Genomic DNA, 72089 nt, shown 5'->3' on the forward strand with positions numbered 1-72089 from the left:
ATTTTCATTACAAACAATAAGTTGGTCCTTTATTTAAGGCAAGTGACCGATTGCCCAAACAGTACAAAACAGCACAATACAGCACAATACAAACCAAAATAAACACAAAATATGAATAAAGCTGGGGTCACCGCCTTGGAACGGTCAATGCAAAGCATTGGGGGTTTAAACCTGGTTATAGAGCGCTCAACCTCACACTTGGCCCAGCAATATTCAAAATACATTTAAGTGTAAATAAAATTTAACGTCATAGCATTGTAACTCAAATTAAACAATAATAAAAGGGAATTAAAACGAATTAAATTTAATTACTATTTAATTACTCGATTGCATTGAAGATACAAGAGTAACAGAATTACAACTTTTTGACGAACGATCAAATAAAACTATTAACAATTGTCAACTATATTCCTTCTTTATAGAAAAGATTTGAGAATATGGAATCATGGAGTTAATATCTCAGATAATCATCGCGCGAATACAGGAAGAAGTAGCAATAATAGGTGTAAAAATTCCATATTACATAGCTTGGTTGTTTATGTGACTGTTAAAAAATTAAAAATAAGTAAATCAAACAAGATACGCTTATTAGAGAGAAAATATAAATTAAATGGAACGTTATAAACCCAATGACCTATGCATGTAGATTACAACTGGGAAAGTCGGTCGTATGACGTCACAAAAATCCATAATGACATAATGACGTGAACAAATTCAAGGGGTAGTACTAAATAAAAATATTAATGGGGCTGTGCTACTAATAAAACAAGTTTAGGTGATTTAATATTAAGAAGCAAATGAATAAAAATGGTAATTCCATTAAAGCGACATTATTGGAATCAAACAGTATATAGGTGTTTTGACAACTGAAGACAGAAATGATTTGATGTATGATTCGAGTCCAAATGTAGTTCACATGCAGATTGCTAGATTTTACTCTTAGTATGGTGATTTAATTTCAAAATATAATGTTTCTTTAAAATGGCATTTAAATAATGGAATCTCCCATCCATCATTTTACGGAGATGTTTTGAAGCGTGTCCGCAAATTAAAATATCGACACAATGACACAATTTTATTCAACAGTGAAAAATGCCTATAATGTAGTATTCATGCAGATTGTTGATACGACACAATGACACAATTTTATTCAACAGTGAAAAATGCCTATAATATCACTAATGATTCCAAATTTTAAGGGAAGAAAGATATAGTGAATCGAAAACCATCAAACACGTGTTTTTAAGTACATAAGCATCGTATCCTTTTGATAAAAACAAGTTAATTAAATTGAAAAGTTTAATATGAACATTTGGTTTAACATATTTTAATTTGCGGACACGCTTCAAAACATCTCCGTAAAATGATGGATGGGAGATTCCATTATTTAAATGCCATTTTAAAGAAACATTATATTTTGAAATTAAATCACCATACTAAGAGTAAAATCTAGCAAATTTATTTCTTAGTTTATGATACAAAAAGCCTTGTTTTAGCAATTTTTTAGTTAATATTAGATTACGATCATTAAAATCTTTAATACACGAACATGCTCTGGCATAACGTACCAACTGCGAAATGTAAATACCATAGGAAGGTCCTTTAGGGATGTTGCCATCTAGAAACGGAAAATTCACAATTTCAAAGTTAAAATCGTCCCGTTTGTCGTATAAACTAGTTTTGATCAAATTATTATTAATAGTTAAATGTAAGTCTAAATATGCAGCGTCTGTATTGGATATACACGATTTATTTAGGACTAGTTCTTTTGGGTAGATTTTGTGAGTATATTGTTCAAATAATGGATTATCTAAATTAAGTATGTCATCAATGTACCTACTAGTAAGGTTAAAACAATTAATCAAATCTACTTGCTTAGTTTTAGATAATTCTAACATAATTTCGTTTTCATAACAATATAAAAAAAGGTCAGCTATAAGTGGCGCACAATTAGTACCCATAGGAACGCCAATAATTTGTTTAAATATTTTACCATTAAATTCAACAAACAAGTTATCCAAAAGAAAAGTAAGTGCTGCACAAAGGTCAAGACCAGTCCAAATGATGTAATTATCTAATATCTGATTAGTAAAAAAAGCTGTTTTAGTGTTTAAAGCTAGATACAAACACTTCTCTCTAGCAAAAGTTTTTTCAATCAAAGAAACAAGTTTGGATTTTATTAAAGAGTGAGGAAGCGTTGTATATAGTGTAGAAAAATCATAAGTACTTACCTGTGACACCTTATATTTTTTATTTTCAATTATATCAATAACTTCTAAGGTGTTTTTTATTGACCAAAATAGGTTAATATTACTATTTTCATAAACTTTATTACAAAAATTATCTATAAGATAACTTATAGCACTCAATGCAGATGTACGATACACTGATAATTGTTTGGTGGTACAAGACACTGAATTAGCGATAAAACGACTTTTATATGGCGTCTTATGTAATTTAGGTATCCAGTAAAGTGATGGCAATTTCTTGTCAGTAATATTGACTATTACATTTAACTTTATGCATTGGGCAATATGGTCGGTAATAATTTCATTAGGTTGCTTATTGTACTCACAATATGATATAGTTTGTGAAAGTTCTTGTGAAATAGTTTGAACATAAAACACTCGTCATATTATGATAACATTATTAGCAGCCTTATCAGCAGGAACTAAGACGAATTTAGATTTTAAGTCTTCAAGCAATTTACAGAGATTTTGTTTATTAAATTTAGGTGAATGTGGTAGGGCCAAAGGATGTGTATCATAAAAACATATTTTATTCATGGCCATACTAAATATTTTTGTTTTCCAATCATTGAGTGCAGTAAGGACAAGGGACGATAAGGGTCGTTATTTGCCGTTATCCAAATTATTTGCAACCTACTATCAAAATAAAGTGCAGAGAGTCATCTTTTCAAAATATCCTCAATGCATGTATTTGTTCAAAAGATGTTATCTCCAGCCCGAGACAACGACGCCCACTGTTTTTCAATTTTGACGTCATTTAACGTCGCCTTTTACGGCAACGACACAACTCCGAATATTATAGACGCAGATTGCCGCGCTTTTTATTCAATCAGCATTTAGCCTATCTTGATGTAAACATTATTTGTAACGGTTTAATTGTGGACAACATCACACTGGGTTATTATCCCCCGCCATAGGCGGAGGGATATTGTTTTGGCGTTGTCCGTCCGTCCGGAGCCATGTCTTAGAAGTGCTTAGGCGGATTTCATTGAAACTTGGTATGAGTATATATATGGATAACAGGATGATGCACGCCAAATGGCATTGTACACCATTTGTTAATAACGGAGTTATGGCCATTTGTATCTTGAAAAACTGCTTTTTTGAGAGTCAAATATAACACTTTTGTGTCCAGAAGCATATTGGCGGAGGATATCAATTCAACGAATTTGCTTGTTATTTATTATAACATAACGTTGTGCATCAGCATGCAACAATACGCTTGTCGTTTAATTATTCTTACACATGTTTTGCAATTAGCGAAATTGAATTGAGTTGTTAGAGTTATAATTATTTGACATTGCTTATTATTCGTACTATGATGTAAATGTATTTATGTTGGTTAGAGAATCGTCTTCGTATAAGTTTTTTTGAATACAGTCTAACCAATCTGTGCTTGGTTGTAGACTGCTCCTCTACCAACATCATCAGCATGAAATGCCACCGTCTTAGAATGTTTCGGCACTTTTAATTTCATGAACATTCTGATAGCGGTGGGCCCACAGTGATGATCAGTCACTGCGTGTTGGTTGATTGCCTCCAGCTCTTCTCCTCTCGCCTTAGCCACAGCCAGCTTGATGCCCGTTCAGCTGCTTGGCTCAGCCTCTGGATAGCCACTTGTCTCTCCCTGCCAGTAAATCCTTCTGCTGTCATCAGCCTGTGCACGGACTGCGAACAGACCCTCTAATGCCAACTATCACGGGAAATAGCCAAGTACGCAAGCCTTGTGGCTTGCACAAATCCATGAGTTCTGTGTACTTTGCCTTCTTCCGCTCGTAGGCCTCTTCGCATCTTGCCTCCCATGGTACTGTCAGCTCTATGGTGACGAGCTTCTTTCCTGTATCTGACCATAGAACAATATCTGGTTGTAGGGTCGTCTGAAACACGTTTGGGAAAACAAGCCTTCTACCAAGGTCAACTTCCATATTCCAATCTCTCGTGCAATTAAGAATTGATGCTTTTGTTGGTTTCTGTGTCTTCATGGTCTCACCCGATTTGACGAAAGCGATGTGCCCATGGCGGGGGTAATGACCACGTTCCTTCTCTAGCTAGTCAGCCAACTCTCTGAGGACCAAGTCATGCTTCCATCTATATCTTCCCTGTGTCAGAGCTGTAGTGTAAGATGACAGAACATGCTCTAGGGTGCCTACTCTGTCACACAGGCTGCATTTTGGATCTTCTGCAAGTCCCCATCGGCACATGTTCGCTGGGGATGTTAGTAGATCATAGACAGACCTGAGAAGAAAGGAAAACCGAAAAGGCTAATACATCCAGATGTCTCCCCAGGTCAACTTCCTGTCTGCGGTTTCCCATGTGGTCCATGCTCCCTGCGCTCCCATTTTTACAGCCCTTTCTTGTCTGGCTTTTTCTTCCGCTCTCCTGACTTCAGACAAGATCATCGCACGCCTCTCTTTCTGGTTTGATCGGCTCCATAGTACCACCTTTCTCGCACCAATTCCTGCACGTCCAACAGCAGTCACTCCGACAATTGAGCGCGTTCTCTCCTTGGCTCACAGACTCTGTTGGTGACCATTTCCTGCTCGTGTCACTTCAAAGTCAAAATATTTACTCATGTAGACTTGACACTAATGCTAGTATAGATGACGACTGTGGATATTGTACAGGTGAGGAAATTGAAAGATACATTTGCGCGTCAGACGCTAGTATTGAGAAGCTCAAAGGGGTGATATCTCGGTTGTTCTGTGTCACCCATAAGCTCTATTGAGCACTAAAAAGGCAGAGAGATCCTTAATATTGCATAGTTATGAAACATCCAAATATGGCACGAAAAGGGGAACATTTGCAACGAGAGATGCTGATGGTAATTTCACTCTTTTGGGTTTGTAAATAATGGCAACACAGTCAAATGAGGGCATTTTGGTACTTTTAAAAACATACTTAAAGATATAGAGTGTGTTTCTTCTGATGGTGTAAGACACGGACTACTAGTCAATACAAAAAAAACTATGTCAGTAAGCGCATCAACTGAGAAGAAATTAAATGAATTACTTCAAGATTACAAAACTAATATTCTCTTAGAAGTATTTGAAAGTTAGGACACATTTTGTGATAAAGAAAAACATGCATATTTTAAAATGAACTATTTATTTTATGGACTACATACTCTTGTTCAAGTAGCTGAAACTGCTCAAAAACATTATTAGAAACAGAAAAATTACATTGCAACAATAACATTCCCATACAAAATAAATATTTTGATAAACCGTCTCAGTCAAGTACAAAACGACTTATTTATACATCTCGCAAATAGTTTGCAAAACGGGTTGACGTAAAGAACGGTTTTTATAGTAACTTAATAACTTTCCTTAGTGACACTTGAAAACATTTCATTTCCATAACAGCCTTTACTACGCAACCGGTATCATATTCTTTTCACACATGCTTGACACATTTACTTGTTTTTGAATCATATGTGTGATTTTTTGGAGAAAACAGCAAACATTAATTTACTGTTGGCATCAGTTCTACATGATTTGAAAGAAGATATGTTTGTAGCAGGTTGTAAGGCTCTTGGCCTTTGTATCAAAACGTATTACACCATTTTGGACTATTCTCGAGAACAAATAAATTCATAAGGACTTGAATATACTGGCTGATTATCCATAATATGTTTCAACACACATTTGAGATTTATTTGTGGAAAAGGTACGTTATATAATGATGTGGCAGTTAAAGAAGATACAATTTATCAATTACTCTGGGAAATATATGAAATAGACAAGCGTGTTATTGTTATCCTCAGTGTTATCTTGTTTGCATTTGTTCAATTAAAAACAACTTATTATAAAGACCATCTTCCGTACGGTGCATTGACCAATCTGAATTTAATCAAAACAAGAAGTATTGAAAAAAATAAATTCTTTAAACGTGTTGTTTCATTTGTGGACCATCTGCTTTCCAGCAAACCAAATATAAATTCGATCACATTGGAATCACACATTCTATTTTCACTGAACACAACAGCAGAATGGTTTTATGAACAGCACAATGAAAATGAACTTCTAAAACATAGTCGCAAGGAAGTGAAAAAAAATCAAACAAAGCGAAAGAAAAAAGAATACATTATAAACAGATTGAAAAGCAACGAGAGTATTTCAAAAAAAAAGATCAGGAAAGGAGAATTGAAATACTAGAAAAAGAAACGCAGGACATGACTTGTTATGGATTGTGAAAAATGAACTACGGATAAAAGATGCGCTGGTAACATTAACTAAAAAAACAGAACAAGAAGAAGCTTTGAGAGTACAACTAAGGTCGATGAGTGCTGTGTGGATGTAGTAACGTGTATCCACGTACACATCTTTTATGTTGTTATATTTTCAGCCTTCAGAGGCTGGTAGCGGTATTGTTATTTTTATTATTTTTGGAAACCTTGTTTTAGACCTTTCTTGTACTTTAATTGTTGTACGTTCACTGTATTTTAATGCTAACTTGTATGTTCATCAATTGTGAGTTCTTCAAGTAATGCGGAATATTTACAGACATTTAAATGACAAGCTGCCGTTTACACTTATATGTAACGGCAATGCATATTATTGTTACTGCAAGATTGGTGGTTTCGACAATGTATATTATATGGACAAATTGATTACAAGAAACTCTTAAGTTATAAAAGGAATGCAATACTCCTGGATCAATTTTCACTCTTTTAGATTAGAAAGAACGTATTCAAACAACAATGTAATGAAGATGCTTATAAAGGGAGCACAACTATTCATGGAAAACGAATATATTATATGTTGAGGGGCAAAAGAAAACTGAATAATACTTATGAACAAGGCAAATGAAATTCCTGTGTTTGATACGCCTCATGACTTGAGTAATAGCTGTATAGATATATAGCATCATTTAGTTAAATATGCAGATCAAGCAGTTGAAGAAAGAAAGCCACGGTTGTAGTTGTAAAAAGTTTAATTACAAAACTGTGTTGCAGTTGTTCTTTGAATTTAAATAAAATATTTTTTTCTACGAAAATGTATAAAATTATATTCCTGTCCAGAAATACTTTAATGAACGTCTAGAAGTCTGATTCACATGTAATAAAGCGAGTACTATACGATCGTATTACTTTGTTTTAAACACATAAAACGTTGACGAATAAAACGCTAAAATACATCATCACAAGTTGTATCAGAGAAAATACAAAAGTCGAGCTTCATTCACTTGACAATAATGTGCTTCTGAAACTGCTTCATGTGCACTGTTGGGAAATCCTCACTATTCCACCCAGTTCGTTCATACTACACATGAAAACTATTTTAGTTTAAACGTATTGGTTTCGGCGTAAACTTGTTCTTTATAAATTTCAATGAAGTAAACAATTTGTGACTCTTATTACCATATAAAGATCATTGTTATTAAATTTGAATACCATTCATCGTCAATTCCTATTAGGAGCCACTGTACATCATATGGATTTATTTAATAACAAGGCCTTAGAACAAGTAAAACGTGACATCTATGTTGATAACCTTATCACAGGAGCTATCAACGATGCTGGTGCCATTGGGTTTTACCAAACTGTGAAACCTATGTTTCAGTCTGCGTCAATGAATCTACGTGAGTCGATTACAAACAGTGAAGTGGTAAATACCTACATACCGGCAGAATATAGAGCTGATCATGAAACTATGACCGTTCTATGATTGCGCTGGAATCCTATGGAGGATACCTTATCACTTAAACAAACAGATCAGAGAAAGTGTGATGTTACTACCAAACGTTCAATACTCAAGGAGTTGGCTTCCAGTTTCGATCCATAAGGGCTATTTTCAACGATAATCCTTAGAGGAAAGATACTGATTCAGCATCTTTGGTCAACGAAGTTGAGTTGGGATGATGAAGTAGATCAGAACGAAGAACAAGAATGGAAAACCTTCAAAGGTGACATTATTGAATTACTGCATGAACATAAGGTTCAGAGATGTGATACTTGTGAAAGTGATCAAGAGGTGACATCTAGTTTAGTGTGTTTCTGTAATGCCCTTGAAAAGGCATATGCTTCAGTGATCTATCTTCATCAGACAAATTCAAAGGGAACAAGGATAGAACTATTGTTTTCGAATCAAGACTTGCCCCTTTGAAAACTATATCTATACCTCGACTAGAAATAATGGCAGTTGTGATCGGTGTACGATGTATTGAGAATTTTCATGAACAGTTGACGATTGCAATACAAAATTCATATTTGTATACTGATTCACAGAGTGTGCTGAAATGGATCTCATCCGAAAATGATCTTCTGTCTTTGTGAAGAACAGAGTGAATGAGATCAAGAAACACAAGGACATTGAGTTCTTGTACGTGATAACAAATGAAAATCCAGCCGATTTAGCTACTCGTGGAACAACATTTAAAAGGCTGTCGGATAATTCACTATGGTGGCATGGTTCTTCATGGTTGCAACAATCAAGGCCAAGATGGTCCATCTAGAGTGTGTCAGTGTTCTGAACTCAAGAAAGAACGTAGTTGTGAAATAGCAGCTGCATCTGCAGAACAAGAAGCGATTGTAAAATAAGGTGCACCGTTTGGACTAGATAGCAATTATTACTTATCTGTTTCCAAACTACTTCGCGTAACGGCTTACGTGAATCGATTCATACACAATTTGAAAAATCGACAACACAAACTTTCGGGAGTGTTGACAACTTCTGAAATTCTTCATGCGGAAAAAATGTGGATAGTGTATATTCAGAAGAAACACTACAGTGACGTGTTAGGATCGATCAGTGAAAATAAATCACAAAACTTGCTGCAGCAGTTGAACGTGTATATTGGAGAATGTGGCATCTTACGTTGTAGAGGAAGGTTGCAGCATGCAGAGTTAAGTGAGGGCTCCAGATGTCCCATATTTTTACCACGAAATGATCGCTTTACAAGACTGGTGATCAATAACCACCACATCCAAATTCTGCATTGCGGAGTATCACAAACACTAAGTAATGTTAGGTACACGTTTTGGATTCCACAAACAACAGTCAAAGCAGTGCTACGTCAGTGTAATGTGTGCCGTCGCTGTGAAGGTGGACCCTATAAAGTTCCTGAGATGCCACCTCTACCAAAATCACGAGTGACAAGTTCAGCTCCATTCAGCAAGACAGGCTTAGATTATTTAGGTCCCTCGTACGTTAAAGAACACACGGATACAAACAAGCTTTGGATGTGCCTTTTCACTTGTATGGTCACACGTGCTATCCATCTGGAACTGGTTCAAAACATGACAGCAGAAGAATTCGTCTTGGGATTTAGAAGGTTTATTGCACAGAGAGGAGTGCCAGATGAAATTATATCCGACAACGTTTTTCATTTTAAAACAGCTAATTCTACAATCAATATGATGTGGACACGAGTGCTTAAAACGGATGAGGTGCTGGACTACTTTTCGGATAATGGGGTCCAGTGGCACTACATTGTCGGCAGAGCGCCGTGGTGTGGATGTTTCTACGAAAGGTAAGTTGGATTGGTGAAGAGCTTTGAGAAAAACATTAGGCAGAAATTATTGACAATGGTACAAATGCTTACAGTGTTGAAAGACGTTGAAGCTGTAGTGAACTCCAGACCATTAGTGTATGTGTGATGACATTCATTCAATCATTACCCTTACACCAATGCATTTTCTCAGCTTGAATCCAAGAATTGGAGCACCTTAACCAGAAGATATGGGGAGTGATCGAACTGATGTCTCTTGTGAAAGGTCAGCAGATAAATAACTAGATATGTGGAAGAAAGGTAATTTGCTCTTGTATAAATTCTGGAAAATTTGGAAAGATGAATATCTCTTTAAGTGATATTAATAATAAATGTCTATCGCAACCGTTTTTTTTGTGTTTTCACTTCATATACACGTATATTTGTTAATTCAGCATCAACATACTAAAACAATATCCCGGAAAGAGAAAAATAACGCATTTAAATATCAACCGTACTTTCGTTTGACAACAGATCATGCATATATGATGTGAAACTAATTTTAGTTTCGTACAACACAAAAACACAATTTTGTTTTTCGGATCATTTCGGCTTACAGGACTGGGTGAGTCACGTAAGAATATCGAATATAAAATATATTTTTATAAACAACTGGTAGCAAGTTGCAAATAATTGGTCAGTAACCAAACTTTAACTAACTATGTTGACCTGTTAATTCTTTTCAGCTCAATTCAACAGTGAAACATGTCCATAATATCACTTTAAGCTTAAGAGAGAGACTTCAAACAAAACGAAAAACTGGAAGAATTCAGTCGAAAAGTGTGCCCAGTGTAGGGGACGTAACTCTTGTGATGACCTGCCAAGAAGTTGCTGAAAAAGTGCTTGAGTGACTAGACTAAATGTGAGTAGTGATGACAAAGTTCGATCAGCAGAGGTGCAGTTATCTTCAGGTCGAGTTCTGAAACGACCATTAAATCTGTTATCTACGATTGAGACGTCAGACAACTGTGAAAAAACATGTGCCAAAAGTGATGTACATGATGAACGTGTTACATCTGAAAATGTGGCACGTCCGAAGCGCAAAGCGGCATTTAAAGCTTCGCAAAATATTCCAGAAATTATACATACAGGGAAATCAATAGAATGTGTTGTAACGAAGTTTTATTGTACTCCAACCAGACAGTATACTTTAAGGGATCTTTTCACGCTTTGGTAAATTGACAAAATTGAAAAAAGTTGTTTCAGATTCGTAAGTTTTCGTTTTAGTTATGATATTTGTGAGGAAACAGTAATACTGAACATTAACCATGCTCTAATTTAGCCATTATATGCATCTTTTGACGATTTTAAAACCTAAAAATTATAAAGCGTTGCAACGCGAAACGATTGAATAATTTGGAGAGTTCTATTTTGTCGTTAAATTTTGTGAAACTACGAAGATTGCTTATATAAGGTATAAAATACGTCAAGAATGTGTACTCGGCGGAATAGCTCAGTAGGCTAAAGCGTTTTTACTTCAGGACTCTGGCAGGACTCCAGGGGTCACTGGTTCGAAACCTGCTCCGGGCAATGTTCTTTTCCTTTTTTAATTATTTTTCTTGATTTTTTACTGGAGCTTTTATGATCCAATGTTTACATTTATCAATATAAAGCATTTAATGAATAAGTTAAAAAAATGCCAAAATCTGTGAAAAGGCCCCTTTAAATGTAAATAAGTGTGTACAACTTTAGCAGTATAAGACTTTGTGTGATAATGTGTAATGTAAACAGAGTAAACTGTAGTTGCTTTTGAATACATTTTAGTATTAACGTTTGTAAGAAAATCGATAAGTAGGACATTAAGTTGTAAATATCTAATAGGTATGTGTTGCGTTACACAAAATATAAATGTTAATCCTGTAGTGATGCAAATAAAGTATTGTATCTATACATAAAAAAGAATGAAAAATGCCATGCATCGCCTTTTATACATATGGAACGTCAGTGATTTCTTAGCACGAGGATGCCGGGTACTGCCTTTTATATATATGCACCGTCAGTGATTTCGTTGCACGAGGATGCCGTGCACTACCTTATATACATATACACCGTCGGTAATATCGATGCCCGAGAATGTCGTGTACTCCTATACATGGTCTGTATATAAAAACATGGATTGTTATAGTCAAATCCACTTAGTGTTTAAAAATGACAAAGTATCCGTGTGATATATGTGAAAGGACCTACAAACATCAACGGAGTTTGAAAAGACATAAACAGGAATATCATGTTCTTAAAAATCGATGCTGGAAGTGTGTTGAAGAGGGATGTTCGTCACGATTCATCAGTCGTGGATATATATCCAGGCATCTTATTATGTGCAACAACTTCACCAAACAAGCTGCATGCGAGAAAGCAGTTTCAGCCACGAGGGAAACAAATGCCACAACAGCTACTTATTACGAAGATATAAGTAGTGATGACTCTACATTTGACTTAATACAAGAAATAGAGGACTTTTCATCGCCCCATCCACACTTCACTACAAAAGAATTAAACTTTGACATCGATGATTATCTCGACGAAGTCCATTTAGATGTCAGGGGAGAAGTTGACATTGCTATGGATCAACCGAGTGTTTAAATCAACGGCGAAGAAGTAATCGGTGACCAGCGATTTGTCAACGTTACCAGTGACAGCGTCATGGATGTCAACGAACAGTCATAAGAGGCTGACGTCGACGATGACGACGCTGATATCGCTTCTAGGAACGTCGTTCACTCATCTGACGTCGACGATGACGACGCTGGTATCGCTTCTAGAAACGTCGTTCACTCATCTGAGGTCGACGATGACGACGCTGATATCGCTTCTAGGAACGTTAATCACTTATCTGACGTCGACGAACGTTGATATCAATTCTAGGAATGTCAATCACTTATCTGACGTCGACGATGACGACGCTGATATCGCTTCTAGAAACGTCGTTCACTCATCTGACGTCGACGATGACGACGCTGATATCGCTTCTAGGAACGTCAATCACTTATCTGTCGTCGACGATGACGACGCAGATATCGCTTCTAGGAAAGTCGTGCTCACATCTGACTTCGACGATGACGACGCAGATATCGCTTCTAGCAACGTCGTGCATTCATCTGACGTCGACGACGATGGCAGCGCTACTGTACACGTCTTACCTTCATTTGGCGATTATAGCAGTGATGATGATATACTGTGAAACCATTATTATTCGTCAGACATTAATTTTCGTCTTTTTCGTCCTTCGACCGATGGACGAATTCAAGATCCTAACGAACAATCATGTCCCATATTTAAAACAAATAAGACTGAATTACCGTAGGCATGAGGCATTTAAATCCAACGTAATCCACGCATATACACAGGGCTCGAAATTAACACTCGCACACTCGCAAAATGCGAGAAAAAAAGATTGCAAGGTAAGTTATAAGCCAATAGTATTTTTTGCAAGTAAAGAAATAGTGAAAAAAAACAACAGTTATATTGCTAAATGCGTTCGACGGCATGAACGCTTAACCGTAGGTCAATTTTTTGAACGTCCGAATACCCATATGCGGAAGCGCGCACCTTGTTTGTAGACTGGTATACTTATAGTGCAGATACCCGGATGGTATTGATACAAAGAACATGAAACAGTCGACTATTCACACTCAAGTTAAATCCGGTTTTGACACAAAGGGGTGTACATTATACAGTGTACTGACAACTGACATTTCCTGTAAAACGCGAATGCAATAAGGCTGTATCGAATGCGTCGATTTCGTTTAGGTATAATAGTGTTGATTAGCGCTAATTGTTAACAACTTTATTACCCATTGTTAACCAGGTTTTCCGAATGTAGACATTTTTTGCAAGTTTTGTTAGTTCAATATTCAATTACTCATTTAATGTACACATTTTCTCAAGTTTCCAATTGTTAATTTTCTGCTTTTACACTGGCTAGTTCTTCTTTAAGATGTGCATTTTTAGCCAATAAATCGTCATACGACTTATTATTACTTGTTTGGGAATGGGATTGTGTTTCTGGGAAATCATTATAATCTCCTCTTTGGCCAGGCATGAAAATATAAGCTTCAAACATTGGATCATGTTCATATGTCTCTGGCTCTTATGATAATGGAAACATGTCACTTTCAGATAAAAGTTCAACAAGAGTGTTAATATTGGTTTCTGATTGGCACGGGGAATTAAACAGATCTATTTGAGTGTTAATCGCTGCTGAATCAGTGTTACAACAAGCACTATAAGCTTGGGTAACAGGAGTCTGAGTAGGATATATCTGTAAGAAGCAGAAAATCAGAGCACTAGGGAAATATGTTTAGTTGGGTTAGTCACGGGAACAAAGTTAAAATAAAATTGTTATCAGACTTGTCCATTTTCCATACTGATTCAAATAATTCCATGAACTATTTTTATTCACCAATTGTGTTTGGTAACACTTTTTAATGTGTAAAATTTTATACAATTGGACAAATCTTCTAACAGCATGCAGGTGATATCATTCAGTCACACACAGGTTATCAGGGTGAAGGAACATGACCTTATGGGGTTCACACATAAATGTTAATGAATGTATACCGGTAAGAGGTGCTTCAAAAAACAAACATTTTAAAACCATTTTTCTTAAGAATTGCAACTAGTGCATAGAAGACATAAAGAATAACTTAATTCAATAAAGCCTGTGTTCTTGGCGAACATTTTCAAGTTTACAGCCATTCATAAACAAGGTTATGCTGCTCGCGACGTGAAATTGTGGCGTTTTTTTCAGAAGTATTCAATGATTAATTCTTAAATCTTAAGATATGGTTACAAACTGCACGTACAACTGTCTTTCCTGCACAGAAGATTTCTGCACGTAAAACTGTCTTTCATGCACAAAAGATTTGCAAACATATTTTAATAAATTTAAGATATTTGCAATAATAGAGTTCTTAACGGTGTGTTTTCATTCTGTTTAAACCCTGTTGATCCGGCACCCTGATTATATGGAATGTACAAGCAGGTACAAGCAAGTGACACGGTTAGTAGATTATAGATTACATACACAGTAAATTGGTTAATATAGAAATCTATACTAAGGTCATGCAACTATTATCTATTCTGGTACTACAAGCATTTGAGTTACAAGCAATGCAGTTTATAATCCATATTCAGCTTACAATCAGAAGCACATGTTTGACTACACTTACCGCTCTGCTAATTTGTCGGAATCTGGCCTGGGAGAACGCCTTCTTCGCTTCCCAAACACAGGACCACTTATAGCAGACCTTTTTTTATATTGTTATGAAAGCGAATTTATGTTAGAATTATCTAAAACTAAGCAAGTAGATTTGATTAATTGTTTTAACCTTACTAGTAGGTACATTGATGACATACTTAATTTAGATAATCCATTATTTGAACAATATATTCACAAAATCTACCCAAAAGAACTAGTCTTAAATAGATCATGTATATCCAATACAGACGCTGCGTATTTAGACTTACATTTAACTATTAACAATTATTTGATCAAAACTAGTTTATACGACAAACGGGACGATTTTAACTTTGAAATTGTGATTTTTCCGTTTCTAGATGGCAACATCCCTAAAGGACCTTCCTATGGTATTTACATTTCGCAGTTGGTACGTTATGCCAGAGCATGTTCGTGTATTAAAGATTTTAATGATCGTAATCTAATATTAACTAAAAAATTGCTAAAACAAGGTTTTTTGTATCATAAACTAAGAAATAAATTTGCTAGATTTTACTCTAAGTATGGTGATTTAATTTCAAAATATAATGTTTCTTTAAAATGGCATTTAAATAATGGAATCTCCCATCCATCATTTTACGGAGATGTTTTGAAGCGTGTCCGCAAGTTAAAATATGTTAAACCAAATGTTCATATTAAACTTTTCAATTTAATTAACTTGTTTTTATCAAAAGGATACGGTGCTAATGTACTTAAAAACACGTGTTTGACGGTTTTCGATTCACTATATCTTTCTTCCCTTAAAATTTGGAATCATTAGTGATATTATAGGCATTTTTCACTTTTGAATAAAATTGTGTCATTGTGTCGTATCAACAAATCTGCATGAATACTACACTATAGGCATTTTTCACTGTTGAATAAAATTGTGTCATTGTGTCGTATGAACAAATCTGCATGTAAACTACATTTAGACTCAAATCGTACATCAAATCATTTCTGTCTTCAGTTGTCAAAACACCTATATACTGTTTGATTCCAATAATGTCGCTTTAATGGAATTACCATTTTTATTCAATTGCTTCTTAATATTAAATCACCTAAACTTGTTTTATTAGTAGCACAGCCCCATTAATATTTTTATTTAGTACTACTCCTGGAATTTGTTCACGTCATTATGTCATTATGGATTTTTGTGACGTCATACGACCGACTTTCCCAGTTGTAATCTACATGCATAGGTCATTGGGTTTATAACGTTCCATTTTATTTATATTTTCTCTCTGATACTGATAGGCGTTTCTTGTTTGATTTAATTATTTATTTTTTTAGCAGTCACATAAACAACCAAGCTATGTAATATGGAATTTTTACACCCATTATTGCTGCTTCTTCCTGTATTCGCGCGATGATTATCTGAGATATTAACTCCACGATTCTATATTCTCAAATCTTTTCTATAAAGAAGGAATGTAGTTGACAATTGTTAATAGTTTTATTTGATCGTTCGTCAAAAAGTTGTAATTCTGTTACTCTTGTATCTTCAATGCAATTGAGTAATTAAATAGTAATTAAATTGAATGCGTTTTAATTCCCTTTTATTATTGTTTAATTTGAGTTACAATGCTATGACGTTAAATTTTATTTACACTTAAATGTATTATGAATATTGCTGGGCCAAGTGTGAGGTTGAGCGCTCTATAACCAGGTTTAAACCCCCAATGCTTTGCATTGACCGTTCCAAGGCGGTGACCCCAGCTTTATTCATATTTTGTGTTTATGTTGGTTTGTATTGTGCTGTTTTGTACTGTTTGGGAAATCGGTCACTTGCCTTAAATAAAGGACCAACTAATTGTTTTTAATAAAAATTCAATACTGCTCCAGCAGCTGGAGTTTCACTTCTTTATATTGTTAATTGGCATATGCCAAACAAGGCCCACCTCCTGCAAGTGACTACAAAGTGTCACCCCTCTTTCCCCAGCACGATTTTTTGCAACCGCGAATTACATGATTTACAAACATTACAAACAAATCTGACGCTTTTTTTCAAAACAAGAAATGGACGAATTTAAGTGCTGACATTTCGAAATAGTCATTTTTTTAAAAAGGACGAAATTTCGTGCTGACGAAAATAAATGGTTCACAGTAATCGTCATCAGTGATGATGAAAATAGTCTGGAGCATGATTCGCGATGGTCTAGACAATTAACTTTGTATCGTAGCCTTACCGAGATGTGTCGTTACTTTTACGAAGGAGAAATTCTCGTACACGTAGAGACAAAAACGTCTTTAGACCACTGGTTTTTTACTGACTAAGTGTGGATTTATATTTTTGGCACGTACGGTTTATATTAAATACTGTGTGATGTGTTGATACCTTGCCGTAGGTATGAAATGTAAAACATTATTAATTGCATTGTATTTCTTTCTCTCTTATACTAATTGTTAGGGTCGTCTAATTAAGACGAGTCCAATACATAGTTATACGACATACTAGACAAGGAAAATATAACACAAGTTAAAGTGTTAATTTATTGTTAAAAGTGTTGTCTTGTTAAATGTGTTGCTGTGTTGTGGCTGGATGTTGGACTCACTTAGTTCTAGCACGGCAGTTTAATTGAAATTATAGTGGACCTCAATTATCTAACATTTGTTTGTTCAAGTATAAAATAATAAAATGATGTTGTTTTGTGATGGCTATATGTATCATTTAGAAAGAAAGTCTAATGACCATTCTTTTTGTCACTTGTTTTAAAATAGTATCATCGAGGCGTTTCTAAAAGATAGTTGCTACACGGTGATTCAAATAATAATTTAAAGCTTTAGTAATATCTATACCATTACCTACAGTATTTCTTTCTGTTAATGTTAACTTTCTGTTAACGCTCGCCTACGATACATAGTTAATCGTCTAGACCATCGCGAATCATGCTTCAGACTATTTCTAGCATCACTGATGACTATTACTTAAAAACAACATCACAGACATATACATTTAAAAAAAATCTGACTAACGCGCATTTGATAAAAAACGCGTTGTTTTCGCATGCATACGAACCTTGTTTCTTTGAATCACCAAATTACTGATACAAATATTTATTAAAAAATACGAACTATTATGTGATGATATTTCCGATAACAGAAACTTTTTTAATCTGCAAATATATTAGGTAAAATTGCTTCGCCTCCTGTTATTGTTCAGGGACCTGTTCAATAACATAGGTTCCTGTATTGTTCTTCAGTACCATTTGTCGTCGCGCGCGAACATTCAGGTGCGGTTATCCGGGAGTTATTGTTTTCTGGGATTGTCTATACGGCGTGCTTTAAATCTATAAATAGGACATATCTAAGTATAGAGCACATAAGCCCCGCCTTTTTATCGGTTTTCATCGCTTCGCATGCGCAATGAAATAAGCGCAAACAAACGCTTAAAAACGGTTTAAAACGCAATCGCTATTAATCGCAACCTTGCGGAACACACTCGCTAACTCTACTATAGATATTATTGTTTTTAGGATAAAGAATAATTTATGAAATTGATATTTCATTTTAATACAGGAGTAAGAGAGCGTTTTCTCGCAACATTTTGGAAAAACACCCGTTTCAACATCATTTGCTTCACAAGAACTCTGATTCGCCGAACGGAATTGATGAGATCGAGACAGACGATGGTCCTCATGACATTAATGAAATATTGGATGGGCGTGTTCACGATTACCTTTCTCATCAAGAAACAGTAGTTGAAGAAGATGACGAGAGTGATGATGTTGACAGACCTGTTTACCCTACCGATTGCTTCTCAGTAGTTTGGAGGGCCTCTTTCAGTAGTTTTGGGCTGTTGTCGGTGGTTTTATTTTGTTCAATCATTTTGAGCATTAAAACAGCATGACTGGGTCACATATCAGTTAAACGGTACAAAAAGCATTAGATGAATTTACTTTTCATTTATTTAAACGGTTAATCACATTATACTGTTATTAATAAGTGGATGTGCACACTGTCCTTCTAAACAACACTTTAACAAAAGGTTTCACATTGTGCTCACTGCAATTGTAACACAGCAAAGTACCCATCTTCAAAAAATTAACTAACTATTAGATACATGATGCAATATTTTATTAAAAAACACTCAAATTTCAAATGAACTAAAAACTGAACACACATTGAGGAACCTGTTGTCTGATTAACCCATAATTAATGTCTCATGGCATAAACATCAGGGAATTGGTAAATTAGCACAAATACATGTTCATGGTGCCGCTGTCCTTAAAATAGCATTATTAAAATGCACTTCTATTCTTTCAATGACCTGTAGTAGGCCCCTTTCAGTCTTTTGAGTGTGTATCTGTTATGCTGAGCATTTGATTTTGCAGCATGTCCTTTAATAACAAGAAGAGACTCTAAAGTTTCGTCCTTAAGAGAACTTCTTTGGTCAGTTCTGTTCTTTCTCACAGTTGAAAATACACATTCACAGTGTGCGCCACGGTGTGGTATGGTGAGAATTCCTAGCATCACTTTACTGAGTTCTAGGAACAATTTGTTGCGATTTTCATCCTTCAGCTTTCCAATTTCCCTCCAAGATTCATCAATCCTCTTGGTCTCATGAACACATGTGTCAACATTATAACTCTGGTAAACAGTGAACTGTTCAAGTAAAACATCAATGCTGACACCTGAACTCAAGCAAGAAAATCTTTATATGAAGTATTTCAAAGCAGCCTGGCTAGCTGTCTCTTTCAAAGATACATCCACAACTTCTACATTCTTTAACAAGAGCTCATTCATTGGAAGCTTTGCCTTTATATAGTCACAGTGAAGTTACACTTAATATTGGTGTAGAATTCTTCAATTCGGCTGTCCCTCAAGTGATTCTGACTTTTGTCTGCAATAAATTGCCTGGCCTCCTCACCTATAACAATGCTTTTATTATTCATCAAATTGTATTTAGAGTGGTAGTCAACTTCATCTGCTGATTTCCCAGTTATAGCACAAGGTTTGACAAATCGAACCAGAATATTTCTCAGAAGCCTGTGAAGAGATCGCCTAAGATTGTGGATTCTTGGATCTTCTGCTTGAAGACATGTAAGCGTCTCATCAAAAACTTTGATGGTGTACTTCAGAAACATCACATAAAGCTTGTTGGTCGGTGAGCAAACAAAATCCAATATAACTTCAACCTTCTTCTCTGCATAGGATGGCTCCATGTAGCCACCTGCAGACAGCTTGACACTGATCCTTTTTGCCCACCTGAGACTTTTTCTCAACACTTGATTTGGACCTCTTAGCATCATGCAACTCTTTCTGTGTCTTGAAGTAAACTTTCAGAGGGTCCCAGTTTTGAAGAAGCCTATCAATGCACCTGAAAATAAGAACAACAATTAGAAGAATGTTAAACAATGAGACTATGTCCCTCACAGAGACACCTTTAACAACTTTGCACACAGAGAAGCCCCAGATCAGGCAGCTCCGGTATCATTTCTATGTATCTTATTTATAACTTATTGTCAGCAATTTATCTTAAAATCCTCTATATGCAAATAAAGTATACACTGATCAGACAGCTCCTGTCCTGTCTCCACACATCAGACCTCAATGAGAATAGGCTAGCCGATCTGTTATGGATCGGCACCAAGATCTTCGGACAAGAAGTATCTCCTGACGGGCTGCTCAGATATGTCAACCAACAGCGCGCAATCCCTGCTGATGCATACGTACCCAGTAAGGATGTTGAATGGCTGTCGAAGGTGTGCGAGAAGAATGGCTGAGTGGCTCCGATGGAATACTCTCTGCATCCAGTCAACAGTAAATCCCTTCTATTCCATTGGATGGTCCTGACTGTTCTTCTCTTCAGCTTGTCTGAAGCAGACCGTAGGAACTTTCAGCAGGGAAAGGAAGAGAGAGAGGAGGAATCAGATGTCCTGATTGAATTGGAGGAATTGGTGGAGGTGGACAGCGTGGGTTTCAACCTCGAGATAACCCGGACATATGAGCACTCGGGTCGAACCCGAGAAGTTGAAAATGACCCCATATCCGAGGTTGAACAAATACAAATACCAAGCTACCCTGGTCAAGACCAGTTAGTTGACGGGAGCCAGGAAACGGGCACCGGAGGAACCGTCTTGGTAGCATGGAATAGCCATTTTCATATAGACCGGACCAGTCAGAAACTGTTTGGCCACCAGGCCGCTTCCCTTGAAAACATCCTAACAGCAGATGTCGGGGTTATCCCCAAAGTAAAGGTTCAAGTGGTCGGTGGAGTAATGGTTTATTGCGATCCGGAAAGCTACCCCACCAGTATAAGACGTCAAAAGAAAGGGTTTGGAGCTGCAGTGGGTATACACCCCAAAAAGGTGCAGTTTTTTCCGCAGTCCAAATTCGAGGAGCTCAGGAACCTCCTGAGGTTAAAAACAGTAGTTGCCCTGGGTGAGATCGGTTTAGACCGATGTGCCCCGAATCCACTTGGAAACTACAAGAGGAGATCTTAATAAAGGTCTTACAACTCAGTATGCCTATCCGTCCAGAAATTCTACACATGCGAAACGCTGCGGATCAGCATTTCGGAGAAGTTGGGGCTAGATGTCTGCAAATCATGAAAGCTAATGTCGCCCCAACTCAACGTATCCATCTCCATTGTTTCACCGGAACTGTGGAGCAAGTGGTGAGCTGGTTGGAGACCTTTCCGAAGTGCTACTTCGGAGTAACGGGCATGGTGAAGGAGTTTGATAACTTCCAGAAAACGGCACTTAGGAGAATTCCGAAGGGCCATCTGCTCCTTGAAACCGATGCTCCCTATTTTAGAGCCAGGCAGGCAAGTGCGAGCACTCCAGCATTCATCGGAGAGGTGGCAATTGAAGTCAGCCGAATAAGGGGGAAGACGGTGGAAGAAGTCCTCGAATTCACCTCAGCCAACACCCGCATCCTGTACCAGATATAATCCCAGGTCGGCGAAGCCGGACACGGGAGTTAAAATGCTAAGCTCGCAAACGTATTTATGTTCTTAATGTTATCCATTTAAAAAAAACTTTGATGAAACTTTTGTACTTATGAGTATCATTTCTTGGTCGGCATGGCCAGACTGAGATCTTTACACCAATACCACATGGACACTGTATTCTGATGAGTCAAGAGTCTACAGTGAAATCAATATGACGAAGGAGTTATCAGCTCCATTTTGATAGAACAGTGGGGAGTGTGGTACGAAGCGGTTTTGGGACGAACACAACTCCCTGATAACGGAAGTAAAAACCCCGTTAGATGTCTCTTTCTGTGCGCCACATTAGAAGTACAAGCTGAAGTCGTAAAGACAACTTAATCACCCAGTATTTCTTTTTATTCTCGGCATCACTCTGTCCAGCTGTGGAGGATTGATTGCGGGACTACTCTTGTACCTAGGTGAGTACAATAGTGTGTTTCATATAGCTTATTACCAATTGTAAAAAGAGCTGTACCTTATTAAATAAATTTTATGCATTTCTTTTAAACAATAACTTACTTTGAGCGATTTCCGAATCAAGAAACATAGCTTTCATTGTTTCAGGCAAGGTATTCGCCGACGATAAAGACAAATGGTTCTGAGAAATGAATTCACACATGATAACATCCGCATTGGTGGTTTTCAATATTTTTTCAATGTTAGATCCTCGCATAATTGTGGAAATCTCTTTATTTGATGCTTTTATCTTCTTCCAATTAACGTGGCTCTGCGAGTCCACGTATCTTTTGCAGTCATTTTTTTCCGCCATGTGCACACAAAAAGTCAATGTTACAAGTTGCACAGTGTACATACGTTTTCCCTTTTAATGACGGCCCGAGGCATGGCCAGTATTCCCCATAGCTGGTTTTGTACTTATGCGTGTTTATTTTAGCATGTTTTTTCATTGGCGTGCCTATATCAGTGTCAGTGTCTGCTTCTGTAGAACGCAGTTTAAAATTACTCGCCATGTTTAAATATCCGGGCTAGTGATAACCTGCATTGTCCCCGGGAGGCTTGAATTGTAACGTTTCTTACTACGCAAGCGCCAAAATGATTATGATTGATAAATTACCCGCAATGACCGAAAATAAGCGAAAGTACGATTAAAAAACGAAATTTGACAATTCTAATCGACGGATCCGTAGTTTTTCAGTACAAATCCGTAGTGCGTAGTTTAGCAAAAGAATCCGTAGTAACTACGGCGAATCCGTAGTAGTAAACAGGTCTGTGTTGATGGTACAGAGGATTTTGCACCTGGTACCGTTGCAGAATTTTCGAGAATACAGAAATTCTGCTTTGAAAGATGTGATTGCAACCGCGAGTGCGCTAAAGCGCTTAGTGCTGAAAAAGTGTTCGAACACATTATTAACGTTAGAGAAATGGAGAAAAATGCTAAAGACCTTTATCTGATGGGCATATTGCAGGACGGCAGAAGTTCTGATGTCACTAAAAGAGGAATGAAAAGGTAGCGTAATAGATACACATTTAAGTTCAGTGGCAAAGTAGTGTGTCGAAGAACATTTCATCTGTGCTATGATATCGAAAGAAGTGCACTGAAAGGTATTATTTCGAACATGTTAGAACATAGGGTTGTGCCAAGAAACCACGGAGGCAGACTTCCTGAGCGCGCGCTATGCATCGACTACGTTCAGCGTATTGTGGCATATCTTCTGAATTGTGCAGAGCTGGAGGGGATTCCTTTGCCAGCCGCACCATGAGGGCGGGATAATATTCCACCAAGATACCTGCCGGCGAGCTTAACAAAACTCGACCTGTTCCAGGATTATCAGCAGAATTGTGCGTCCGACAAAAGGACTATAAAACTCACTGCTTTCAAGTCCATTTGGTCAAGCTGCGTGCCACATAGTCACGGGATGATATCTGTGTCATCTGCGATAATTTTCGAAAACGCGTGGTGGACGCTATAGAAGAGGATGAGAAATTGGAGGCGACAGACACATACGGTGATCATATCAGGCAGGATAAAAAGGTCACTCAATTAATAAATAACTTATACTTTTATTTATATTAAGATATGTGGAGCTGATTATTACCAAAATGGACCCTAAACCGTTTGCTATAGTACGTATTTGTGAGCGGTTCATATGAAACAAGACTATTGCCAAGCAATATATTTCCCCTACCGGCTCCACCATTGTCAGAAATATTGTTTTAATATTTTTGCCATAGCAACCAGATTTTTCGACTCGGGAACAAAATATAATGACGTGCATAATGTCCATATTGCCATCTATCCATGTTTCAAGTTTCATGAAAATATTAAAGCCCCATTACTACTCAAAATCAACGAAATTTTCGTACAATATTTCGTAAAATAAAGGTAAACAATTAAAAATCAGTGTTCCTTATGGCAATTACCGAAATTTCAACGCCAGATGTGGTCTGGTAAAGTAGATGTTTGTAGATACAAAATGCTCGTTATTATTATTGTTTTGCATATTTAATTCCATTTTAATTTCCCGCAACGATATCTATTCATACGACACATCAAAACTAACATGGTACAATTTTAGTGTTTGTGTGTCGTATGAATAGATATATTCGTGGGAAATTAAAATGGAATTAATTGTGTCACAAATAAATATAAGAGGGCAAGGATGGCTCTGAATCGCTAACCTGACTTACCTTGCTACATCAACTTAAATTCTATCAGACCCATATACAATCCCCAGCCAGATTTCATTAATTAATACATTCTGACAAAATTTCAGTAAGACGTGATGAAAACTGTGACCTCAAGATGTGATTTTTTAAGATTAACAAGAGATGTGTTTGTCAAAAACACAATGACCCCTATTGCGCCGCTTTAAAGCCATATATTTGACATTGACCTTTCATCACTCAAAATGTGCAGCTTCATAAGTTCAGTTACACATGTATGCGAAATATCAAGTTGCTATCTTCAATAATGCAAAAGGTATTGCAAACGTTAAACCAAGATATAAGTTTTGGGACACACAATGAATGACAGACAGATCAGATTAAAACTATAACCTCTATTGTCTACACAAGGTTATACTATTATTTGACCTAGTGACCTAGTTTTTGACCCCAGATAACCCAACCCAGATTTTATCAAGATAAACATTCGGACCAAATTTCATAAAGATTGGATGAAAAATGCGACCTCTATTGTCTGCACAAGGTTTTTCTATTATTTGACCTAGTGACCAAGTTTTTGACCCCAGATGACCAAAATACAATCCCAACCCAGATTTCATCAGGATAAACATTCTGACCACATTTCATTAAGATTGGATAAAAACTGTGACCTCTATTGTCTACACAAGGTTTTATATTATTTATGTTTTTATATTATTTGACCTAGTGACGTAGTTTTTTACCCCAGATGACCAAAATACAATCCCAACCCAGATTTCATCAGGATAAACATTCTGACCACATTTCATTAAGATTGGATAAAAACTGTGACCTCTATTGTCTACACAAGGTTTTATATTATTTTTATTTTTTTTATATTATTTGACCTAGTGACGTAGTTTTTTACCCCAGATGACCCAAATACAATCCCAACCCAGATTTCATCAAGATAAACATTCTGACCAAATTTCAAAAATGGATGAAAACTGACCTCTACTGTCTACACAAACAATTTTTGACGCACACACAGCGGACACCGGACATCACACGATCACATAAGCTCAAAAACTGTGACCTCTTCTGTCTAAACAAACAATTTTTTGACGGACACACACACACAACGGACGCCGGACATCACACGGTCACATAAGCTCACCATGCCACTTCGTGACAGGCGAGCTAAAAAACGAGCATGTCGTATCTTCAAAAATCTATGTAATCATACAACATCTAGCATTGAAATTGTGGCTATTGCTATAAGGTACACTGATTGTTAAGGTCTTAACTTTATGTTACGAAATACTTAACAAAATGAACGTTGATTTTAGGCGTTATAGAGGCTTTAAAGTCTGAAATTTCAATGCCGTGTTTTGGTGGTATATACATTGGCAGCTGTTCCGTGATATGTATGATGTCAGCAAAATATTAGGTCTTATGCGTGGGAAAGTACTCAAAGAGATGTTTTGCTCAGGATTTTCAGACTTGTACTACATATACAAGCTCTTAAGATAGTCAGTAAGTACTTTTGTCTGTTTCTTTTCCTTATGTTTATTTACTTTCTTGGCGTCAGCTTTCCCTGGCTGAATGCGACAATCATCTTCTCTGCCTAGAAAATCTATTTCAGATTCTGCTACAGACTTGAATATGCAACTTCTCTTCTCTTTCACCATAACTATGGTTTTGTCTTCGATCAGTCCGAGGGATCTTCTCCTGAGGCGTTACTACGCTATTTGGCCTGAAATTAATCTGTGGATGTTCGATCATACTCTGTTTATATTTCCGGATACACGTTTTGCTTTATGAATTTCTGCCATCAGAACATTTCCAGTTAGTAATTTTCTTCGAACTAACTTTCTACTTTGTGGTGTAAGGTTAAGCATCGACACCTCTAATTCTGTTTTCTTCATTGGAGAAAGGCTCAAGCTCATTTGATGTAGATGAATAGCTTTTTGTCTTAATATTAATACGATCTTTTTCCTGTTTTTTATCATGATCTTCTTTCTCAGCTCTATCACTTCCGACTTTAATGACTAGATTTCTCTGTGAGCTCTTCTTAATGCTCTTAATTTTTATTTTCCTAGCTCCTTTACCCTTTTTGGTTAAGGATAATTTTACAATCAATGCCCTTTACTCTGTAGGACTGTTGGCCGTTACCCCACCCAGTTGTTATTGTATTGTGTAATTTGAATAAGGTTCGTTTCCGATTAAATATCATAATCAAAGTAAGAATTTATATGAAACATTAAAGATAAATATCTTATTAATTGATTTAAAGTCATAACCAGTGTTAATCTTGTGAATTTGTTCACGATTTAACTTATTATTGTTGTTCGCGCTTGCATCTTATTCATTCATTAAGTCCGCCATTTCGTATGAAGTTCATTGGTAGTTATTTTTATGTCGTCACATGTCATTGATTATCAGGTTATACCGAGGGTTAACCGTTCTGTTACAGTTAGCCATAACTTGAATAATTTAACAGTTGATAGAAAGAATGATGGTACTAGTATGAACAGTGATACAAAGAAGTTATGTAACAAAGAGTGTAATATTTCACAGCTTGATAATGCTTGTCAGACAAATAATAAAAATGTTGTTTTGATAAGTGCTGTTAATATTTCAAGAACAAGTACATGTTCAAATAATAGTCAAACTACAAGTAGAGAAAATGATGGTATGGTGATGGAAGAATTAGATTTAGTACAGACACAAGACAGTGATAGAAATTTAAAGTTAGTAAAAGATATGATTTTAGAAGTTGTTAAACCTACATGGCAAGAAGTCTCAAAATATGATGTTGAAGTAAAGTATTATTGGGCAAGATTGGATTCAATGGTTGTAAAAGGAAATGTTCTGTACAAGAAATGGGAAGATGAAAATTGTAAAGATGTTTTTAAGTTACTAACTGTAATACCAAAGTCATATAGAGATACTGTTTTGAAACATTTACATAACAGTAAGACATCAGCTCATTTGGGTATAAAGAAAACACTAAGGAAAGTTAGAGATAGGTATTCTAGTATGCTTTGAGAAAAGATGTAGAACATTGGTGTAAGACATGTGATGTTTGCAGTAGTAGAAAAGGTACCTTAAGAAAACCTAAAGCTCCTTTAAAAACATACAATGTTGGTTAACCTAATGAAAGAATTGCAATTGATTTTATGGGTCCATTTGTCAAAACAAAAAGTGGAAATAAATATATGATGATTGTAGGAGATCTATTTAGTAAATGGACTGAGTGTTATGCTATTGCAAATTTAGAATATTGTACTGTTGCTAAAACCTTAGTGAATAAATATATAAGTAAATGGGGATGTCTATCATTATGTCACACATATCCAGGAAAAAGTTTTGAGTCAAAGTTATTTTTATAAATGTGTCAGTTGTTAGGTTTAGAAAAGACAAGATCATCTTCCTTTCATCCTCAAGGAAATGGTTTCATTGAAAAACCATAATTCTACTATTATCAACATGCTTTCACCTTATGTTTCTGTAAAGATGACTGGGACGAACACATTGATTTAGTTCTAATTGCATACAGGTCATCTGTCCAGTCATCATCAGGATTTTCACCAGCAATGTTACATCTTGGTAGAGAATTAAGGTTACCAGTTGACATGATGTTTGGTGCCACTGAAAAAGATGAAGCTGAAATAGAACATATAAAAACACAATATGTCACAGATTTAGAAAAGCGATTGCTCATTATTTATGATATGGCTAGAAATTACATTGATATTGCTAGAGAAAGCATGAAAGTAAACTATAATGTTCATTTAAATTACAAAATCTATAATGAAAATTACTTGGTATGGTATTACCATCCTGTGAAAAAGAAGGGACTTAGTAGTAAATTTCTTAGAACATGGACTGGTCCTTGTAAAATTATAAACAAAGTTAATGATATTCTTTATAGAATAAAAACTGGCCCAAGGACAAAAGCAAAAATTGTCCATCATGATAAACTTAAACCTTATAAAGGAAAATTAATACCTGATTGGTAGTGGAATGTGATCTATAGCTCATGTATCTTGATCTGAAACGAATGGAAATGAAATATTAACATACTATGCAACCTCAAAAAAAATAATATATATATATATAGAAGAATGATATTTTGTTTACAGCAAAAGTTTCGATGCGGGTTATGCGATGATTTACTTTTTCCCTGCCCAGAGACCCTGCCTTGTGCATCTCAAAGAACAACACAGTGGAATCAGTTTCAAGTGCAAGTTGTGTCGGAAAATCTTCAGAAGAAACGATAACCCCCACAAATGTGGAGCCACAAAGGACGATTTTTTATCAATTTAACCAGCTAAATGGAAATAAGGGACAAGATGCGGAGAGAGATATGGAGACATTTATGAAGAAAGCTATGGAGGATTGGTGTGTTGACTTAGAGAAGAAGAGGAAGAAAGAACAAGAAAAGTTAAATGTTTTATTGGAGGAATTGGATGTGAGCGAGGACGATGAAAGTGAGACTGATACTTTTGAAAGTTACCAGAAAATGAATTGGGAGAGCGAGGTTTTATTGTATGAACTAGATCAATTGGAAAATAAAGAAATATAATCAGAAGAAAACAGGAAGAAAGAAGAAAAACAAAAGAAGGAAGAAGAAGAAATGAAAAAGAATATGTAATTATGAAAGAAGAAGAGAAAAAAAAAGAAGGAAGAAGAAATGAAAGAAGAGCAGAAGAGGGAAGAAAAACAAAAGGAAGAACTGAAAAAGAACAAGGAAGAAAAGAAGACACAAGACAAATCTATTAAAGAAGAACAGAAGAAGGAAGAAAAACTAAAGAAAGAAGAAGCAGAACTGAAAAAGAAGAATGATGTAATTATCAAGGAAGAAGAGAGGAAAAAGAAGAAGGAGGAAGAAATGAAAGAAGGGCAGAAGAAGAAGGAAGAAAAACTAAAGAAGGAAGAACAACTGAAAAAGAACAAGGAAGAAAAGAAGGCACAAGACAAATCTATCAGAGAAGAACAGAAGAAGAAAGAAAAACATAAGAAGGAAGAAGCAGAACTGAAAAAGAAAAATGATGTAATTATGTAGGAAGAAGAGAGGAAAAAAAGGCAGAAGAAATGAAAGAAGAGCACAAGGAGACGGAAGAAAAAGCTTTGAAAGAGGAAGAAGTTCAGGAAAAGGAGCAGGAAGAAAAGAAGAAAAAACATCTGAAAAACGGAAAAATATTATTGAAACCGAAAACATAAACAAAAGACAAAAACTATACAAGATGGACACAACAGACGAAACTACCGTTAATATGGAAGAACTGGTCGAGGTAGAGGCAAAAATCCAGCAGCTCAGAAGGATGAGGAGGACCTTGGTGGCCGAAAGGAACGAGTGCACGGCTTACCAAGAGGGAGGTTTCCTGTACGAAATACAGACATTCGCGAGAAAATATAAATTATAAAAAGTGCAATTACAATATATTATTAAAATGTGTTTTTGTTTTTGTAAGTGGTGTGTTGTTATAAAAAACACATTAATATGCTTTAATTGTTTAAATAACTCTTTAAAGTTTAAATATTATTCAGATATTGTAACATATTGTTTAAATGACATTTTCCTGTTTAATGTGTTGTATATGTCATTATTTTTGCCATAATAAACATTTTATGTGTGATGTTGTTTCGCATAACATTATCAATGTTTTTTTGTCACAAGTGACAAGGTCATTTTGTTCATGTACATATTATGTGATATCATAAACGTTTTTATTGTAACATGTAATCAAAATATTTTGTTTGTCATAGTAATTTATGTAAATCATTATAGTATACTTACCTTGTAATTGTTGTATTGTCCACACGAATTGGGACAATTCTTAAAAGGCAAGGGTACTGCTAGGCCGTTACCCCACCCAGTTGTTATTGTATTGCGTAATTTAAATAAGGTTTGTTTCCGATTAAATATCATAATCAAAGTAAGATTGTGTATGAAACATTAAAGATAAAATTCTTATTAATTAATTTAAAGTCATACCCATTGTTAAACTTGTGAATTTGTCCACGATTTAACTTATTACTGTTGTTCGCGCTTGCATCTTATTCATTCATTAAGTCCGCCATTTCGTATGACGTTCATTGGTACTTATTTTTAAGTCGTCACATGTCATTGACGTCACGCCCGGTTTAAGTATACATAGCGGGATCAAACGTAAACAAGTTTCACTTTCGAATACAGCTAAAACGAATACGGATAAAATTTAGTAGATAACTTTAAACATACTTCAGATTATTAATAAACACTAAGGGTTTGAAAATAGTGAGATGCAGATACGAATATTTTATTATTGATTGTATACGATATTTTGATATATGCTTTTGTTATAATGAAACTGATTATGAAACTGAAAGTAAAAATGCAGAAACGTTTATAACTCTTTGTTTTATCTTGTTATACGGCATAACAGGTTGATTTCCTTCATCATCACCTGTTTCTATCGACATGCTTCCATAACCACTAATTTCTTCGACATTGTGTTTCCGTGTCCTTCTTCTCAACCTAGATAGTATGTTTCTCAATTGTGCCTTGTTGTTTCGTGTTTCACTCTTTTTCTTGCTTAAATGTAAAGCTGGAACATTATTATCCCCACGTTTTTCGGAGAAAAAGTGGGGATATTGTATTGATGTGCGTCTGTCCGTTCGTCCTGGCCACCTGCTCCTCCTACACTATTAGCACTAGAACCTTGAAACTTACATACATGGTAGCTATGAGCATATGTGCGACGGTGATAGTGACGGAATTTTGATCTGACCCCTGGGTCAAAAGTTGAGGGGGTTAAGGTGGGGCCGGGTCAGAGGTTTAAACTCATTTTTATGCCCCCCTTCGAAGAAGAGGGGGTATATTGCTTTGCTCATGTCGGACGGTCCACCAGGTGGTTTCCGGATGATAACTCAAACACGCTTGGGCCTAGGATCATGAAACTTCATAGGAACATTGATCATGACTCGCAGATGACCCCTATTGATTTTGAGGTCACTAAGTCAGAGGTCAAGGTCACGTAGACCCGAAATAGTAAAATGGTTTCCGGATGATAACTCAAGAACGCTTATGCCTAGGATCATGAAACTTGATAGGGTCATTGATCAGGACTCGCAGATGACCCCTATTGATTTTCAGGTCACGAGGTCAAAGGTCAAGGTCACGGTGACCCGAAATAGTAAAATGGTTTCCGGATGATAACTGAAGAACGCTTATGCCTAGAATCATGAAACTTCATAGGTAGATTGATAATGACTGGCAGATGACCCCTATTGATTTTCAGGTCACTAGGTCAAAGGTCAAGGTCACGGTGACCCGAAATAGTAAAATGGTTTTCGGATGATAACTCAAGAACGCTTATGCCTAGGATCATGAAACTTGATAGGTAAATTGATAATGACTCGCAGATGACCCCTATTGATTTTCAGGTCACAAGGTCAAAGGTAAAGGTCACGGTGACCCGAAATAGTAAAATGGTTTCCGGAGGATGACTCAATAACGCTTATGCCTAGGATCATGAAACTTGATAGGTAGATTGATCATGACTTGCAGTTGACCCCTATTGATTTTTAGGTCACTATCAAAGGTCAAGGTCACGGTGACCCGAAATAGTAAAATGGTTTCCGGATGATAACTCAATAACGCTTATGCCTAGGATCATGAAACTTCATAGGATCATTGATCATGACTCGCAGATGACCCCTATTGATTTTCAGGTCACTAGGTCAAAGGTCAAGGTCACGGTGACCCGAAATAGTAACATGGTTTCCGATGATAACTGAAGAACGCTTATGCCTAGGATCATGAAACTTGATAGGTAGATTGATCAGGACTCGCAGATGACCCCTATTGATTTTCAGGTCACGAGGTCAAAGGTCAAGGTGTCGGTGACCCGAAATAGTAAAATGGTTTCCGGATGATAACTGAAGAACGCTTATGCCTAGAATTATGAAACTTCATAGGTAGATTGATAATGACTGGCAGATGACCCCTATTGATTTTCAGGTCACTAGGTCAAAGGTCAAGGTCACGGTGACCCGAAATAGTAAAATGGTTTCCGGATGATAACTCAAGAACGCTTATGCCTAGGATCATGAAACTTGATAGGTAGATTGATAATGACTCGCAGATGACCCCTATTGATTTTCAGGTCAAAGGTAAAGGTCACGGTGACCCGAAATAGTAAAATGGTTTCCGGAGGATAACTCAATAACGCTTATGCCTAGGATCATGAAACTTGATAGGTAGATTGATCATGACTCGCAGTTGACCCCTATTGATTTTCAGGTCACTATATCAAAGGTCAAGGTCACAGTGACCTGAAATAGTAAAATGGTTTCCGGATGATAACTCAAGAACGCTTATGCCTAGGATCATGAAACTTCATAGGGTCATTGATCATGACTCGCAGATGACCCCTATTGATTTTCAGGTCACTAGGTCAAAGGTCAAGGTCACGGTGACCCGAAATAGTTACATGGTTTCCGGATGATAACTGAAGAACGCTTATGCCTAGGATCATGAAACTTGATAGGTAGATTGATCAGGACTCGCAGATGACCCCTATTGATTTTCAGGTCACTATGTCAAAGGTCAAGGTCACAGTGACAAAAAAGATATTCACACAATGGCTGTCACTACAACGTAGAGCCCATATGGGGGGCATGCATGTTTTACAAACAGCCCTTGTTTTAATGTTATTTTACATTAACTTCTTCATTTCTGCACCGATTTACTTCAAGATGATACTGAGCCTCTCTTATGACACTAAGGTCAATCTCAACTATGCATGGCCCCATTACCAACCATGGGGCTCCCCGGCCACATAGGCCACGCCGACCAAAAATTGCCTTTTACTATTATTTCTTCATTTCTACACCGATTCACTTCAAATGGATACTGAACCTCTCTTATGACAATACAGTTAATCTGAACTATGCATGGCCCCATTACCAACCCTGGGGCGCCCCGCCCACATAGGCCACGCCCACCAAAAATTGCCTTTTACTATAATTTCTTAATTTATACACCGATTCACTTCAAATTGATACTGAACCTCCTTTATGACAATATGGTCAATCTCAACTATGCATGGCGCCATAACCAACCCTGGGACGCCCCGCCCACAAAGGCCACGCCCACCCAAAATTGCCTTTTACTATAATTTCTTCATTTCTACACCGATTTACCTCAAATTGATACTGAAAATCTCTTATGACAATACAGTCAATCTAAACTATATAGGCCCCATTACCAACCCTGGGGCGCCCCGCCCATAATTGGCCACAACCACCCAAAATTGTCTTTTACTATAATTTCTTCATTTCTACACCGATTCACGCCAAATTGATACTGAACTTCTCTTATGACAATACGGTCAATCTAAACTATGCATAGACCCATTACCAACCATGGCGCGCCCCTGGGTCAAACATGCGGCGTGGCGATACGCGTCGGCCTCTGCCGCGCCATTTCTACCTTTGTCTTTGCCTTGCTGACAGAGCTCGGATAAGAACGCTGGTCCCTTCAACTTCTGCTTTTTTCTATAAGCTCTCTGAATTTCCGCCCGAGATTTGCCCATTCTGATCCGAAACAAAGTGTTTTGTAAAGTAACGGATGTATCGATACATACGTTACCTAATTTAAAATACCATCGGCTTTGGGTTTAGGGGCCTCCGATGAGGTACAGACGCAGCGTCCTGGTAGCTGGGCCGGGTCCCTTTGGATTTGGAAAATTTGCGACATTTTGACTAAAATTGGGAAATTAGTGTTCTTGTTGTTTTGATAAAAAATATCTGGATGGAAATTGAACAAAATTTTGCGATCAAAAAAAGAATCGCTGTTCTAAACCTTACATTAATTGGCCAATATTCATGAAATTTTGGTCCGAACATTTGTACCAATAAAATATCGGCCAATTTTTAAAATTGTTCATCATAGCTCGGAGTTCACTTCATTGAGGGCAGCCGTTTATAGTATAGTTCAAACATACGCACATCAGGAATGCCGCCCCACTTTTCCAATCGAACCACATAGCTGTCACCGAAAAGCGCTATCTTGGTGGTCTCGATTGTCCTTTCTTATAGATCTACTAGATAAAATTCTGATTTATATTCAATGCATGTTAGTAGTCAAGTGAGAAACCAGATTGTATTACCAGTTGTGACGTCATATATTTGTGACGTCACAACTTCGTTCTCAACTTGTACAAAAATAATGAAAGTATATTCAAGGTTAACAACTGCAGGAAAAAACACGAAAGTAATTGTGGGTAACACTTGAAAAGTGAAAGCGAAAGTAGGTCAGGTAATCATGCTTCTAATAATCGCTATCAGTCTTAATAGAGATTCAAAATCACATTTAAACATAACTAAATAACATTTCTGTTAACAACATTCCGTTTTAAACACACAATAAAAACGATTTTTTTTCCTTATAAACATTTTCATTCCTACGCAGAACTACGTTGGCGGAGGCATAATTCCCCAAACCAGGGGAATGTGATGCGTCTTAGTATAGAGGTGACAATAACGTAGTGACGTCACCATCTATGTATAGAATGCTACGCGACAAACATTCGCGTGACGTCATATCGCCGAAATTTATGATTGGCCAAGACACACAATGATACATTGTTAGGGTGTTCAGTCACTTTTTTAAGGGAATGGAATACATAATTATTTTGTTTTAGATAATGAAACAACAGGGATTACAGATCAAAATACCTTTTAATTTTATTGAAATCGGATAACCGGTTTAAAAGATATGCAAATTTAAAGTGTGCGGGTTTATACAGAATGTGTGACAAATTATATTATATAAGCATATATACTACATGGCACCATTTTTTTTTAAATAAAATGTCATAAATTTAATTCATTTCACAAAAAAAGGCATCTCTTAGTGTTTTAAAACTATGTGAATGTATACGTTTTTGGAAATGTGACATTCGGCATTTAAATATATTACTTCGAAGTTAATTTTGGCACGTGGAAACAAAATGGCCACCAAGATGGCCGCAACAAAATACAAAACAAAGAGGATATGAACCATGCATTTTAAACCTGTATTCATGTATACATTTTTGGAAAGGTCATGTTAGGAGGGTTATGAAAAATTACTTTATGGGTCATTTTGACATTTATAAACAAAATGGCGGACAAAATGGCCGACGCCACATATCTATCGTATATAAAAATTAAATTGATTAAAGAAGTTTATACCTATATAAATGTATACATTTTTGTAAAGGTAATCTTATGGAGAGTAATAAGATGTTACTTCTTGGATCATTTTGACACGTGGAAACAAAATGGAAATGGCCGCTGGATAATACATAAAATTAAAATTTGAACAAAACTATATCAATGTATACATTTTCTGAAAGGCCAGGCTATGTAGAGTAATAATATATAGCTTTATGGATCATTTTGACATGTACATACCAAAGGCAAAGGATCAATAAAATGAATGCCATATGTTATGCAGGGAGTACATGTTTCTATAGAATTCTTCATCATTTCACATAATAATTCTACATAATCAGGTTCCCTTTTATCAGATGTATCAACGGAGGGAAGAACCAGATACTGTCCTTGTCCTCTTCATATTGGACATTGTATTCTGTTATAATCGTGTGTTTGTTTACCTGTTTTACAGATAACACTTATGCATCTAACCACATTTTAGTTCCATTTTCAACACTTTTGTGTTGAATATTTCTCACAACTAGTTTATTAGGATATTCTATATACCCTTGCAGTGTTTTTTGTTGATTAATTTTCCTCTTTTCTCTAGACAGTGTTTCAGTCAGTTCTTGCTTTTAAACATTTTTTTTTCAATCTCGATTCATAATGCATAGCCTTATTGAGAACCCTTTCAGAACTAAGTGGCTGTGAATCTGATGACAGTAAATTAAGTGGCGGTGAATCTGATGACAGTTATGGTGACTTGGACGATTTGTAAATGTCCAAAAATATTATACAAGTTAAAATTGTACAAACGTAATAAAGAGCTTTTTTCATTTATCTTTTGTTAGTTTAAAAAGCCAAATTCACAAAAAAGCTCACATTTAAGTGCCTGGTTGACCATTAAATTAGCCACAAAATGCAGGAAACAAGTGCTCAATTTTAAAATTTTCCGGGGGGGGGGGCATGCCCGGACCCCCCTAGAAGGCCTGTTGGTTTCACATTTTGGCCTATTGCCTCAAAAGTTATTGAGAACCCTGGGTTGCGATAGACACCTATATACTGTTAGATGCCCATAATATCCCTTTAATTAGTATTTAAACCAGGTAGTTGTGAACATTTTTATGAATTTTTAAACTAACCACTTTTTCAAATAGTTTTTAAGTGACATAAACATACCTGCAAAGATAAGAGGTAAATGAGGAGATTGGAATCGGCAGCAAGTTTTGCCAGTTCCTCAGCTTTCGGTTGAGTGTGAGAAGCCGACTCAAGGTGGCTTCTTACTGCCCTGTACCCCCTTGTGAAATTGTTTGTCACAAGGCTCAGTTGTGGCAAACATCGAGTCCCACCGACTGTTGTAGGTAGCAGGACTTTTGTTTGGTGAGCTTCGAAAGATCTTTTGAGTCTCATTTTCAGTTTTGGGCTCTTTCGATACAGGTAGTCGACTCCAATAAGGAGAGTCATCATTTTTTCATATTTTGGGTGTTTTTTCAACGGTGTCCTTGCAGGCTAGCTCCAGTCGGTGCGCAAGGCAGTGCACAGTTACTATGTGTGGATGACTTTTTTTCCAACAGAGCTGCAACACCAGATTTATCACCTGAACGGGAAAAATCTCTTGTTGAGAAAAGATAAGGTAGATTTATCAATTCAAACGAACTGGTGGACTTTTTTTTACGATTTTAATTACCGAATTTACAAATTAGTCTAGACCATTATTATCTTTTATCAAAATTAATTTAGTATCGCCTATTCGATTTTTTTATTAACCAAGCAAGGATTTATAGAAAATACATCAATATTGACAACTGAAATAATTAATGAGCTAATATTACATACCCTGCATATTAGATGCCACCAGAGCAAAATCCAACTAGTTTGTTGCGCATCTCCTCTTCAAAACTTGGGCTGACGAGTTGTGAGCAGATATGCTCATGAATATACTTGGCTGAAGTTGATTCTGCTATACAAATGGACAGAATCTGAACCCTAATAACCCCATGGAGGCAGGTTCTAATATACAAAGTCGTCACCAGTGAAATCACTCGACCCATCACAAGTAAATGAGAAAATCTTTGCTGATTTAATGTTTTCAACAATGCCCCCTCTGGTGACATTGGAGACGCCAGCAGCTTAGCGCCTTCTTTGTTGGATGTGTATGAATTTTCAATATCGAGTCCTTTCATTTTATCAAGTTCAAAAACGCGAGCGTAGTCCAGAAAGGACTTATGATACTTCGCCACAAAATGCGCGGTTCTCATTTTGATTGAGAGTTGACCAACCTGTGACTCATTAAACTTCATCGGGCATTTGCTGGCTTCTGAGCAGGACTCTTTGTGCACATGTGTGTGCCTGTCAGCAGCACGTAGGTGCAGTTTGCTGGTCTCGTGCGCTTTTTTTGGGTCGATGCGCATGTTTTAACACCCTTCAACGAATGGAGAGTCGCTCTCAGGAGACAGCTCTTTGCACTAGGAACAAAACATGTTATCGTTATCATTTAGCAGCCAAGGTCGATCCTTCTGCTAGGATAAAAGGAAACCACGTTCACGTTTTTTCTCGTACTCATTCTTCAAAGACACTGCCGTACATGCCTTCCGTTTCTGCCCCGGCTTTGCGCCTTAGAAATATCGTAACATACCGCCTTAAAATATACGTACCAGTTTTGCAAAAAGTTCCAAGTTAATTGACATTGAGCAATTGTTAACATATCAGAATTAGTTTTACCAAAATACTGCACCCTTTTATCATGCGAGATAAAAGGGCCGTTGTCGATATGACCATAGTGAGAACTTTAACGGAAAACGTGGCCCGGCGTGGCCGAGATAACAACAGTGTTAATAAGTGAAAACTAAAGGTTAATGGTTTCGGTAGATATCGTAAATATCCAAATATTTTCTGTTTGCATTGGGCCTAGTAATGCAATACATCAGGAGAAAATAAGTGACGTAGTAATCTACCCGGTATATATACAATGTAAGCCCTGTGCCGAAGTACGCCCAGCATACCGTATATTGAACAACCTGGGTAGATCCGCATTTTAATCGCACGGTGTCAAAAAAATCGTCATTCGAACTCTCGTCATGTCAACATAATCGAAATGGTGAGGAAACGCGATACGACGCTAATTAAACGTTAGCTATGGTTCAAACGATTGGTGACAAATATTTTTCAACATTTTTGAGCATTTTTTTATTTTCAAAAGTTGGAAAAAACACTAGCCCAATCGGGAAATTCAATAGCCCGAAACGAGATCTACACAGCCCCGCTATCGGGCTAGTGCGAATTTCGAGCACTTGTTGTGTTACCACTCAAATATGACAAATATAAGCGTGTCACTTGTCGTTATCTACTAGCATCCGATTACGGTGGTATTACGTAACATATCGGTCATGCAATAAGGAGATATTAATCGGCTGCAGTTATATAACCCATGTACTTGAACGTGTTTGAACTAAACTAAGCTAACAATTGCGAAAGCGATTGAATAGTGACAATGTAACGATTTAATCGCCTTCTTTCGTATTTTAGTTTGAGCTGTGTTTATATGGTTTTTGACATACCCATATAAGTACAATGTAATAATTTGAATTAATTTATTAAGTTTACCGCAAGTTACGCTCAATTGGTCATTGTCGGCTCGGGTCCTAATTAAATATACCTCGAGTACTCTTAAGTATACTTAAATGTACCCCGATTACGCTAAATATACTAAATATATTTACTTGCTATTACCTTGGGAGGCTTGTGGCACATGGTTATATCCGTCTCATACATGTTCCAGATTCGGTTTTGGGATTCGATTTGGGTTGTAAAGGAAATCGTGCTTGTCAAATGGACTTCATCTCCTGAAATTACATAGTAATGCGTTCTTTCGTCATCGCGTTGTGGCGGTTTACGACTGTTGCCTCAGCACAACGCAAAGAAAAGCTTTGGTGGCGCTGCTTTAAACGGCGCCACCACATATCCGAAGGAGTCTCCTTGCGGAAAGGCTTTCCACTTTCTTTCGCGAATACGCCCATGAACCTTTAAAGGGTACATTTCGTGAAGCCTATTCCAATCTCGGCTCTCTCTGTCGCAATTCCAATGAGTTGTTTTTCGTCCTTCAGGCATAACTGGATCTCATTTCCCCATGATTTTACCGCGACAACTCTGCCGGTCAGCAAGTCGGAAAGGGTAGATTTAGGCACACTGTACTTTTCAGCCGCCTTCCTAATGGCAACGCCATTCCCCAAGTCTTTCACCGCCATATCCATTGCTTCATTGTTCCATTGTTTTCAGACTACAGTTAGACACCTTTGTTTTTCAGTAATGTATTGACAAATTTAGTATACTGAAAACGTTTCCTTTAAGAATCTAAATAACATGAAGTAAAAGGAACAATTCCTGATATTTAGATTATCTAAGCGAGCAAGTAAATATGTCCGTAAATAATATTTAAAAAAAGGCTTTTAGCCAAAACGTTTGAATTAGTTTTTGTTGAACATATAATAGTTTAGGAGAATAATGTGTGCATAATTGATCTGGGGACATTTTACGAACATCCATCAAACCCAGATATTTTGAAAAGACACTCATTTATGCAATAAAATCCCGGCAGAATAGGATGTCAAGATACCGGGAGTTCATATTGTTATAACACTTTCAAAGTGTAGCCGTTCAGACAATGGCGAACATGCTCGTCGTCACACTTGAAACCAATATTGCATATTTGCATAAGTCACTTGAATCGATTGAATTTTAAAGCTAGTTTTGCTTTAAGATACCATGTCCTTGTTATATGTCGATACACATTTTAAGACGGGCTGCATCCTCTCTTTGAAGAAAGCCGACTTTGTTCCTCATTTCTGCGTCACTTAACACAGCATTTTTGTCATAAGGATTGTCATTCTCGTGACCGCAATAGTGTATGACATCGTTCTTGAGTTCACGGCGACCCCAGTGATGCATTCCAACAATGTAAACTCCCTTCACAACGACATTCTTCATCCTAGTAAAATTAATTATCAATATGTTACTCCACACTATACTACATAGCTAACAAATATGTTAAGTAAGGCAGGACTATAGGAGTACAGCTTTCTCCTTTCAGTTATGTTTTAGGTGATCGAAAGTCGGACTGTCCGATTTACGATCAGAATCAGAATTTTGGTGTCCGACTTAAAGTGATATTATGGGCATTTTGCGCTGTTGAATTGAGCTGAAAATAATTAACAGGTCAAAAGAGTTAGTTAAAATGTGGTTACTGACCAATTATCTGCAACTCATCTTGCTACCAGTTGTTTATATAAATATATTTTATATTCGATATTCTTACGTGACCCACCCAGTCCTCTAAGCCGAAATGATCCGTAAAACAAAATGGTGTCATTGTGTCGTATGAACGAATCTGCACTAAAACTAAATTTCGGTTCACATTGTACATGCATGATCAGTTGTCAAACGAAAGTACGGTTGATATTCAAATGCATTATTTTTCTCTTTCCAGGATATTGTTTTAGTATGTTAATGCTGCATTAACAAATATAAGTGTATATGAAGTGAAAACACCAAAAATAAACAACGGTTGCGATAGACACCTATTAACTGTTAAATGCCCATAATATCACTTTAATATCAAATAAATAGGCTCATATTTTAATGTTTTGTTGTATACAAACCTTTTTTCATGATAAAATATCTGTTAAAATCTTAGTAAAACACTTCAATGTTACTATTTATGGGTGACAACCTTGAAAAGACCGGATGTACGTTACGGATTAACGAAATGTAACTCTTGTGATAGGAAGGTTCAAAGTACGGAAAGTGATCAAAATTGAACAGGGTTGTGTGTACATTGCATTGTTATACATATATAGAAAATGTCCGACTCTAGATAGCGTCTGACTCACGATCAGTTTTCCACTAATTTTATTTTAAAGAAAACTATTTTATTCATATCGAAGTTTACAGTAATGCAAGACAAAGACACAATCCGAAATACGTTTTGCATTTGATGATGCTTTAAACAAATAATTAACCGTTAAAAAACACACCACGTCAATATGCCGTCTCTAAAATAAAAATGCGTTTAAAATATGTTAAATACTTTGAGGTTAAACTAGGACGATTCGTCAAAGAAATGACGTTACACGATACTGTACAGCGCTGTAGGCATTACTCAATACATAAAACATTAGATCTATCTTATGAAAAGGAATAAACACGTTTCGATTAAAGAATTTTGTATATACAGAAACAGATTTTATGTCAATCAATGGTGTTTTGGCTAAGAACGGGGATGTCCGTAAAACTGTTATATATTATATATATATATATATATATATATATATATATATATATATATATATATATATATTATATGTGTGTGTGTGTGTGTGTGTGTGTGTGTGTGTCTGGTAATTTTTATTAGATCTTTGTAATTGCACACACTTGTTTTTTACGATACATATTTTATATTTCATTCAGGGGCGTACCTAGGCATGCGGCAGTACGCCCGTGCGTATAATTCAGTTTCAAACTTAAAAAAATTTAATTTAAAATCTTAAAATGCAATAAAAAGTAAGGGCTAAGGTAAGGGGTATAATTACGTAAACAAGCAAACAATACGTCCACTTTTAGAAAATAACAGTGGGTACACAACACAACACAGTCTTTTTCCAATCATACGAAGTAGTCTTTTTTCACTGAAGAGAGGTAGTAATCACTGTGTAGACTTAACTCGTTTTACGACTATGTTGTCTCCCTTGAATTTTTTGGGAACTGATATTCGGACACGGGTACCAGATTATGTTTATTTGACGCAAATTTTCAAAATGGCGGCGAACGCTCCGTTTTATCCAGATTTTTTTAGAGATGGCGTCAGCGAAACATGTTCATTAGATGATACTCAGAAGCTAGCTCTTTTGACAGATAAGTGGGAAAATGTTCAAAGCTAAGTGGATTTATAGATCTACCCTTTCAAGAATTTGAAATGTATATCTTATATCTAGCATTTCTTTGAATTTTCACATTTCTGGACGTTCAAATCATGCTAGGGAATTATAGGGAATGCCAAAATTAATTTTCATTCAAACTAGTGTAGGTATCTTTATTCGAAATTGGTCTCCACTATTTAGTTTATATATAAAAAAAATCAATGACATTACGAAGTACTTTTCACTGTAGCGCAATCAGAACGTTGTCTCTTTGTCCAATTATTGACCTGAAGGGCAGTGGTTCGATCCCCGCTAGAACTTTTCACTTTACCTTTTTTTCTTCTAATATAACCATTTCCTATTTTATTTTATTTTAAATCTCAGTAGACAAATTCAATTATCTTAACTTTAAAGCAAAACTAGCTCAAACACAATCACTTTTAAGTAAGGTTTATTTTAAGTTAATTTTGCATTGCAGCGCATGATTGCGACTAATTTCAAGTGTGTAATGGGTAGATTTGACATCTTCATAAATTTTAGTGAGCACTTATTAATATGTTACGTCTTTTCAGATATATCAGCGGGAAAATGCGAAAGGCGCAAGCAGCTTGGTTAACGTCCACTATCTGGCTCCGGTATTCTGTGAGCGCCGATGGAGTCTATTGCGTATCGTGCTATCTGTTTGGGGAGAGAGATCCGAGATGTAAGGCATTGACCAAATCTGCCGTGTCCGACTGGAGCAACGCTAAAACGTTTATCGATAAACATGGCGATTCTGAGTATCACACACAGCAAAGCTTTGTCGCACAGAATTTAATCGTTGTATAAATTCTTAATATAATACTTTGGTAGAAGTCAACCGCCAAATCCAGGTGAGTATTATCGACACAATTATCCTCTGTGGACAGCAAAACCTGGCTATAAAGGGCAAAGAGGAGGAGTCCAGTAACTTTAAGGCATTGTTAGACTTTCAGGCCAAACATAACCTTGTCTTGAAAGAACATCAACACAATGGCGACCCTCGAACAAAATATACGTCTCCAAAAATTCAAAATGAATTAATCAGCATCTGCTGGAAATTGGTATCATACAAGATAGTGCAGGCCTGTAACAATGCGTGAATGTTTGGGTTTATTGCTGAAGAAGCAACCGACAGCGCAAGCAAGGAGCGTACGGCTCTGTTTGTTCGTTTTGTTTATACAGAATCTGAAGATTTTATTGGTTTCTGAGGAATGCGAGCGTACCACAGGCGAGTCACTTTCCAACTCATTTCTGAACAATTTTAGGAATCTATGTATACTACTCTCATTATTATTATCAAAATCTAGTTTATATTCATATTAACTTCAGAAATTATTCATGAGCTGATAATCGATAGTTCATAACAGCTTTTCAAAAATGAGAAGAAAAAAAACAGCGTTCACAGGTATAACGTTAACAATTTAAAATGATAAACTGATGCTCAAATAACACTATATATACAAACGTGTTGATTGGTTTCTTAAAGCGTGTTTTAAAGGGGCCTTTTCACAGATTTTGGCATTTTTTTAACTTATTCATTAAATGCTTTACATCGATAAATGTAAACATTGGATCGTAAAAGCTCCAGTAAAAAATCAAGAATAAAATTAAAAAAAAGAAAAGAACATTGCCCGGAACAGGTTTCGAACCAGTGACCCCTGGAGTCCTGCCAGAGTCCTGAAGTAAAAACGCTCTAGCCTACTGAGCTATTCCGCCGAGTACACGTATCAGACGTATTTTATACCTTATATAAGCAATCTTCGTAGTTTCACAAAATTTAACGACAAAAACAGAACTCTCCAAATTATTCAATCGTTTCGCGTTGCAACGCTTTATAATTTTTAGGTTTTAAAATCGTCAAAAGATGCATATAATGGCTATATTAGACCATGGTAAATGTTCAGTATTACTGTTTCCTCACAATTATCATAACTAAAACGAAAATTTGCGAATCTGAAACAACTTTTTTCAATTTTGTCAATTTACCAAAGCGTGAAAAGATCCCTTTAATATGTACTTTTGTATCATTGAGTGTCATTGGAGAGAACATGCGCGGCCAAGGCTATGACTGGGCTGGAAATATGTCGGGGAAGCACAGAGGTGTACAGGCTCGAATAAGAACACTGTTCCGGAAGCTATTTATACCCACTGTAAAGCCCATTATCTCAACTTGGCTATCGCACATGCATCCAGAGAACACCATGCAAGGCATATGATGTCTACAGTACAGGCTATAGCTTTCGCATTTAATTATTCAGCAAAGCGACTGCTCAACTTCCAGGACAACTTGCAAAAATGACCCCGTCAGTCGTGAGGAAGTGGAGAAAAGAACCAAATTGCAGTCGTTATGCGAGACCAGATGGGCTTCGAGGGCTGACACTCTTCACACATTTCTATGTGCTTACAGGTATGTACACGAATATCATGATTATGGTGGGTGGAATTATGTCCAGCTATAACTAGAAAATAGCTTTCAGATACTGGAAACACGCTTAAGATAAATCAGTTATATTGATCGAGTTTTCGCTGAGGTCGGGATCAAGCTTAATGAAAGTTAAATAACATGTGGTTAATGTTTCACTGAAAAACATCTATCATCTATAAGCTATGTTACTTTGCTGATTAAGACAAATTGCTCTAACTGCTGTGGGCTCGCTTGATAATCGCTAGAGATGAACGCCTTTTATGTAAGGAAGCCATCCTGCTGACCTATGGAAGGTCGTTGATTCTATCCAGGTACCAGCTTAGGTTTTAAAAAGATGCTCGATGGGTGACCAGGGGTCTGCTGGAAATCCGTCATATGAAATAAGCATGTATTTGTGAGACGTTAAACCTGATAAAACTATTAAAATATGCTTCTTACGAAATATTACACTTATGTTTTCCAATAAATGAAGTTTTTTCCGATTTTTATTTAACAGAACATTAGGTTCATCTTTGGAACAACTTTCGGCTGGTGGTGATGCGAAGGCATCTGGCTACCTGCTGTCTGTGTTACAGTTCGATTTCATTATAACCTTGGTTGTCATCGAACATGTGTTGGCCTCCCTCGTCCCGCTGTCAAAAATGCTGCAGGGAAAATCATGTGACCTTCTCAAGGCTGCCACGGAAACGAGAGTTGTCAAGGATTTGATACGGGTAATTTTGAATGTGAATACAATTCAAGCGAATATTAATATCCTATTTTGGCAATGTAGTTAATTGCACATTAAGTCGAGAAAAACAAGAACAAGACATTGTATTTCATGTTATATACATGATCAACACGTTATTTCAGCCTTATTTTATTTGGCAGCCCTCTGTCTATATATATATTTTGCTGTCAAATCGTTATTTTAGAATGAACGTGCAGACGACACTGCGTGTGATGCCTTGTACGAGAAGGCAGTTGACATCGTGGTACCGTCAATGCCAAGGAACGCCAGAGAAACCGCCCAAATGCCCCAGCTAATAATGTGTCCGAATTTTGGAAAAATAACACGCATCTTTTAGTGAGACTTAACATTCATATATAGTTTTCATATAACAATGCCCAAACAATTACTAAAATATCGTTGTCGTTTTTTTCTTATGAACTGTATTTTAAATTGTAAAGTACTGAAATACAGAATAAAAGAAATAACAATTGCTTTTATATTTATCCATATTACAAACTGCTAAACATGTAATAGAATATATGTTGTGTGTGTGAGAGTCTGCGTGATGTGTGTAGTGTGTGAGAATGTGCGTGATGTGTGTGTTTATGAACATATGTGAGAAAGGAAGTATACTTATCATAAGAGAAATGTAAAATTCTACTTCAATGTTCTTATGTTTTATATTGTTTTATTTATTTTCATATGTTTTTCTTTTCTCTGCCGTATATGCGTGCATGTTTATGTGTGTTTTGAGTATGTGTGTGTATGCGTGTGGTTAAGAGAGTTGGTACTTTATGAAAACGTAAAACCACTATTTGTTTGTACATTTCTACTTTGTGTATTGATGACTTCATAGGAGTGCATTAGTAAATGAGAAAAAAAACATGTTTCTACCGTTCGTCGACCATTTGCTGACAGAGCTAAATGACAGGTTACTACAGGGCAATGACACAATTAATTTGACTCGCAACTCTAACTCGAAATCCGAACAGCATCATCTTCAGCAACGACAAGAAGTACAGGGGACCCATCTGCCCACTCTTATGCGGAATGCTGACACTCTGACTGAAGTCGAATGTGAAATGGATATTGTTCACAAAGTCTGCTGATGCAAGTCTCACACGCTCCATGTACAGCTCGCGCTCCTGATTAAGAAAGCGTTTGTTAAGAAATAGTTTGAGATCGAATTCCATAACGTCTCACTTATTATTTTTAGATTATTATATTATTATTATTATATTATTATTATTGATAGTATTATTATTATTAACATTATTATTATTATTATAATTCCTTATAAAATTCCCATTCTTATAATATTATACAGTTTATATTATAATAGACATCACTTAACAGTTTTAAACACAATTTTACCCTTTTTGCATCATTAACATGATTGGTCATGGCTGCGGCAGAGTCCAACTTCTCGATTTCAGTAACTGCGTTGGAGATGACTGTTCGTAATGACACACACATCGCGCATACATCGTCACGTGGCTTGGAGATCTTTACGTGTGGAACACAACGTGACCAAATAGTCTTAAAGGCTGTGAGACGCACATACTTCACATCCTCATTGATGCATAGTTCCTTGTAGTCATTATGAATGATGGTAAGAACACCACCGGAATACGGTCATTTCCACGTGGAGTTGCCGGGTAGAATATCCCAATCGTCTCAGCAGTATTTTTCAAGACATGCACCCCCTCGTTGCACATCTTCGAGCCGCATGGCGTGCATAGGCCGCCGACCTTTGTTTCCGTGGACTCTGGGAAGAGCTCCGTGCAAAGTCACATGTTTTAACATGTTTAAAAGCAAAGTTAGTTTTGTATCGTAATAAACATGAAGATCGATTTACACACAGTTTCACCATGTATAGCAAACGACCTTGTTTCCCTTTGTATTTTGTTGCCCCGTTTTGTTGTTTCAGTACAAACGAAATTGAGTATTCCCATAAGAAACTGATCCTTCTCTTTTCTGCTCATTTCTCGCAAATTTAACACACATGATCGGATCTGGTTATAGCTGAAATACTTTTGACAGTTTTTTAACACCCCCAGCCTTTCATTAATTCGTTTATGCTAGGTAAGTCCGAATCATTTGCCACTGAAGAGAGGTCTTCTTCATCGGACACTTCATCTTGAATTTCTAGCAGAGCAGCCTGAAGTCGACACATTTCCACTTACGCGTGATCTTGCTGCTGGTTAAAGAGATGATCGTCTGACTCGCTGTCACTGCTATATGACTGTTGAGATGCAAATGGTGTATTGCACGGGGTACATCCAAAATGCTGGTTTTCGATTTCCTCTCAAAAGTAATAATTAAACATAAAGATCTTATTACAAATTGTTAAATAGAAACGAAAGTTGTATTATCTATGTATAAGGAGTCCAACCTTTGACAATAACATTTATAAAAAGTGTGTCCATCAGGTCTCGAACTCGACTAAAAACAGTGACTGTCTCCAAACTCTGCCACGAAACCGACTAAGCTATTTCCGCGCCTTATTCAGTGAGACTGTAACATTGTGATGTCTTCAATTTTTACTGTATTCACACCGAGACTGATATCGATCATGACTTCGCAATTTTCACAAAACTCACTCAGCAATTTCCATAGCAAGGAAAAGTTCATATTACCTTTGCTGCATTACACAAAAATCACTTAAACTTAAATCAAAGTCTGTGGTGTCATCAAGTTTCTCATCCGCCTCCTCAACGTGTTCCTCTTCTGCGTCATCATCATCAGTAACAACACAAGTGGATGGATCATCACAATTCTGAAATTAAAAATTGTATGATAAAATCATATTTTGACTATGATGTAGTTTTAAGTTTAACTTGTTAAGTGACTGTAAATGTAGTAAGGTCAGCGATAGCCTCCATATTGGCTTTCCCTTCTGGCATAATGTAAGTACGTGGTTGAAACTTTTTGTAAAAAACGGATTATTGTCAAAAGATTTATCAATGAACGGAACAGTGTTAACTAAATAAATAATTTACCTTGCATTTAATGAAAGAAATCAAATGAAAAATTGATTTTATGACTTAGTAATCGGCAAAAAAAAAGCAAAAACCTGCGCGTTTTTTTGGAACAGCTGAACGTTTGACTTTTGACCTCAGTGAGTGCGTGTTTTTAATATCCATTTTCTCGCGTTTCTCTCGTCGTATTCATGATCTTATGGTATCATTATGAAAGAAAATTGTTGGCCTTTCAACAGCATATTATGAAAAATTTGTAGAAACATGCTGTATGTTGGCGCCTCTTAGACGTTGAAATATCGGTCATTTTCGGGAAGGTAATTTTACTGATAAATGCTAATAGAAGATCATAGAAGCTATATCATGTGAATCATTATTCATTTATTGATCTGGGCCCGGTTGCTCAAAGCATCGATAAGTCTTAATGGACCGTTAAATGATAACGGACCTGTTAAAATCTGGGTTAGCGTTAACATTGGGTTGCTCAAAATAACACTGGCTTTTAACGGCCAGTTTAACGTCAGTTTCTGCCGTTCACTTTAATTGAGGTTTAAAGCACAATTAAACAGTTAACGCTAGGTTTCAAAAGGGCTACTATAGCTGTTCTGCCATTTAGGGAACCAAAGGAATTTCGATTGTCACATCATCTTGATGAATTAACTAGTGAAGAGTTTATTGCACGGTATCGTTTTTCTAGGAATGGAGTCTCTTTCTTGGAAAATCTTCTTAAGGACGATTTGCAACGGCAAACAAACAGAAACCATGCGCTGACATCAATCCAACAAATCCTCATTACATTGAGATTTTTTGGTACTGGAGCATTTAATTCAGTCATTGGAGACACTCTAGGATTCCACAAATGTACGGTATCTAGAGTTGTTGAAAATGTAACGGATGCCATCATCAAGCACTTGCACGAGTTCGTTGTGTGGCCATCACCAGCGGAGAAGGAAAGAGTTAAACAGAGCTTTTAAGCAGTTGCTGGATTCCCGAATGCAATTGGCTGCATAGATGGAACACACATCCGCATTCAGGCACCTAATGATGATGAAGCTTCATATGTCAATCGGAAAGGCTTTCACAGCATATATGTCCAAGCTGTTTGTAATCATCAAGGTAAACTTAATGCTGTTTTATTGTTTCCATTGCACACATATATATATCATCAATAAATAAATGCATTTAGATCATGTGCTCATTTGTTTGTACTTGTAGATTTTTATTTGCAAAATCAGCGTTCATATGAAATGTTTTGTAAGCATTGTTAGCAGTGAAATATCTAAATTAATCAAGTAAAATACTAAGGATATTATAAATTTATTATTATGTAAAATAAGTTTTACATGTACAACTTACTTGTTATTATTTTTCTTTATCAAATGTTTGAACGTTTATTTTTTGGTGCAAGGTTTTAATGGTTAAAAACATGGGAGATAATTTATTGCAGCATTTTAAGAGTCAAAACGGTCGTTAGTTAAAACGGGTTTCGAAAGGGGTAAATTATGCCTCATCTTAAATAACTTTAAGTTGTCACACTCAAATACAAAGCCTTCGTGTTCATGTATAGTTTGTGTGTGATACAGGGAAATTTACAAGTGAATGCCTCCAAGGTTCAGATGTTTATTACAATTTAAAAAAAGGCACGAACTTAGTGAAAGATAAATAGGACAGGCCTGACTAAAATAACAACATCGAACCTCGAATAACAATAAACACATACATGATACACGCAAGTAAACTGTACTTTTATGAAAAACATAATAGTCAAAGGGGAGTAACTAATGTTTAACTTAAATGCAATCTTTAGAAGAGTTGTATCCCATGTTACATGACCTTAATTCATGAAAAATGTAACAAATGAAAAGACAAAATAAGAAAATGTTTAAAATTGATAAAAACTTTAAAGAAATTAATCTGATGCACACATAAACAATAGTTTTAAACATTACTTATATGGTTTTCATACAATTCAAATGTATCATTCCCATATTAAATCTTATTTTAATGAAATGGACATATGCAAATAGTTATGGTGTCTGTTCAAAAGCACTGAACAACTATAAACATTCATCACTTTCAGTTACCAATGCAAAGTGTATATGATGACTCCTTTCCTGGCGACGGATTCTGTGGCAAAGGAAAGGTATCAGCAGGCCGAAACCCGGACACGAGAAGTCATTGAAAGAAGCTTTGGGAGACTCAAGCGTAGATTTGCTGTTCTACACTCTGAGGTATTTTTTTATGAAGCAAAGTGGGTAGAACATACACTTTTCAACCAAATTATCATTCAGTGAATATGTACATTTTCCATCTAACAATACCACTATGCATTTGTATAGTTCCTTTTTTATTGCATTAAAATGACTTTGATTTCTGATTATTTTAAACACTTGACATTTTTAAAATAATACAAAATATATTTGACCTTGAAGGATGACCTTGACCTTTCACCATTCAAAATGTGCAGCTCCATGAGATACATATGCATGCCAAATATCAAGTAGCTATCTTCAATATTGCAAAAGTTATGACTAAACTTTAAGATTTCTTAAAGTTTGGGACAGACAGACAGACAGGCCAAAAACAATATACCCCTTTTTTTAAAGGGATCTTTTCACGCTTTGGTAAATTGACAAAATTGAAAAAAGTTGTTTCAGATTCGCAAATTTTCGTTTTAGTTATGATATTTGTGAGGAAACAGTAATACTGAACATTTACCATGGTCTAATATAGCCATTATATGCATCTTTTGACGATTTTAAAACCTAAAAATTATAAAGCGTTGCAACGCGAAACGATTGAATAATTTGGAGAGTTCTGTTTTTGTCGTTAAATTTTGTGAAACTACGAAGATTGCTTATATAAGGTATAAAATACTTCATGTATATGTACTCGGCGGAATAGCTCAGTAGGCTTAAGCGTTTTTACTTCAGGACTCTGGCAGGACTCCAGGGGTCACTGGTTCGAAACCTGGTCCGGGCAATGTTCTTTTCTTTTTTTTAATTTTATTCTTGATTTTTTACTGGAGCTTTTACGATCCAATGTTTACATTTATCGATATAAAGCATTTAATGAATAAGTTAAAAAATGCCAAAATCTGTGAAAAGGCCCCTTTAAAGGGGGCATAACAATAAGTAAATGTTCATTACATAATTTAATCTAGAAATCATTAAAGGTTTCTTTATGTAATATGCCCATACCTGTTATATAATTTCAATATTTGCAGGTTAGATTGAAGCTTGCAAAGATTTGCAAGATAACAACAGCATGTGTGATACTGTACAATATTTGCATCAAACTCAATGAGCCTGATATTGGGGATTCTGATGAAAATCAAGACAATAATGATGCAGTATTCAATCTTGCGATGAATGGGAATGGAAGCGGGACACACATACGTGAATACTTTGTGAATAGATATTTCACATAATGGAAAAAATTGTTTCTCAAATTTATGTAAGGACATTAAATATAAAGGGTATAATATAACACAATTATTGCTAAAAAACACTTTTATTATATTCATTTAAAATAATCAATGTTAATCATTTTGTATTCAATAAAGCACTGAGGCAACTAAGTCAATATAACCATTATATTTAGTCCTCGAAAATTTTTCCATTGATGATCTCATCAATAACGTTCTGGTCACGACGCATTTCCTTTTTCAGCAGCATACGAATCCTTATATCAAGTAGTTGTTTCTGAAACATAATATTGCATTCTTAAAGACTGGTTCTTAACAAGTAATTAAAACTGAAACTTAATACAAACGTAGATCATTTTGATTTTTTATGCATTTACAGTACAGTAAGATAAGTAGTCAGTCTGAACAATTTAACATTAGTTCTTTTGTAGACCTGGTGAATGTTATTGGTTGAATTTTTATATTGTGTATATTTTCTAATACTGTTAATCACTAGTGTATTACAGTAATATTGTTTCATACAGAAAATTCTGTTAACAGTTGTCACTGTATCAATAGCAGTATAATTATTGATCAATACCTTTATCAGTAAATAAAGACTGTTTTAGCAAATGTATTATTTAAATCTATGATTTGTTATTGCAATTATTGTATGTACTCAGATTCAACATTCTAAGTTAAATAATTTTGCATATTTTCCCTGTGCATAATTATAGAGTTCCATTCTGTTTACATTTGGCTGAGAACTAGGTCAGCCGTCAGCTGATTGAACAGATGTATTTAAATATAGGTCAGGAATATTTCCACGCACCTTGTAAACACTGTCTACTCTGGTGGAGAATGTACTGCAGTAATTTCAATTTGCTAGTTAAGGCAAAGGTGTATATTAGTAAGAATAACTTGCTTTATTTAAATTTGTGTGTTTATTGAAAAAAACAATATTAAAAAAATGTCAGGAGCCATTTTCTCAACAGAGGGAGTATGTAACAGGGTATTCACATACACTAATTATCATTTATTTGTAAGTATGATATTTGAATAATAATATGGAATACATAATGCCACATTGTTATCACATTCTTACCTCCCGTTCCTGCTTTTCCGCCTCCCCTTTGAAATAGTGTACCTGCCAGTACTGAAGTTCTTCTGTCTTTGTTGTGAACTTCTTTTGTTTCTTTGCTGGCCCTTTATTACAACACTCACTGAAGTTAAAAAAAAATATATATGCAATAAACACTAGGCTAATTTTAATATTGAATTAAAATGTTTAATGTATGACACAATTATACTCTGGTTCAAAGTTGTTACTTTTCCTTTCTTAAAATAGATTTCTGAGTGAAGTTTACCTTTTGTATGATTGGTTGATTTGTAAACTCGAGCGCACGGGTTTTTTAAGATTGTTTATACTTTTTTGTAAGCGTTGAACACCCAGTGTTAAAAAATTTGAATTTCCCAGTTCCACCCTCCCAAATAAAAGTAGTTTTGCGTAAATCATTTTATAGAATAGGTCATTGTGATTAGAGAATTAATCATTTGTTATTGCTTACTAATTTGCTTTGTATCTTTGTTTGTAAAGTGCTTTGCATTTATGGCATTGTCTGTTTATTTACATATTTAATATTTGTTTTCAGCTTGAATTGTTATTAACATATTGTATAATGTTTAATGCAAGGAATGCTTGTATTATGCTTTGAATGCGTTTGCATGAATATTCTACGAATTATTACACGTGACTTATAATTGTCATAAATGAAATTGTATGTATGATCAATTTATCTATTTGATTTACATTACTTCGTGTTCGATTTAGTAATTCAATTATGATATTATTTGAATTAATTTTGGTGTGTTACAAGGCCAATACAAGTTGACTGTCATTGAATTTGTTATTTATTGTAGTTATTACTATATATATATATATATATATAATTTCTCACCGATTAAAAATTAAGGAAAGAAATTGCAAATTGTATGATAAAGTACATGGAGTTTACATATATTCTAAATACAGCATTCTTAACAGCATTTGATCATTTAATAGTACGTAATATAATTATCACAAATAATAATAGTAAATACTGATAGTAGAAGAAGTTAGGTTGGAGAGGCAGCAACTACTACTTAAGTAACTAGCCATTATAGTAGTAATTATTTTTAGCAGCATTAACTACAATTAGTTGAAGTCAAACTACTAGAAGTGGTAAATTTTATTAGTATAAGTAAATACTAAAATTAGCAGTAACTTTTATTAGTATTTGTGTTATTTTATCAATACTTTATTCTTACCTTTACTGCTCCATAGAAAGTTGTATTTGTGTTATTATTATTTTAGAAACATTTATATACCTTGACTGCTCCGTTTGTTCAACTGTTCCCACAGCGGGCGCAACTGTGATGTTGGACAGAAAATGACGACCATCTGTAATCAAAGCGCTGAAGGCACTGAAGATGTTCGCTATTGCATAATTTAACACGCAATTCATTTTTCAAAATCAATCGCAAGTTTGAAATGAACACACGCCATTCAACTTTAAAAAGTGTGTGTCATAGCGCACGGGTCGAGTTTTGTGTGCACTTTTTATCATCCTTATTATTTCATAGAAATAACTAAGACAAAATAAAAACAGCATGCTTTTTTGGAAGTTCTGAAAGCAAAGAAAGTATGATGAAAATGGTAATGAGAACTTAATATAAAGAAAATTTGCAGTCACCATCATATTAAAGGAATATTTTTTCTATTATCAAATGACTATCTCACCAAGAATATAAATTCATAATGAAAGTTCCGTGTACAAAACTTTTGATTTTTGACACCATATACAAATTCAAAATATACAATAATCTTCGTATCTTGTATATGGAGGAATAAAAGTATATAAACATTGCTGTTTATGCTTTACTTGTTACCCGAGCAGTTCACACGGTGTCAACAACGCTAACATAAACATAGGTATAGAGCACTAATGCGCTTTTAGGCGAAGCTGTTTCAGTTTTCATCTTAGTGACTTTAACATAACGCCAACAGACACGCATGAATATTTTCGAATATTTAATAAGCTGATTCGAGATACAACCTCTGAATTTTTGCTACATCACTGCGTATGTGCTCAATTCAAAGGATGTAGCACTGTTCAGTGTAAGGAATTCCGGACTACTCTCTGTATGCTCAAACGACACAAATTGTGGCCCTGTTACAATTACGCGTTACAATCCATCTCGCAGAATTTAAATTTCGCCTCCAAGATGAGAAAACAATCATTAGCGAAATAGTATAGTGTCGCGATAAGAGAAATTCGTTTAATTATCATACCACAATGTTTGCCGTACTTGGTCAGCACGTCTGGAAATCATTCCTTAATGCGTCGATAGGCTGCCATTATTAACGAGTTTGCTATTTTGAATTCAATTTTGTATCAAAAAGCATTGTTTTTAAATGTGGGATTTTCAATTCGCAATGAGATTTGTAATGACCCTCGTCATGCGAAAATGGGTCTTATTCCATATGCGCCCATCATATAAATAGCCCACTCAGCTATCCCTCCTTCTGGTAAGGAGAAACATAACATATTGAGTGATTTTAAAGCGAACAGCGTCGCCTATGGCCTGACTGCGCAAGAGCACATGTTGGGTTTAACAAACGCTTGCCGAAACGCATAAGACCCATTTTCGCATGACGGCGCTATTGGCGTGTGATTTAAATGTGACGAAAGAAAACTGCGTTTAAATCAAATATAAACATACGATATATTTCGATAATGAAGAAAGATACTCATAACAAGGCATATGAGGACACATATGAAGTGCTCTCCCGTAGTATATTTTTTATTTACTCACACTAATGTGTGGTTTGACAATGCTAACACACATTTCATGCGGTGAATATGCATCTTACAAGTGAAAAACACAACACAATAGTTTAACTTTTGTTTAATTGTATTCAATTATTTAGAAAAGTAAATTGCTAACTTTATTTCAAAGTCGGCGTATACGCCGACTACATTTTTAAAATTGTTATAAATATATTTAATATAATATATTTAGTTGTTTTCGGTTTTAGCGATTATAAAGCATTTTCGAGGTTGCCTATAGTATGCCTGAGTAATTGATGAACTCATATCCAACTGTCAATGTATTGAGAACTGTGAATATAAACAAGCTAAACCTTCTACTAAGCCTCTACTATTGCGTTGCTAGCACCCGTAAATACAAAAGATCGCCGCTATGTGTTGAGAACCAAGAACGCTTTCCAGAAATACCCGATGTAGTAGCTTCAACGAGGTTATGAAACAGGTCATTCGTATTATTATTATAAATTATTTGTTATATTCGGGTTAAGCGATTATGATTTTTTTTAGTCTATCGTATCGCTGAAGTTATTGTTGAACTTATGTTCAACGCTTTATAAATTGAGAATATAAATAAGCGTCAACTTTTTCCCAAATCTCTCAATTTACGACCTGTACTACGTCATTGAGTTGTATGTGAGAGCGTAACCTATTGCGTTGTTATCGCCCGTAAACTTTCCTTTGTTTATCGACAGGCGCATCTATTAATAGCCTCATATCATGAATGCCAAAACACCCGCGAAAAAGAACCACGTGACCAAATAGGACGCTAAACGCAAATACCATGCGACTACGACTTTAATTATGTAAGAACGCTCCGCAATTCCTCTGAAGCCGGGGCCTTGTGATTGCTTTTACGTAAAGAATTGACCTCTAACTGAAGTAAACAAAGGAAACGCAGCACCTAATTGACCCATTCCTTCTATGTGCGAAGGCAGATTGAATTTTACTAATGTATGGTTTGCCTATTATAACACACATTATAATGCGGTAAATATGCGACTAAAAGTAAAAAACACTATAATTAAACTTTTGTTTTTAATTAAGTTATTTAGAAACCAAAATTCCAAACCTTATTTCAAAACAGCAAGACTACATTTTTTAGAGAATATTCTTGTTATATTTAAATGTTTTTTAACAGTTTCAGCGATAATGAATCATTTTTATGTTGTCTATCGTATCCCTGTAATAATTGTTGAACTCGTGGTCAACGTGTTATTAATTGAGACCTGTGAATATAAACAAGCGTAACCTTATACTAGTGCGTAATTCTCACCCGGACTCCCCTTTGTTTATCGCCAGCCTCAGATTTATGAATGAGATGAGCGAAAATACTACGTCACGCAGACGCAGCAGAAAGTGGACTATTTTAATCATTCATAAACAATCTCCTCCGCGACACGTGCAATACGATCATTGTTTTTTTATTCTTTTCTATAAAACACCATTCGAAACTATTGCATTTAACACGATATTAATATAATGTTTCCATTTGTGAATAAACATAATTGGAGAACTCAAACCTCTTGCATAAATTATACAACTCTTTCTTCGCGCGTAGTGTAAGCGGGAATTGGGCTAATCATACCCAGGCCGTATCGACCTGAATTTTACATCAAGCACATTAGATGGTCGCTAAAGCGACCATCTAAAAATGAACACAACACCATCAGCATTGTGTGTAACCTTTGCAGCTCACGACGGTGAAAATTAAACTCGTACTGTACCCGCAAATGGCGCGATGCCATGTGTCTAAGCGAGTGTTATTGTGAGAAATTGGATACTTATTGGACATAATTTCACATGAAATGGTTAGTATTATTGTTGCATTATGATTTGTGAATGTTTGTATGCAGTTTGAAATATCACATCAATAAAACTTGACTTAATTGTTGGTTTAAACAGTGTTGAACATGGGAAAAACCATGTTACTATAAATAGCATATATCAAAGCAGACGGCCGTTGACATTTCATTATTTACTTTTTGACGATGCTGGAAGCGTTAAAACTTGTTGAGCGACATGAAGTTAACGGCTGATTAAATTACGCTGCGTTAGGGTACTTAACAGAGGTAAAGCTTAACGGTAATGTTATCTTAACGATGCTTTGAGCAACCGGGCCCAGATGATGTGCGTGGTTCATGTAACAAAATTCGTTCATTTTTGCTCAGTCCGTCGAAATGTCCCATGTCCTAACCACCCGCCATATTTGTTTACCGCGTCACATAATTTCGCGACCCGGATATAGTTTTACACCGTGAAAGATGCCCATTGAAAAGACTTGTTATAAGATATATATTGTATTTCAAAGTAAATACTTAATGTGAGTGTTGAGGTTAATGTTGATGGTATTTAACATTTATTTAATTTGTAATAGGGATATTTGAAACTGGATTCACCAATATAAAGAAGTGAAACTCCAGCTGCTGGAGCAGTATTAAATTTTCATTAAAAACAATTAGTTGGTCCTTTATTTAAGGCAAGTGACCGATTGCCCAAACAGTACAAAAAAGCACAATACAAACCAACATAAACACAAAATATGAATAAAGCTGGGGTCACCGCCTTGGAACGGTCAATGCAAAGCATTGGGGGTTTAAACTTGGTTATAGAGCGCTCAACCTCACACTTGGCCCAGCAATATTCATAATACATTCAAGTGTAAATAAAATTTAACGTCATAGCATTATAACTCAAATTAAACAATAATAAAAGGGAATTAAAACGCATTCAATTTAATTACTATTTAATTACTCAATTGCATTGAAGATATAAGAGTAACAGAATTACAACTTTTTGACGAACGATCAAATAAAACTATTAACAATTGTCAACTACATTCCTTCTTTATAGAAAAGATTTGAGAATATAGAATTGTGGAGTTAATATCTCAGATAATCATCGCGCGAATACAGGAAGAAGCAGCAATAATGGGTGTAAAAATTCCATATTACATAGCTTGGTTGTTTATGTGACTGCTAAAAAAAAATAAATCAAACAAGAAACGCCTATCAGAGAGAAAATATAAATTAAATGGAACGTTATAAACCCAATGACCTATGCATGTAGATTACAACTGGGAAAGTCGGTCGTATGACGTCACAAAAATCCATAATGACATAATGACGTGAACAAATTCCAGGGGTAGTACTAAATAAAAATATTAATGGGGCTGTGCTACTAATAAAACAAGTTTAGGTGATTTAATATTAAAAAGCAAATGAATAAAAATGGTAATTCCATTAAAGCGACATTATTGGAATCAAACAGTATATAGGTGTTTTGACAACTGAAGACAGAAATGATTTGATGTACGATTCGAGTCTAAATGTAGTTTACATGCAGATTTGTTCATACGACACAATGACACAATTTTATTCAACAGTGAAAAATGCCTATAATGTAGTATTCATGCAGATTTGTTGATACGACACAATGACACAATTTTATTCAACAGTGAAAATGCCTATAATATCACTAATGATTCCAAATTTTAAGGGAAGAAAGATATAGTGAATCGAAAACTATCAAACACGTGTTTTTAAGTACATAAGCATCATATCCTTTTGATAAAAACAAGTTAATTAAATTGAAAAGTTTAATATGAACATTTGGTTTAACATATTTTAATTTGCGGACACGCTTCAAAACATCTCCGTAAAATGATGGATGGGAGATTCCATTATTTAAATGCCATTTTAAAGAAACATTATATTTTGAAATTAAATCACCATACTTAGAGTAAAATCTAGCAAATTTATTTCTTAGTTTATGATACAAAAAGCCTTGTTTTAGCAATTTTTTAGTTAATATTAGATTACGATCATTAAAATCTTTAATACACGAACATGCTCTGGCATAACGTACCAACTGCGAAATGTAAATACCATAGGAAGGTCCTTTAGGGATGTTGCCATCTAGAAACGGAAAAATCACAATTTCAAAGTTAAAATCGTCCCGTTTGTCGTATAAACTAGTTTTGATCAAATAATTATTAATAGTTAAATGTAAGTCTAAATACGCAGCGTCTGTATTGGATATACATGATCTATTTAAGACTAGTTCTTTTGGGTAGATTTTGTGAATATATTGTTCAAATAATGGATTATCTAAATTAAGTATGTCATCAATGTACCTACTAGTAAGGTTAAAACAATTAATCAAATCTACTTGCTTAGTTTTAGATAATTCTAACATAAATTCGCGTTCATAACAATATAAAAAAAGGTCTGCTATAAATGGTCCTGTGTTTGGGAAGCGCAGAAGGCGTTCTCCCAGGCCAGATTCCGACAAATTAGCAGAGCGGTAAGTGTAGTCAAACATGTGCTTCTGATTGTAATCTGTATATGGATTATAAACTGCATTGCTTGTAACTCAAATGCTTGTAGTACCAGAATAGATAATAGATAATAGTTGCATGACCTTAGTATAGATTTCTATATTAACCAATTTACTGTGTATGTAATCTATAATCTACTAACCGTGTCACTTGCTTGCACCTGCTTGTACATTCCATATAATCAGGGTGCCGGATCAACAGGGTTTAAACAGAATGAAAACACACCGTTAAGAACTTTATTATTGCAAATATCTTAAATTTATTAAAATATGTTTGCAAATCTTTTGTGCATGAAAGACAGTTTTACGTGCAGAAATCTTCTGTGCAGGAAAGACAGTTGTACGTGCAGTTTGTAACAATATCTTAAGATTTAAGAATTAATCATTGAATACTTCTGAAAAAAACGCCACAATTTCACGTCGCGAGCAGCATAACCTTGTTTATGAATGGCTGTAAACTTGAAAATGTTTGCCAAGAACACAGGCTTATTGAATTAAGTTATTCTTTATGTCTTCTATGCACTAGTTGCAATTCTTTAGAAAAATGGTTTTAAAATGTTTGTTTTTTTGAAGCACCTCTTACCGGTGTGTATACATTCATTAACATTTATGTGTGAACCCCATAAGGTCATGTTCCTTCACCCTGATAACCTGTGTGTGACTGAATGATATCACCTGCATGCTGTTAGAGATTTGTCCAATTGTATAAAATTTCACACATTAAAAAGTGTTACCAAACACAATTGGTGAATAAAAATAGTTCATGGAATTATTTGAATCAGTATGGAAAATGGACAAGTCTGATAACAATTTTATTTTAACTTTGTTCCCGTGACTAAACCAACTAAACATATTTCCCTTGTGCTCTGATTTTCTGCTTCTTACAGATATATCCTACTCAGACTCCTGCTACCCAAGCTTATAGTGCTTGTTGTAACACTGATTCAGCAGCGATTAACACTCAAATAGATCTGTTTAATTCCCCGTGCCAATCAGAAACCAATATTAACACTCTTGTTGAACTTTTATCTGAAAGTGACATGTTTCCATTATCATAAGAGCCAGAGACATATGAAAATGATCCAATGTTTGAAGCTTATATTTTCATGCCTGGCCAAAGAGGGGATTATAATGATTTCCCAGAAACACAATCCCATTCCCAAACAAGTAATAAAAAGTCGTATGACGATTTATTGGCTAAAAATGCACAACTAAAAGAAGAACTAGCCAGTGTAAAAAGCAGAAAATTAACAATTGGAAACTTGAGAAAATGTGTACATTAAATGAGTAATTGAATATTGAACTAACAAAACTTGCAAAAAATGTCTACATTTAGTAACCAGGTTGTGTTTGAGTTTTTTTTAAACCACGGCTTAAAAGAATGTATAACCTTTGTAAAGGAACAGTTTAATAAAAATAATCAAAATGATGTTGAACCAACAGATAAAGCTTTTGAATATTCAGTGAAAAAAACTAATTGAAAAAGTTGAAAGACTCGGCAAAAATAAAGCTCGAAAACAAATCGGAGATGAATTAAATAATCTATTATTATGTGACTTTGTATATCCAAAGGCTAATTTGAGTAAACGTGGTCTTCAAGTTTCAATTGATCAAAATTTAAATTAAGAGCAGTCATTAGTGACAGAAAAATAAAAAAGTCAGGCATTAACAGAAAAACTACAGGAAGTAGAACATTTGGTAAGTTGCAAAGATTCTGAACTCAACACCGCCACTGAAAAGTTACAACATTCAGCAAACAAAGTACGAAGTCTTAAACTAAATCTAAAAAGAACTGCATCACGTGAAACATATTCAAATAAAAAAGTCCAAAACTTGGAAGAAATAGTTAAAAAAAAAAAGACTGCTGTAGTGACAGACACTTATTTCGCCCAACTCTACTCATGGTTTTGACTTCTACGAAGTCCTCGTCAACGGATAAAATGATCCCTGGATAGGATAGCCCATCGTAAACGTAGTGGACCATGCAGTACTTTCAAACAAGAGACACGTTAACGACATCAACCGTCTTAAAAAGACTCTGAAAATATAAAAATTCACATATTTAGTACATTGAAATAAATGGCTTTGAGGTCTATAAGATTATGCAAGTTTACGGACGGATTGCACATTCCGTAAACTACGTATTGAGCAAAATTCAATATGGTTGATATAACATCCTTCGTCTTTTTCAATATCTTCACGTTGCCGACTGCACCAAAGGGCGCGTCTCTCACCGTTTGTAAGTGCCATAATTCTTTTAATTGTTTTGTTAATAACTGCCACAGGTCAATTGCACTTAGATACAGATAAAACTAAAAATTCTTTACTAGATCTATATCCCTACTTCTAAATACATTTTCTTCCAATTACCTAATCAGGTTCTTCATTTTCGACGCATCCGCTTATTTACATATTTTTTCTATCATTTTCACGTTGAGATCTACGTTAATGAAGTCATGTGCACATCTAAAGAGAACAACTCGCTGTATTAGATTGATATTTTGTACATCTTTATATTCACTAGTCTCTGAATTGTACGTAAAAGGTCGATACTAGATGTGACAATACGGTCAATCTCAACTATGCATGGCCCCATTACCAACCCTGGGGCGCCCCGCCCACATAGACCACACCCACCAAAAATTGCCTTTTACTATAATTTCTACACCGATTCACTTCGAATTCATACTGAACCTCTCTTACGACAATACGGTCAATCTCAACTATGCATGGCCCCATTACCAACCCTGGGGCGCCCCGCCCACATAGACCACACCCAGCCAAAATTGCCTTTTACGATAATTTCTTTATTTCTACCCCGATTCACTTCTAATTGATACTGAACTTCTCCTAATTGATACTGAACTTCTCGAAAGACAATACGGTCAATCTTAATATGCACGGCCCCATTACCAACCCTTGGGCGCCCCGCCCACATAGGCTACACCCACCCAAAATTGCCTTTTCCTATAATTTCTTCATTTCTACACCGATTCACTTCTTATTGATACTGAACTTCTCTTATGACAATACGGTCAATCTCAACTATGTATGGCCCCATTACCAACCCTGGGGCGCCACTGGGTGAAATATGCGGCGTGGGGATACGCATCGGCCTCTGCGGCGCCATTTTTAGTGTAGCAATGTCACAATACCATATCATGCTCTAATTGCCATGTTATTCTTGATATTTACGCATTGTCATTAAAGACAGTAATACAATTGGATTGAATGCACTTTTATTTTCAAAAATATATTTTTTATTACTTTTTATTTTCAAAAATATATTTTGATTGTATTAAACAAGTCTGAAAATTTTACATTCCAGATTTCCAACGCAGCCTCAGAGTTTGCTGTAGATGAAACGGGACTTCTACAGAAAGTGTTCGTGCCAAAAATTGTGGGTACTATTGGTGGCACTTTGGTGCCAATAGTGGCACTTTAAGAGGATGAAAAGGTATTCGTTTTCGGAAAAGGGTTTCATGCCCTTAATTGTCAGGCGGTCTTCTCACAAGGCTTGAAGCAAGATTTTGTGTAAGCTTTCTTTTTCTTATAGGGACAAGGGCAACGAAAATTCTAATGCGAAATGTACCGACCAGATTATTAAAGTGATATCATGCGCATCTAACAGTATATGCTATGTTTATATGTGTCTATCGCAACCGTTATTTATTTTTGGTGTTTTCACCTCATATACACTTATATTTTTTTAATGCAGTATCAACATACTAAATCAATATCCCAGAGAGAAAAATAATGCATTTGAGTATCAACCGTACTTTCGTTTAACAACTGATAATGAATGTACGATGTGAATCTAAATTTAGTTTTAGTGCAGATTTGTTCATACGATAGACGAACACTAACTCCAATCCTAATAAAAGACAATGCCGCTAGGCTTAGAGGACTGTACAGTCATGTAAACTATCGAATATATTATTTGTATAAGCAGCAGGTAGCAAGATGAGTTGCAGATAATTGGTCAGTAACCACATTTTAACTTATTCCTTTGACCTGTTAAAGGGGCCTTTTCACAGATTTTGGAATGTTTTGAAGTTTGTCATTAAATGCTTTATATTGATAAATGTTAACATTGGGTCTAAAAATACCCAGTAAAAAACAAAAATACAATTATAGAATTTAAAAAAGTAACCCTCAACGGGGCTCTAACCACTGAACGAACGGGGCTCTTATACCATTTGCAATGTATGTTTTACCTCATATATGCAATCCTCTAAGTATCAAAAAATACAACGACAACAACAAAATTCTCCAAATTATTCAATCGTTTCGCTTTGCGACGCTTTATAATTTTCAGGTTTTTAAATCGTCAAAAGATGCGCATAATGGATATTTTAGAGCATGGTAAATGTTCAGTATTACTGTTTCCTCACAAATATCATAACTTCATATTTGCGAATCTGAAACATTTCTTTTTCAATTTTGTCAATTTACCAAAGAGTGAAAAGGCCCCTTTAATTCTTTTAGCTCAATTCAACAGTGAAAATGCGCATAATATCACTTTAAGTTAAAATAACTACTTAGTCGATGCCAGTTTATATTCCATTAAAGTGATATGCGCTTTTTACAGTATATGCCATATTTATAGGTGTTTATCGCAACCGTTGTTTATTTTTTGTGTTTCACTTCATATACACCTTTATTTGTAAATGCAGCATCAACATACTAAAACAATATCCCGAAAATAGAAACATACTGCATTTGGTCCCAGAGCCCACTGGTGTTTATTGCAAGTTTTGAGACCAAGATTTTTGTTTGTATATTTGAACAAGGTATTTAATATCCTTACTGACTAAATGTTGAACAGTATGGATCCTGATCAGACTGCTCTTTTGGAGCCAAAATGGTCGCAATTGCCCTAAGGTCCATTTTTATGTTACGTGGCTCATTTTTTCTCATGATTGATACAAATTAATCATAATATAAAGCAAGTATGTTGTATATTAAAGAGTGTGTTTTAGTGAGCATATTCCACCCCTGGATGAAAGTTACAAAGTTGGTTGTTAAAGCTATTAAACAATGTAAAAAGTTTTCAAGTCTTTTTTATTTAAGTCAAATGCATGCTATATTTGTTTAAAACATACATATGATACGCACTCAACAAAAGTTTAACGATCACTATAATACACTACACACCTGGCGTGTTTAATAGTCTCTATTGAAGCAATATTGTATAATACATGCGAAAGGTGCTTTTACCTATACATATATATATATTTAAATATGTTAACTATGATTATAAAAAGCTTCTGCAATATTGTAATGAGATATATAAAACACTTAAAGGTTAATGCAAGTATACATAAGGTCAAATTGGCTGAATTTTAAATTTTCAAAAATAAAAAAATAATCGGTTTAGACATGTTTATTATTTTATTTTTTTGTAGACTGCTCACTTTTCATGCTTTTATTCTTAGTTATCCCCCCCCCGACTCAATTTTTTTTAAACATTTCCCTTAAAACAAATAAAAAAAATGCTGGCCTTAACCCTACTTTCTAACTTTTAGTGACTCTTACCCAAACTAGGGTTTCTTCTTGTTTCGACGCACAGCGTAAGGGCAAATACGTACAAGCACCATACAACTACACATTTTTATTTTTAATATTCGATTCGGTTGCCATTGAAAGTAGACATATTAATGGCTTATAAGCCGTGTTTTGTAAACTTTTGATATCATGTCTTTCATCAACACCATCATCATCGAATAGCCCCTAATTTTCATATTTCTGGCATATTGTGCATACCAGTTTTTTTTTTGTTCATCATAGGACAATTGAGACCAGATTTTTGCCCAATCTTGAAATGTCCGTTTTCGTTTTTCTTTCTCGTAAGACCTACGCATTTTTAACAGCTCTGCATTCGTTTTGGGTTTTTTGGTTGCGGGCTCTTTAACACCTTCGAGGTATCTCCACATTTTTGTTTAAATTATCAAATTTATAACCGAATTTTGTTGTGGGGTCGCGAAAACCGTTTTAGTAATCGACCACGATTTACTTCCCTTCGCGTTATCGGAATACTTCGCGCATGTACCACATAGTTACTGGTCCGAGATATTAAAAATACACTACTTACCGTTTTGGAAGTTTTTCTTATACACACGGCAAGCAATGAAAGATAATTACGCGGATTCAAAAGGTAAATCAATAAGTGGTTCTATAAATTCAGGGTTCCCGCTATAAATTCAGGGTTCCCGGAGGTTCACTCAACTTGAATGATGTGATTTTGGCGCCACGTCGTACAACGAAGCCAACGTTCTTAAGACTTCATCACTTTTGTATTTTTGTTGCTTTTGAACGTTTAAATAAACAGGTCGAACCTGGATTTGCTTACGTTTCTCACAACCGAAGTATATTTGCATTAAAGGGATCTTTTCACGGTTTGGTAAATTGACAAAATTGAACAAAAGTTGTTTCAGATTCGCAAATTTTCGTTTTAGTTTTGATATTTGTGAGGAAACAGTATTACTGAACATTTACCATGGTCCAATATAGCCAATATATGCATCTTTCAACGATTTAAAAACCTAAAACTTATAAAGCGTTGCAATGCGAAACGATTGAATAATTTGGAGAGTTCTGTTGTTGTCGTTAAATTTTGTGAAACTACGAAGATTGCTGGCATAATGCATAAAATACTTTAACGAAGATTTCTTGGCAGAATAGCCGAGCGTGCTTATGCGTTTTTACTCCAGGTTACTCTTGGACTCCGGGGTCACTGGTTCTAGTCCAGCTGCGGCTACTTTTTTTCCTATTTTAAATTTTATTCTTGAATTTTTACTGGAGCTTTTAAGATCCAATGTTTACGTTTATCAATATAAAGCATTTAATGACTTATTTCAAAACATGCCAAAATCCGTGAAAAGGCCCCTTTAACAATACGATCCCCGATATTGGGGCTGTGAGAAAAAGAATACGCAAATGAATAAGCAAAAACTACAATAGCTCCGAGATGGCAATAAACAGGTTATTCAGCGATATTTGGAGACTCTGGCAGATACGCTTTCGCTCACGGAATTCATTGCCACATTCGACGCTCTGGAGAAGAAAGTCACACAGGTGTCGTTGCTGACGAGGACATAGTATCAAAAGTGGATACAGAAGTCAGAAGGCATTGAGGGCGAAATATTGGCCACCGACGCGTACATGTTGGAAATCGACATCAACGCACGGTACGGAGTGAGAAAAAGGGCGGCCTCCAATCTTCAAGTGTCGTGACGATACCGCGACCCAAAACTTACAGTTCACACACCAAGCGCCCCCACCGCGGAACCCATTAGCGAGAAACATGCACAACCAAACATACAGAACAACAGCCAAACGCTAAGTGATATTTCGTTTGTTTCCAACTCTTCACAGTACGTCCTACTTCCGAAACTCTCTCTGCCTATATGTAATGGTGATATTTTACAATGGCAAACATTTTGGGACTCGTTTGAAACAACTGTGCATTTAAATACAAATAATTCGGACATTCAGAAAAATAGCTACCTGAAATCCGGTAATCTTGCGCGTTCGGTAATCTTGCGCAGTCCGCCATGGCGATTTTCGCAGTCGACGAATGGTTTTCCTTAGTGATGAAAGGTGAAATTTGACATTTTTAAGAATTAAGAAAAGGTACGTATTCCATGCAAAATAAAATTCGATCATTACCGGTTGCGTCATCCCTATACATTGTAGATGTATCGTAAACACTAACATACTTACGATAAATTTAAAATGAATCACAAATTCCCTTTAGCGTTTTCATACTTAAAATTAAGAATTCATAAATCTAACATGTAATTTAGCATTCCATTTCACAATATCCGATCAGTTTTGGTATTTTTTTGCCATTGAAAAGATATCGCATCAGATGACATTGTCATCATTACCCGCCATTCAGTCAAACCACATGGTATGATCTCAGCGTGCGCAATGGCCTGGTTTTGATATTTCCTGTAAACAATGGAAGCATGATCGGTATAAAATTAAACCTGTTATGCAAAAACATTTTTTTCACACTAGAAATCAATCATTTTATGGTTTTATTGTTTCGTTGCTACAGTCAACAGAATGCCACCACCATCATCAAAGAAACCGAAGTACAAAATCAACAAGTGTGCTTAAGGCATCTGATCATAAAACACACATTGTAAGGGCATCCACTTCCACTGGAATATGCAACTCCTCATCTAACGAGTCTGAGGAGGATGACCCCAGCGAGCTATGTTGTGTTTGCAGCCAAAGGCGACCCCCAGCAGGGCAGAACATGTATGTTCTTTCAATAAATAAGTGGGCACAGTGTGATGGAAAGAGGAGGGGTATGCCCTGTATGCACTGGGTTCACATTCCTCATTGCAGTGATATTAAGGTTGTACGGCGCCACAGCGAGTTTCATTGCCCCTGCTGTGCCTCACCAGCTCACCATGAGGAATAAAAACTGTTCAAGTGTTGTAAACATCCCTAGTTTCAAACATTGTTAATAATTAAAATAACATTTAATTTATGCTATTTTTCAAGCTATTTTTATATTGTTACTGTTTTCATAGATTTGTTCAAGGAAACTCCTTCCATTGAATTACAACAGATATCAAGTGTACCCAAACCAATAATAGATTGTATTTGGCCTATTTTACTGTGCCTCAAATGTGTTAATTTATGCGTTGGTCAAAGGTCACGAAATTGTGTACTACGTCATAGCAGCCATTTTGTAAACATGAATTCCCTTCGTTTGTATATGGAAAATAGGGGTTGAAACTTTCATCTAACCTGGAATAGAAGGAAATTGGATTACTTTTTGCATATAAAGAAATGTTGATCATTTTATTTGTTGTTTATTGATTTAATATCCAAAACCATTTAACTATCACGAAATTACGCAAATCAAGGATATGTTAGCATTCGCATACCTTTCACTTCGTCAATCGTGCGACATGCACTACCACATGCATTAAATTTGTGTATGATATCTCCCCACGCATCGTCCTGCATTTTTTGGTGACAGGGGTGGAGCCACTAGAAAACTATTTTAAAATAACATTACTACTCAAAATCAACGAAAGTTTCGTACAATATTTCGTAAAATAAAGCTAAACAATTATAAATCATTGTTCCTTGTGGCAATTGCCGAAATTTCAACACCAGATGTGATCTGGTAAAGTAGATGTTTGTGGATACAAAATGCTCGTTTTTATTATGGTTTTAACATGGTACCATTTTAGTGTTAGTGTGTCGTATGAATAGGTATATTCGCAGGAAATTAGCATGGACGTTATTGTGGTCACAAATAAATAAAAACGAGCACTTTGTATCTACAAAAATCTCACTGGGGGCTGACGAGGTATAAGCGTAGTCCGTTTCGCTACGAAGTCGGGTATATGTTTTACTACGAAAACATTGTGTACATACACTACTTAATCAGGCGAGTTTCATATTTTTGGTGTTTATGGATTAGAGAACGGAACATCCAGTAATGGTAGGTACTTATTTTCAATAAAAAACTAATAACAAATGTGCGTAGTTTCAGCCTGTACATTTATTTTGAGGTAAAATCGAAATATTTTGATTTGAAGCAATGCATAAGGTGGTTATTATGTTAAAAAAGCCAATTACGGTAACTTAAATCGAATTAAACTACATGTTACTTTGATTCATTGTACATTACACATTTTAAAGTACAAAAACGGTTACGAACATGTATTTTAATTATTCAAATGCTTTGTTTCGAAGGAAATTACAAGTCGCTTTATGTATAGGTTTCGCACAGAGTATGTATTGGTTGTGCTACGAAGTACAAATATAATGTATAGGTTACTCAACGAAGTCTCTGTATCCTTTTCAGGACATATCACATGCAGTTTGCAGTTACTGCAGACTACCATTTCCCAGTGCAAAAGATGCTGTGCTTAATTGTGCGCATGAGCATCCAAACGAAAAGGTTCCCTTTATGTGGAAGATGCCTTGTGACGCTGCACCAGGTGTACAATACAGAAATCGAACGTTCAATATTATGGGTGGCGACATTAAAAGTATTCTGAAAATATTACATTCAGTCCGGTTTCTGGCAAATTGATAATTCCGACAAAATCTACAGTGACAGAAAGTCCTGTGCAAAAGATATCACGAATTAACACGCCCATTGTCAGATATTTCCCGAGCCAGTGGTACCTTCGGACAATGTAGACACAACCGGGATGGAACCGTCAGAGCGCCGGTTTAATTATGTACCGAATCTATACCGGGACTCTGTCGGCATTCACCAGGCTCCCCGTAGCTCTGCCGGGGTCTGTTTGGGCCCCGGTGGAGCTATGGTGCCGTACCGGTGCAGTCCTGGTTGTTCACAGTGCCACGCCGGTCGGTGTCGGTCCTTCCCGGTGACTCGCGGTTCATCTCGGAGGTATTAAACATTTTAATATTTTACCGGTGGAGCCCCGGTTGTCCCCGGTCGTCTACGGTTCATCCCGGTGGAGCACCGGTTCATTCCGGTATGGCCCCGGTTCATCCCGGTAGATGCCTGATCACGCACCGGGGCTCCGCCGGCATCATAGTGAGACCGGACCTTAACCACATTGTAACACGAGGTAAATTTACCGGCCGTCATGTACACAGTAAACAATAACCTGTGACAGAAACCCACTGTCAAGCCTTAACAACAATACATTGATTAGGAAATTGCGGATTTGTGCCATTGGGTACCTACTTTCCACACCTTACGGCTGTTACAGGTGTTGATTTTACAGGTAAAATCATGTATACGAACATGAAATTCATCTAAAAATTAGTTGGCGATAACCGATTTTCAAGAAAATCGCTTTGACAGATAAAATGTAAAAATCCGTATGAGATAAAGAAGGATCGAAGTTGGGACATGAGATTTACTTTGACATAAGCAGAGTTTCGAGATAACATAACGAGCATCGAATGTTATTTGATAAAGAATACCGTATGCTAAAAACCTATCGTCGGTCTCTGTCCAAAAGAACGTATAAGGGATTGTCACAAGGTGAAGATGCGTAATTTTTATTGAGACCGACGACAATAGGTTCTCGACTCTCAACTGTCGTCTTATATATATGGATTTTCGATTTTGATCGTTTCCTTTGGCCTAGTCGTGAATTTAATTATATCATAATAATGTGCATTACCATGTCGACTGTGCGCTTCGGATCATGTTGTGTCGTTGTTACTATCTCTTCCTCAAAGGAAACATCCAGCCACTCCATGACTCTGTATTTAAAAAAACATGTTCTTTATTTCGCCTTTGAGAGATAACCAATACGTCCTCTGTGAGAAACGCATACACGCTAAAGCGTTGTCGTAGCGAGGCATATACGTATGCTGTCAGAGACACGATCATACATAATAATACTATTTAGCCTTTATTTCTGACAACTGGGTCACCTTATACATTTCTGAACACACCAGTGGCTTAACGATACATACATCAATATGGAAATTGTAAAATTGTGTCAATTAAACATAGTTGTAAACCTTAATTGCATTTTTGTAAAATAAAACTTGACTTCGGTTTGATAAATCAGCGGTAAATTTAATGTTTAACGCATAAACCAGACACATGTTGAATCATAATTTGATGTAACAGACCTATGAAATGTCATTGTGCTTAAATTCAGAGTTTTGTTATTATAAAAGCATAATCTTACCTGTTTTAAACACAAATTTCCACTAATCCGTTCTTCGATGTCATGTGTATGTACACAATGTTTTCGTAGAAAAACATATACCC

At 35.8% G+C, this 72089-nt stretch overlaps 3 protein-coding genes across 3 annotated transcripts; all 3 read left to right on the forward strand.

Annotated features, from left to right (window-relative positions):
* Window positions 1-20690: 20690 nt before the first annotated feature.
* On the forward strand, window positions 20691-21401 carry LOC127862750 (uncharacterized). The gene has a single exon (XM_052402004.1). It carries the CDS (start codon window positions 20691-20693, stop codon window positions 21399-21401), a length of 711 nt encoding a protein of 236 aa, XP_052257964.1.
* Window positions 21402-21505: 104 nt separating this feature from the next.
* LOC127862751 (putative deoxyribonuclease TATDN2) lies at window positions 21506-21850 on the forward strand. The gene has a single exon (XM_052402005.1). It carries the CDS (start codon window positions 21506-21508, stop codon window positions 21848-21850), a length of 345 nt encoding a protein of 114 aa, XP_052257965.1.
* Window positions 21851-29189: 7339 nt separating this feature from the next.
* Window positions 29190-29561, forward strand: LOC127862752 (uncharacterized). The gene has a single exon (XM_052402006.1). The coding sequence runs from the start codon at window positions 29190-29192 to the stop codon at window positions 29559-29561; it is 372 nt and encodes a 123-aa protein (XP_052257966.1).
* Window positions 29562-72089: the final 42528 nt, after the last annotated feature.

This window comes from Dreissena polymorpha, chromosome 16, assembly GCF_020536995.1.
Source record: "Dreissena polymorpha isolate Duluth1 chromosome 16, UMN_Dpol_1.0, whole genome shotgun sequence".
Taxonomy (NCBI): Eukaryota; Metazoa; Mollusca; class Bivalvia; order Myida; family Dreissenidae; genus Dreissena; species Dreissena polymorpha.

Excerpts from the sequence above, each read along its gene's own strand:
- LOC127862752 (XM_052402006.1), top strand. The coding sequence starts at position 29,190 with ATGAAAGAAGAGCAGAAGAGGGAAGAAAAACAAAAGGAAGAACTGAAA.
- LOC127862751 (XM_052402005.1), top strand. The coding sequence starts at position 21,506 with ATGAAAGCTAATGTCGCCCCAACTCAACGTATCCATCTCCATTGTTTC.
- LOC127862750 (XM_052402004.1), top strand. The coding sequence starts at position 20,691 with ATGGAATACTCTCTGCATCCAGTCAACAGTAAATCCCTTCTATTCCAT.